The sequence below is a fragment of the Lotus japonicus genome, chromosome 4 (genome assembly GCF_012489685.1).
Source record: "Lotus japonicus ecotype B-129 chromosome 4, LjGifu_v1.2".
Taxonomy (NCBI): domain Eukaryota; kingdom Viridiplantae; phylum Streptophyta; class Magnoliopsida; order Fabales; family Fabaceae; genus Lotus; species Lotus japonicus.
Genome location: NC_080044.1, coordinates 70,734,459 through 70,791,574, shown reverse-complemented (window position 1 = coordinate 70,791,574; position 57,116 = coordinate 70,734,459). Strand labels below are relative to the sequence as shown.

The 57,116-nt window shown below is 37.4% G+C and overlaps 5 protein-coding genes and 2 long non-coding RNA genes across 9 annotated transcripts; 2 read left to right on the top strand and 5 right to left on the bottom strand.

Moving 5' to 3' along the window:
- Positions 1-1,059: 1,059 nt before the first annotated feature.
- Positions 1,060-4,049, bottom strand: LOC130715744 (uncharacterized). Its single transcript, XM_057565861.1, has 5 exons — positions 3,795-4,049; positions 2,886-3,042; positions 2,377-2,427; positions 2,013-2,105; positions 1,060-1,329 (listed from the first exon to the last, which is right to left on the bottom strand). The coding sequence occupies exons 1-5, from the start codon at positions 3,929-3,931 to the stop codon at positions 1,258-1,260; spliced, it is 510 nt and encodes a 169-aa protein (XP_057421844.1). The 5' UTR covers positions 3,932-4,049; the 3' UTR covers positions 1,060-1,257.
- Positions 4,050-4,767: 718 nt separating this feature from the next.
- On the bottom strand, positions 4,768-12,244 carry LOC130715209 (ATP-dependent DNA helicase Q-like 5). 2 transcript variants are annotated; one of them, XM_057565286.1, is made up of 19 exons: positions 11,133-12,244; positions 10,702-10,755; positions 10,385-10,497; positions 10,062-10,274; positions 9,890-9,968; positions 9,594-9,647; positions 9,424-9,498; positions 9,222-9,275; positions 8,742-8,786; positions 8,566-8,660; positions 8,366-8,495; positions 7,699-7,770; positions 7,407-7,462; positions 7,032-7,134; positions 6,569-6,697; positions 6,108-6,277; positions 5,863-5,887; positions 5,647-5,762; positions 4,768-5,282 (listed from the first exon to the last, which is right to left on the bottom strand). In XM_057565286.1, exons 1-19 carry the CDS (start codon positions 12,198-12,200, stop codon positions 5,195-5,197), a joined length of 2,739 nt encoding a protein of 912 aa, XP_057421269.1. In that variant the 5' UTR covers positions 12,201-12,244; the 3' UTR covers positions 4,768-5,194. The 2 variants fall into 2 exon arrangements, with proteins under 2 accessions (XP_057421269.1, XP_057421268.1); XM_057565285.1 differs by having other exon boundaries at positions 7,672-7,770; positions 11,133-12,243.
- Positions 12,245-13,213: 969 nt separating this feature from the next.
- On the bottom strand, positions 13,214-19,806 carry LOC130710220 (uncharacterized). Of its 2 annotated transcripts, XM_057559415.1 has the most exons (7): positions 19,479-19,793; positions 18,979-19,393; positions 18,745-18,853; positions 18,378-18,498; positions 17,468-18,250; positions 14,858-16,754; positions 13,214-13,892 (listed from the first exon to the last, which is right to left on the bottom strand). In XM_057559415.1, the coding sequence occupies exons 2-7, from the start codon at positions 19,172-19,174 to the stop codon at positions 13,450-13,452; spliced, it is 3,549 nt and encodes a 1,182-aa protein (XP_057415398.1). In that variant the 5' UTR covers positions 19,175-19,393; positions 19,479-19,793; the 3' UTR covers positions 13,214-13,449. The 2 variants fall into 2 exon arrangements, with proteins under 2 accessions (XP_057415398.1, XP_057415397.1); XM_057559414.1 differs by having other exon boundaries at positions 18,979-19,806.
- A 4,149-nt stretch (positions 19,807-23,955) lies between these two features.
- On the bottom strand, positions 23,956-28,207 carry LOC130710822 (lysine histidine transporter 2). The gene is made up of 7 exons (XM_057560195.1): positions 27,624-28,207; positions 26,366-26,749; positions 25,181-25,574; positions 24,981-25,086; positions 24,701-24,792; positions 24,543-24,611; positions 23,956-24,451 (listed from the first exon to the last, which is right to left on the bottom strand). The coding sequence occupies exons 1-7, from the start codon at positions 27,785-27,787 to the stop codon at positions 24,353-24,355; spliced, it is 1,308 nt and encodes a 435-aa protein (XP_057416178.1). The 5' UTR covers positions 27,788-28,207; the 3' UTR covers positions 23,956-24,352.
- A 244-nt stretch (positions 28,208-28,451) lies between these two features.
- LOC130710821 (uncharacterized) lies at positions 28,452-31,828 on the bottom strand. The gene is made up of 2 exons (XM_057560194.1): positions 30,844-31,828; positions 28,452-30,004 (listed from the first exon to the last, which is right to left on the bottom strand). The coding sequence occupies exons 1-2, from the start codon at positions 31,558-31,560 to the stop codon at positions 28,709-28,711; spliced, it is 2,013 nt and encodes a 670-aa protein (XP_057416177.1). The 5' UTR covers positions 31,561-31,828; the 3' UTR covers positions 28,452-28,708.
- Positions 31,829-39,676: 7,848 nt separating this feature from the next.
- On the top strand, positions 39,677-42,613 carry LOC130715032 (uncharacterized). Its single transcript, XR_009011544.1, has 3 exons — positions 39,677-39,844; positions 40,671-40,748; positions 42,256-42,613. It is a non-coding gene; the product is annotated as an uncharacterized LOC130715032 (long non-coding RNA).
- Positions 42,614-47,342: 4,729 nt separating this feature from the next.
- LOC130710107 (uncharacterized) lies at positions 47,343-50,236 on the top strand. The gene is made up of 3 exons (XR_009010293.1): positions 47,343-47,467; positions 48,294-48,371; positions 49,879-50,236. It is a non-coding gene; the product is annotated as an uncharacterized LOC130710107 (long non-coding RNA).
- The last annotated feature ends 6,880 nt before the right edge of the window (positions 50,237-57,116 follow it).

The window sequence follows — 57,116 nt, the reverse complement described above, 5'->3', positions numbered from 1 at the left end:
AATTTCAACTCTTTATTAAGTTGTAGCCTTGTAGGATCAAAGCATAGTTTAGCAAGTATGGAAGTGCTTTGCATTTGTCATGTTATTGATGATTTTGAAGGAGATGAAGACTTGTATTTGTCATATTTTAATTAATTATATTATATATATCATATATTTTTCATTTATGACTTATTTTTGTTTGTGTTTGTATCGTACGATACATAATACGATACGATATGTGATACGAAAAATAGATCTTTCGATACACGATACGATACACGATTCAACTACCATAATTAATGTATCATATTTCTTTGGGTTCGAGTACATATATCTGAGATATATACAAGTTCTGAAGTAGGGTAGTTGTGAATTTATGAAGTTGAATTATTGCAAGAGGTTGTGATGGTGATGAAGTCTGATAGATATCAATAAGCAAATTTTGAGGGAGAGTGAGACGTGGGAGGAAGAGTGCCATGTCCAGTGGAAGCTGCAATGATTATAACGGAATAGTGTACCAACTTTTTTGGATAAATATATTTCCAAACCCTTGACGTGACTGTGATAGAAACCATAACTTTTTTTATCTACTTATTTTAGCTTTTTTTTTTTAAATTCATTTCTATGTGGAGCAACCCAGTGATCCACAAGCTTTGGTAGGGGGCTGACATCTCTTCTTCCGAATCATTTATTATGCAGATTAACTTGAACCGGCCCGTTTATTACGGGTTGTGCGACCCGAATACCAACCTCCAAGGGCCTCAATGAGACAATGAATATGGCATGTCTGGTTATTAGTTATTACCACTATAGACTAAAGTGTTCTTAATGCCATTTTCAAGTCTTCATTTACCATATCTACCTGAAATTAAATGCTTCAGGACTTGAGGTTAATAGAAGATATCCACATGTGATTGTCCATGATGATATTAAACTTATTGTTAGTCTATATATGTGAAACCAAGCTCGAACGGATTGTTATCCAAATTCATAAAAGGAGTTTCGTTTTTTTTTTTTTTTTTATCTCAAAGTGAGTATGAATGAGTATGCAAACTTAAACCCTGCGACTCTAGCAAGTAAAAGATTCTATGAGATAGATACTTCCATTGCATCAAACACTGGAGTCTACAAATTCTGTTTTGAATTCTACTGCTGACTTGAGAGGTTGAAGTGCATTTCTGCATGAAAATGCTGATGCGTTCAACTTGCGTACCATTGGCATGGAATGAACTGAAATTGCACCTGTTAGGAATGTCAAGAAAAGAAGCCTCAATTTTAACTAGTAATCACTCTTCCTAGAAGGCCAATTGCTGCTGTTAAGAGCCCAAGTAACCCACCAGCAATGACCTGCAGAATGAAGGAGAGCAGGAATGAGAATCATCAGTGGTAAAAGAGTTGGCACTACAATCAACAATCAATTTTTTGAACAACGCTGATCCAAACACGCATTTGGTATAATACCGTGGTTAACCTACTTTTTTAAACTTCAGGGGGTGTTTGTTTCCAGCTTTCTAAAATAATTCCTAGAAAAACAGACTTGGGAATGAATAATCTCTTAAGAATATAGCATTCACAGATGTAGGAGGAACTAGAAATGCTCATATAGAATAACAACTACTACAACAAAAGTCTTATTCCACCAAGTGAGGGTGACTATATGAATTACACTACGCAATTGAACTCGATAAAAAACCAGGTTATGGGGAGTATTATTAATAATAAGCATTTTTAACAATCTCCTCCCAAGTTCTTTTTTATTTCCATCTACCCCTCTTTACGAGTCTAAATACTATGTTATCAACCATTCTCACCAATGCGTCTAAAGACCTTCTTTTTACACATACCACATTAACTGATTTCCTGTCAGCTTCTCCACAACATTTACATAGAATGTCTAGTAACAAAGTTATGGAACCAGTGCAAAAAGTCTAATAATGCAAAAACTGCCATCTTCTGGTGCAGTAAATTCCATTGGTTAAACACAGATCCATCAAATAATTATAAGAAACAATCAAATGCAAAATGGTAACCTGAAGAGGTGTATGCCCAAGAAGTTCGCGAAGCGGTTTGCTTTCAGCCAGAGGATGCTCAGCTGGGAGTTCATACACAATTTGGTTTAAAACCTGGGAAAATTTCACCCATTCAAATTTAGTATAATAAAATACATTGAAACAAATCCAAAACAAAAGAATGAGGTTTTATTTCACAGCAATCACAGGCAAACAGAAAAAGTCTTCAGTAACATTTGTTTTTGGTTCAAACTACCCAAAACACTACCAACTAGCTCAATCCTAGTGGCTTTGGAATTCCATATCTATATAAGACAGAAATGTGCATAGAAATAAAGGGGAAAATATGGCATAGGTGAAAAAATTAGTAGCATAAACATCAAACCTCTGCTTGGCGTCCTGCTTGCAACCTTACACCAGTGGCATCATACATCACCTGCCAGCAATCTATTCATCAGAAATTTACAGAGCCATATGAAACAACATTACATTAATTTCTCATATCTAACCTAGTACATCTTTTGCAGCCAAAAAATCATTTTTTCCATAATTTCCTGAAAGGGCTTTTGAAATTCCCAAAATATGTTTTTACCAAAGATGCTATAGTTGTTTGTAGGACATCAGATGCTTTCTTAACAGTAACTAAGTACATATTTGGAAAAACCTCTACAATTGGTTGTAAAGTCAGAATCAATTCTGGGGAGAAACTTTTGTTAGTAGCTCCTGGGGTCCAGAATTTACTATCATGAAAGAAAAGTTGATACTAACATGCTAACAAGTAAAATAGGACATCAGATTGAATATTCCTTATATCACACATCATAGTAAACAAAATATCAAGTCTTTTATGAGGCCTCTACACAAATTTTGAAGAACCAAAAAGAGAAGTCATACAATACAAGCTAAGACCAAGGCAATTGCAAAAAGAGGTCCTCCAAAGCCTTCTTGGAACCCAATGGCTGCTGCAAGAGCAGTGACAACTGCTGAATGAGATGATGGCATTCCACCAGATGCTACTAATTGCTTCATATCCCATCTTCTTTCCTTAAACCTGCATTATCTAAGAAACATCAAGGGTGGGCTTGTTTTAATTGAGAAAATTGTTTAATGTTTCGTTGCTGCTTGTTTACACCATTTTTCTTACATAAGTGAAACTAAAAACTTTTCTCAATTAAGACACTTTTTGTTTGGATGGAGGAGGCTTTTCATTTTAATTTATTCAAACATTTTATTTATGTAAAAAACTTTAAAAAGGGAGGAACAAAATGAGACACTATCAACTCAAGCAACCACTATTATATAATTCTCTAAATTTAAAAACAAACAAAAAAACTAATCCTTGCGGCCTTGCCCTCCAAAGCTACTACATCCACCAACAACGTGTCATCTAGTGGTAGAGAAGCTAGATCCTGTAAGGGTGACTACACAAATTTAAACCCCAGGTTGATCATCTCTTAGGAGGAACGGTCATAGTTTCCCGAACGAGTTTACACCAATTAAAGAGAAGAAAAAAAACTACTGCATCCAAATATCATCTTCTCTTTCCTCGGAATCAATTCTGGTACCTAAAAACTACCCAGAGGAAGCTTCTTCCTAGAATTGATTTTGGGTTTAGAATCAATTATACAAGAATTTTCAAACATTCTATAAGTTGACTCTAATTATGTTATTTGTTAAAAGCTTCTCATGTCCTAAATCATAGAACCATAACAACAAGATCAAATTGGATTTAAGAGTCATAATATAAGAGTCATATGGATTTAAGAGTCATAGGAGAAAAAAAGAGAGAGAATACCAACCAACCAGGTGGTGAAGAACTTGATGCCTTGGGCAAGAGCGAAAGCAACGAGGGCGGAAATGAGAGGGTAATTGACAGAGATCAATGAGAAGGAAGTTGAAGAATGCATGGCTGCAACCTCAGTCTCACCCATCATAGCCATGGCTATTGCTGAAAGTTATGAAGAATTAGTAAAGGATGTGGAAGCTGGTAGGTATGTTGAGTGGGAACAAAAGAGAGATTCATTTGAGAAGATGCCGTCTTAACTAACTGTTTGGTTGGTTGCTTGTTCCAAATGCTAACTAACGGTCGCACCTAAGCTTTTAGATATATGATAATGACAGGTAGAATATGCATAATAGTTGATTGAATAGTCATTTTAGATTTAAGGGTTCAGTAATTTTAGTTTTTGAAACATTGAATTAGTAAAAGTAGTACATTTTGACAAATGTAACATACAGTTAACTCACATGCGTATGTTAAGTGCCATGTGTCATACTATCAGCCCATGTGCAGCACTTTGTATTAGTCAAAGCTAAATTAGTTTGAATGCAACATGTATTTTGTTTTGGATTCTTAACTCTGAGAATGAAACATATTTTTGGTTACCCATTTACCCCTTAATATGAACATCTGTACTCTGTAGTGAGATGATTAGTTATTCTCAGTGGTAAATTACATGATTACTATCACCACAATTGTGGGAGATACTGAAAAAATTATCTATAACTGAATATTTTTTTCTTATGGTTAAACAAACTGAATATAAGAATAAACTAAGAAATAAGAACGGAATATTCACTGACAAAATCAACAGAATATTCCATAGAATTATACGAATAATATACTCTGCTCTAAACCATTAAACAGAAGACAGTACTTATTTGACCTGTCATAACCAGTAATGTGATAAATCTTATATAAAAAAAATGTATTTTTCTTTTATGGAAAAACATTAGAGGATCCAGATTTCTATATTCACACACTTCATCCACTGTGTTGCTTAACATGTTATTTTTCAGTAATGGCGAAAGTTTACATGCACTACATATTTGAATTTAAGTTAATGATAGCATCCTTCATCATTGAGTGCTATTTACATAATGGGGGGGGAATAAGACAGATAAGGGTCGTAAATCCTTGACCCTTACCACCTAGGACGCATAGTATCCCAATGGACAAATGCAAGAGTAGCACCGCATTAGGTTGAGCTTCAATCTTCATTTGGCCTATGTTAATGTCACAACCTGAGGCAACAGACTTGTGCTGGCGCCACATTCACGCCAGTGACAACATGACAGGACTCACATAGGTCCCCAAAATTACTGTTTTTTTCTCCCTTGGATCAATGCATACCATGGATTCGGTTTAAGATCAGGGACCCTCAATCCAAAAAAAATCAGATGATAAAATCAATAATAAATGGCTACAGCATATCTTTTCCAACATAATTCTTCAGTTCTGACTTTGCTGCTTCCATCACCACCTTAAAGTCTACATTCTTATACCTTCCCCTGCAACCCACAAAAAAAAGTTCAATTTAGCACCTTACTCTAGTGACTGATATAAACCTAAACCTACAGCGAAATAAAAAGTCAAATAAACATTTAACCTTCTTCTGTGACATAGAAGTAGGAGCCAAAAATGTTGAAATGAATAGAAACTGCTCACTAGGTTTTCCCTCCTCTTTTTGTTTCCCAAACAAAAGCTAAAATTTTTGAAATCGCAAATTGTGGCTAATGTTTACTTTTTTATATTGGTGCATGTATACAGAACTCTAACTAAACTAGTGCAAAAAACACTAAGTCGCTCAAATTATTTCCTACTATCAACAAGTAATTATGGTCACCAAATAAAAAAAATTAAATTTCAATGTACCAGAAATGGGTTTTACACCATGTTGTAGAAGGATAGGCTGGGCTTGCAATTCCATGCATTATCCTCGCAACAGCTCTTGGTGTAAATCGAGCCTGTGAATTACTTTGTAGAAAGACCTGGTGATCCCCAAAGGAATAGATACTTTTTCAGAAATTTCAACCATAATATGTATCTGAGTTTATTTAAGATTCTCAGTATGACCACGCGACAACTCACCTTTATATCTGCTCGCAGGAAAGGGCTGCCCATGTAAATGGAAGCAATTTTAGTAACAAGACAATATAGCACATAGCAGAAGTATATCCTTACAATCAAATAAGTTGGTCTCAACTTGCAAGAGAAGTTTATTTATGACTTTGAATACCCGAAAAAGCTATTTTAGAAGTCATAGGTTAAATTTGTGTTCTTTACTACCAATACTACTGAACTTTAAGTAACAAAAATTGGTGAGAAGTAAAAACCTGCTTTGAGAAATTTTCTTGCAGAAATCAGTATTATCAACTCCTGCAAAGTAATCCAATATTTTCCTTTGCAAGCATGGTGTGTGATTGGCATTACTGCAACCGTGCATCTTGTCGCATAGATTTACAGCAAAATATGCAGCATTAAACATTGCATCCATTTTTCGTACCTACTCAAAAGAAGAAAGAACCATGAGAAAATAATCAATCAGTAAAATCTTATTAATGAATTACTCTACAAACACACAATGCGACATATAATCTAAAATAAATTATCCAACCGGACTCATTGATCATTGAGAGGAATACGGGGCAACATCAAAATAACATTCATATACATCTGAGTCCCATGAAAACAAAAAAACTGTGCAGAGGATACGGCGTCCTAAATGAATTATGAATGTATCTCCAAAAATATCATAATGGATAAGTTTCACATTAGTTTTTCATAATTTACTTACCTTGCAAATTTCAACTTCAGATAACCATTGGGTAACATCTGCTGATAGAGAAAAAAGATCTGTTGGGATTTCAACAATCCTATAACAGTAGGCCAAGTCCTTCATTTCATAAGTTATTTCTCCCATTACCTGTGAATATTTCACAAATAAGGAGGTTAGATTGTTTATACCACAGTACAAACAAGACTGCTACTAATACCACACACACAAAAATAGTTAGGGGCCCCAAAATAGAGAATGAATTGGAAATACTTTATGCAAAATTAAAATTTAAACAACCCCCTCATGCACACAGACAGCCAAGCACACTATCTTTCCAGATCATGACAAAAATATATTGAATTTAAATTTAATTACTCAGAAGAAGGAAGATCTCTCATGTACTTTCAAAACATCCTTTGTTATGTTATGTCCATGCGCGAACTCTTGAAAAAAATATTTCGAGTTATTCACAAATCCAAACCTTCAGGTTGGACAGCTGATTTGTTAATTCAACTGCAGTAACTCCCATGTCATTTGCCACAGTTGGAATATCAAAAACATATTGCCCTGTCTTACTTTCAGATCTGAAAATCACATAACAACGATTCAGTTAAAGATGAGATGTATGAGTATAACTAGAATTAAACTGCTTTTCCAGTGTTCGTAATCAGGAACAACCAAGCACCATCAGTAGGTATTCCTTCCCTTTATAGAAACTGAAATTTTGGAATCAAACTCCATCTCAAAGTCTACAACATTGAAATAATTTGTAGGATAATGACCAGACCATCCAAGGGAAACAGGGAAAAGTTTTGAAACAGTGAAAAGCAAAGAAATGTAATATGTTTATTGTTACCTTTTTATAATTACTGCAATAGCAGAATCCTTTTTGGCAAGGAACGGTGGTGGAGTCTGCATTAGTGCCAGAAATTAAAAATATAACCAACAAATTAATCAGTGAAATCACACTTATTTCTCTAAATTTCAGCAAAAAATGACATGGAAATGTCCAATTTGAAAACTTAATCTTAAATCAATAGTTTAACATATAAACTTAGATAGATAGTGTTCACAAATTTATTTATGACAAAAATCTAATGCAGTCAAAGGTACACACACACCTTATGAAAATTCAAAACACAAGTTACATTTATCGGTGGAAGTACATGCAAGTACTGCACATCGCCCAACTCCAAGCGTGTCAAAAGTGTGAGCATCACCTAATAAAGGAAAATATTGGAGAAAAGTTTTAAACTGTAGACCAAGACACTGAAAGTCAACATATAACAATCTAGAGTTTCATTACAAGAAGCGGTTTCATTACTAGCATGTGCTTCTATTTCCTTACGTAAGTAGAAAAATTACTAGTACTTGTAATTAGATGGTTGCCCATAAAATAAATAAATGTAAAATCCTAATCATGTTCAGAAACTCCACATTACTTTGTCTGGTCTAAAGTTGATCTCTCAGGTTTCAAGAACTTAAAAAGGAGAGAGATAAACAAAATCACATTCGTGCACTTTTACAAGATTACCTACAATCATAATGCCTAAAAATGACATTTTACCCCGAGCATGCATACCCCACAGATACTATGCTAATGATTCTCTTAATTCAAGCATGTCCAAAAACATTGAAGCTACTGACATGGCTATCAGCAATTTGCAATTTCCCTCCATTAATCATCATAACATCAGCATGACTAACTCCTCATCAAGATGTTATGAAATCCATTGAAAGTTTTAACCGAAATCACTCAATCGAGTTATTAAAGTTAATAAAATTTAAATTCAAAGTTAGTATTGAGTAGAGTACCTCTTCTTTCATATCAAACCTGCGTGAAGCAGATTCTTTGATTAATGAACAGATTTTCCCACATGAGTTTTTGTCAGAAGGAAACACTTCGCGCAGAAATTTATTCACTGCATACTCATCTACTCCTTCACTGAGGATAAGAAATGCATCAAATAAAGAACAATTTGGCAGTGTGGAAAAAAGAAGAAGAATTGTCTTACCTGTACATTAGACTACGAAGTTTGAAATATGTCTCATCGTCATAAAATAGGTGACAATAAGACAACCTCCCATCTCTTCCAGCACGTCCGATTTCCTAAAGTACCCATTCCATATATTAAGCAAAACATGTGATAGATTGCCATGCTACTACTAGAGTTTAGAAGAAATCATATACCTGTACATACTCTTCAAGACTTTCAGGCAAACTGTAATGAATTACCTAAACAAAGATATGGCAATGAAGATCCATTATGAATTACTGTGACATACAGGATCTTTATATAGTAATGCAAATATGTAATGTGAAATACAAGAGAATAGTTTATGCATTGTCAACAGCATTTGTAAATGGTAACTATCAATTAAAGGAACTACCCATGAACAGAGACCAGCAAAAGAGCCCAGTTTTCCAAAACCACCCCCCTCCCATTTTGCAATTTTAACAAAATAAAAATCTTTTCAGAAAGAAGCAATTGTTTCTGATACAGCAAAATTTCAGGTTTGAAACATTAGAAAATGGACAAGCAACGAGAGCACAATGAGAATCAATGAATCACTGTTTAAGTATACCATCCGAGATAACTTATATTGTCCGAAACCAGTTCGGACAAATTAATGCTGAATAGTGAAAACCATAATGTATTATTAGCCTTACTGCTCCAACATCTCTTTTATCTAGTCCCATTCCAAATGCCACAGTCGCAACGACCTTCATGAAAAATTGCAAGGTATCAATTGGCGTAGTATTGTTGTACTAAATGAACCAAAGATAGAAAAAAATGAAGAATACTATGTAAAAAATCATCGCACCAAGAAATTGATAAAATTAGTGATTAGAACCATAAAATTCATCCTACCACTCTGATCTTGTTGGAACTAAACAACTCCTGCACATAGCTACGTTCCTTTGAAGTGATACCACTGTGATAACTCTAGATCATAATTCACAACAATCTTCAGATTTAACATTCAGCGTCAAGGGTTACAGAAAGACATGCAATGTCAAAAAGAGAAATAGGGAGCTAACCTTTGCCAAGATATTGTTATCATTCAAGTATCTGCTAATTGTATCAGTTTCTATCTGGAACAAGAAAAGGCATAATCAATTTCTACATATGTAGAGAAGTTACTATATATGATATATCCACTATAGTAAACAATATTACTTGCAAGCCTAAGTAATTAGCCATATTCTAAACAATATTATACATATCAAATGCTGTGAACTAGAAGAGAAAAGATATTGCGACAAATGCGGATGAGTTTATCAAATCATAGAGCACCCAGTACTTCAAAATAGAAAAAAAAAATCCATGCTCACACCTGAAATTTGCAGTATATGATGATGCTTTGAACTTCCGCAAATGGAGAAGACTTTATCAGAAGCAGGAGGTCTTTCATTCTATGATGTTCAAAGAATTGATGTGTAAGTTTAACAAAGTTCAGATGAAGAATGCATACAAACTAACCAAGTAAATAGCAGCATCTAACTTGCCTATTTTTTACCATCGACACTGATAAATGAAAATTGTCCCTTAACTGTGCCTTCTGAATAAGATTGGTACGAGGAATATCTAGTGCAGAGATGATGGCATCTAAAGTGGTGGTTGTAGCAGTTGCTGTCATTGCTAGAACAGAACCTACATTAAGCCTTTTATGAAGCAGAGATGCTCTAAGTCTCATGAATGAAGGTCGGAAATTGTGAGACCTGTAAAATAGTTTAAAATCTAATGATGAGCAAGGAAGCAGAAGCATACAACGTGAGATCTCAAAGTACAAAATATGAATATCACCAAATGAAAATTGGAATTCACTCACCATTCAGATATACAATGCGCTTCGTCAATAACAACAAGTGACACAGCCGACCCGGCAGAAATAGTAGACAGAAACTCTTCGTTCAGGAACCGCTCTGGTGAAACAAAAAGCACCTGTATGAATTAGAGTTATAAACATTTTCAGGTAAGAGTGAGTAACCACCTTCTATAAATAAACCGTGATAGGAAAATGTGTCAAACAAAAATGGCCTATAAACAATTGACACCACCAATATGCAAATCAATCTGCAAGAGTGCTACATATTTCTGCAAAACTAATCTGTGCCAAAAGTTGCATTCAGTCGTCAAAAGTCCCACCTTAATCGCACCTTCTCGAAGCTGGACCAGAGTTTCAGAGGCTTCTTCAAGAGTCTAAAACAATGAAACAAAAATAAATCAATTAAGAAAGATTTGAACTTAAATTATCTGTCATTAGATATGGTTCATAATAAGATAACACAATTACACAAACATTATTTGATTCATGTGCTGACCATACGAAAAAAAATACTATGGCCGTTATTGTTTCTTAAAAAATATCATGCCATAGTAGGTTTGGTTTAGGTTTTACAAACCAATTTAGGTTCCAAAATCAATTCTAGGCTTCTAGCAATAAGCTACAAAATGCAACTTTAGAGGAGAAGTGCATTGACTTCTGTGTCCACCACTCAACCAAAATCAAACACACACCAAGTTATCAATAAGCTAAAATGTGAGTAAGGAAGACTGTGAAAGGCTACAAAACACACCTGGGTGCTGCTGATGAGAGCACCCCTAATGCAAGAAGGCAATTGCTTTAGCTGATCAATGATTAATGCTACCAATGGACTAACAACCAAGGTAATCCCAGGCAAAATCATCGCAGGCAACTGATAACACAACGATTTCCCCGCCCCTGTCGGCAAAATAAGCATGGTTGATTTCCCAGCAAGAACCATCTTGATAGCCTCAAGCTGCCCCTCTCGAAAACACTCATAACCATAAATCAATTGCAGCAACTTCACCAAGTTCTCATCAGATACCTCATCTCGAGCCGCGGAAACAGCCTCTTCCACCGCTTCGCAGTCAATCTCCCTTGTCTTACAACGCCCCCTTTGCTTCTTCTGTTGCTGTGCAGCATTTCCAGAACCACCCTCCTCCTCATCATCCTCCCCATCTTGTTCCAATTTACCTTTACTTCTCTTGTTCCATCTACCACCAAATTTCCCATTCTTCTTCCACCCCTTCTTCATAAACTTCCTTTTTCTCCCACACAAGTTCAGCTTCACGAAATTCCCTTCGCCAACGCCACCGACGCCACCGCCACCACTCTTTCGCAGCTTCACCGTCGGCATCGGCACGCTAGCACCAATCAAGTTAAGATGCTTCTTCTTCTCAACCTTCTCGAGCTTCCCGGAGTTCCCAGCGTCTGAATTGCTAACCGGTTCGTCTGTAGAAGATTCTAGATTGAGAACCGGTCTTCGAATCTTCGAGAAGGAAGCGAATTTGGAGAAGAACCCGGCGGGAAGGTTTTCGATGGAGTGGGAAGTCGACGACGCCGGAACAGAATCAGAGTGACGGCGAATTTGGAAGGGCGCGGAAGGGAGGGAGAGAGGGTCTGGCTCTGGATCTTCCGGGTCGGGTTTTGAGGGGCTGTGATGGGGTTTGGGAGGGAGTGGTTTGGGTTTTGAGGGCTTGATTCTGATTCTTTTGGGTTTGTTGGGGACTAGAAGAGGTGGTTTTGGTGGCGGTGACGGTGGTGGTGGCGGTGGTGGATTTGCTTGTCGTGGTGGAGTTGTAGAGACGTGAGACCCGTCGGAGTCTGAATCGGACTCCATTTTTTGTCGGGTCGGAGCAGATGAAGACGAAGATGAAGCTAACATTTATATCAACATTTCCCGCCAAATATTTTTCTGATTTTTTTTATGGGTTAGATTTTTGGGCCGTGTTGGGCTATGGGCTTCATGAAATCCTAAACAAAGCCCTGTATTCTTGCCATAGTTTAATGGTCATCACACAACAAACCCTTGAAATGCTATTTTGTGTATCCTAAAATTTCTTTGGGCTAAGGTACCTTTCAAATATTTTCGGAAATTGAACTTCCGTAACATGAAAAAATTGGTTTACGATAGGTTTTTTAGTTACCGAGGAAGATTAAACAAGATTATTTTGGCACAAAAGAGACACGAAGTTGATAGGAGGAAACTTCCAAACTTAAAAACGAGAATTAACCCATGTTAAATGCTTATCTAAAGCATCCGCCGCCATGTTACGCTCCTGTGAAATATGACTAACAGATACTTGTAAACTTCTACATAACAACTCACGGATTTGCTAAATTCGTTGTTTGTGCCAGAGCACAAAAATTCAGTTTGTGGAACGAAAATGAGACTTTCTGAAAATGAAGTAAAAATATTGTTAATTTTATATGGACTAATCTAAAGGTATATCTTATCCAAATAAATGTTGGGAAAAGGATATACAAATAAAATGTTTTTGAATAATTTTCTACTAATTTTTATGAAAAGATTCTCCATGAACTTTTCACCTTTGTTTAGTTAAAAAAGAAAGTTTAGAAAAGGAGAAGAATCGCTTCTCAGTTTACAACAAGAATATATAAGTTCCATTGTGTATTTTATTTTAGCTTCCAAAAATGCATTTCTTTATTAAAAATACATGTTATAAACTTTCTAGTAATTATATATGTTTTCTGAAAAGACAACAACTTTTTAAAATTAAATTTAATACTTTTCTCACAAGTAAGAAAAGATAGCTTTACCAAATACCAAAATTCATAAACATTTATTTTTATTGAAGTTAAACCGAAGGCACGTAGCTAACTTCACAATCATAACGAATATGAATTGAGTGAGTTCTACTTCACACTTCCATTGATGGATGACTTACAATGATATGGAAATCAAACAACAAGAATGCAGCTATGGAGAAAATATAATCCTCCAATTACCTCTAATTAATGGCCTACCAACAAAAAAATTAACTTTACAAAGTGGCATTTCTCACAATATATATATTGGAACCAACGTATTCTTCAAACCAAAAATCAAAATGATGAACTTTGCACTCTCACATTATGACGCAATTACACTTTGATTCAAGCTTATTAGGGAGCTTTATGTTGCTGTCTACCTTGTTAGGAAGCCCCACATTGCGTGTCAAAGACTCATCTTTATTCTCATCATTCTCAGTCTCAGGGGAAGTAGGTTTTACATCAGTTTCCACCGCCCCCCTCGGCCTCGCCTTCTGGGGTTTCGCAGTGCGCTTGCCGGCAGTTCGGCGGGGCGAATACTTTCTGTTAGAATTGGTTTTCCCCAGGATAGTCACTGTTGGCTCAGAACCTTCCAGTGGTTCATCCAAGTGTTCCTTTTCCATTGCTATAGTTGCAGCCTGATATGCAAGATCATGGATGATGGAGCTGCAAAATAGTATTGTATCTGTTGCCTCTTCAAGGGTTAGGCTTCTTGTGTTCCCTCCTCCACTTTGACACTCCACTGTAACTGTGGATTCCTCTGCATTAGCATAAAACATTAAAAATATGTCAGAAATTGGCCAAGTACTAATATTTTGAAGCTTCAGCAAATGAAAAAGAATACAGCACTAAAGGCATCATCATGTAAATACAGAAGCAGAATCTCTTTCCAACAGAAAACAGAAGTGAATATCTCCTCCACCCACTAATATAAGTTCAGACTTGAGAAACCTCATATAGCAAGATACAGCCACTCTTACTATTAGAGAGTCAGAGACTCATTTAGTGAAGTGTGATGTTTTAGGAAGTAGCATAAAACACTAAGTTCATGTTTGGATACACGGTGAAGCCAAAATCACGGTGGACAATTACAAAAGCTAAGGGAGGTTCTTCTGTCCACCGTGATTTTTCCACCATATATCCAAACATACACTCAGAATCTGCTTGCACGATATTCTCTTTCCTCGTTTCAGACAAGAAAACTGAAAAGTAGCAATAAGCTACTTCAATTAATGTTCCTCTTTACGGTTTTTTATACAACCAGGCTCTAAAAAGTTAATCCAAACATAATTTTTAACTGAAAGTTAGAAACTACACAACAGAATTGCTGCTATGTTACTGAAGAAAACATAAAAATGGAGGCACAAAATTTGAGTATTATCACTGATTTTGCACTGCATAAAATATAACAAAAATAAACCTTTCAAAATATCCTAACTATATCTTAAAAATGAATACTGTGAAATTTGAGTAAGCTGACTACTGATATCAGATAAAGCAGATGAACCTAGAGCATACTGTCAGTGTCATTCTATTAAATTTGTGCATCCCTTTAAATTGCTCAAAATTAACATGTGACGAACTATGTGCCATGTGAATAGATGACTGCATCTGAGAGATAAAAGAAAATGATAAGAAAAATTTCATAGAAAAATTTCATCTCAAATTCTCAATAATTATCGGTAACTTCTTCTGTTCAAAATTTCAATCCAATAAGCATCATACCTATGCCATGAGAGTGCTCAGGGGCATTGAGCTCAGAAACAGAAGCTGTAAGACAATCATTGGAAAAACTTGGCTCCTGAGAGTCATAGACAGTGCTCTTTGATACTAGTGATGGATCATCATCCACCACACCAGTATTATTCCGACAACAGTTTTCCCCTTCTATTTCTGATTCTTCAATTCTAGAAGTACTGGTAGTTACCAAAGCATCCACTCCATCAACATGAGAGCTCTCCTTATCATGTTTCTCATCAAAGGGTGAATCTGGATCCTTAACTGATGTTTCTATATTTGAGACATTGCTTGCATTTTTTGTATGATCTTCAATATTGTCATATGAAATACAATCCCCAGGATTTGGAAATGATGCCACTGAATTGTCGTCAGGCTGAACACCAGTAGCCTGGCTTACTGATTCTGAGCTACAAGCATCAGTTACTCTACCATGATGATATTCAGGTTTATCTTCCTCGCCGACCATTAAACCCATAGAAGAAGCACCAATTACGTCTGTCACTGCATTTTCTGAAGCTTCCATTTGTCGTAGATTCAGGGGTATCTCCTCTGGATTACCACACTCTGTATTGATAGAAGTGTCTTGTGTTGCAAGACCTAATCCATGGTGAGAATTGTGAGATGCTCCAGAAAAAGATGAACCAGGGCTTGGAGGCCTGATCCTAATGTCATATCCACAGTCTGTATCCAATTTCCTGCCACTTGACTGCCGTTGGACACGAAACTCAGAATGTCTAGCTGAGCTGAAATCAACAGATGATGAGGCAGAAGAACTCCCATGCCTAGTGGAACTTCTAATGCTGTTAATGCTGCTTCTCGCAAAAGAAAGATCATCATAAGATATGGTAGTAGCAGTGAAAGTTCTTGTCTGAACTACAGGTCCTTTGCTGCTGCTTGACCGTTTGAGCAGTACGGAAATGCCAGTGCCTTCCAAGAGGTCTGCTTTCAAATTTGAATGAAACAATTTCTGATCATCCGAATGATTATCTGACTTGTGATCAGCCCCCGACTGGTCCACCTCTAGCTGTTTGGTAGGCATCTCGCCACTTCTCTCCACAAGTGGACTCGGAAGAGGACTTTGTTGTGAGTGATCCTGAATAAACTCAATGGACAAAGTTTGACTTTCCTCAGCATCCAGATTGCCAAGAGAAAGCCTGATGTTGCTCAAATCAGTCTCTTGAGGCAGTTCAGACAAAACGGTTAGTTCCTCTGTTTCAGCTAATGGTTTTCCTTCTGCAGGTTCGTTTGAAGAAATCACTGCAGAGTCTCTGGACACTGCAGAAGTTGTCTCTGAGATTACATGTCTCAACAATGTGTTTTTCCTGCTGCATTCTGGACAAAGCCTAACATCTTTTTCAGCTGGATCAGTAACCTCATATTGACTACCACAATGAGAACACATTTCCGTGTTCTTAAAACTATCAGTCAGAGAAATGTCCCCTGTGCCACCGGAAGTTTCTAAACTTTCAATGAATTTTGTGTCGATACCATGATAAACAGAATCTTCAGATTCAGTAAGGCCTAAAGCAATCATAGGGCTTCTAGGATTATTGTGCAAGATATCAACTGATTCATCATCAATCTCATGCTCAATTTGTGCATTCAATAAATCAGTTTTATCAAAGGAAAATATTTCTTCATGAATATCAGTATATGATATCTTCCCAGTTTCACTTGCCACATCATCTTGATTATGGTCACCCCCTTCAGTATCCGGTGCAAAACTTGTGCCATGATCAGAGCTTGTATTGCTGCTTGTTGTAACAGAGGAATTCCTAGATACCAGGGAACGTTGTGCAGAATTTGATTTTCCAGCATATAAGGTTGTGCTTGGCACACTTGATAAAAGTGGCCTGAACATGTTCTGAGGAATTTTTCTATCCTGCACGGCATTTTGAAGTTGAAAAAAGTAAGTAGTTTGACCACATTCAAAGACATTAAAGAAAATATCATAGCATAAGGGGAGGAAAGCAGGGAGGATTAAAAAAAGTAGTTTGAAGTTGAACACATCAAGATTTTAGGAAGAAAAAATCATGATTACACTGTACACATTGGTTTATCTACCACTAAGAACAGCATGTGTGAACCTATACAAAAGCATTGTTATAATAATCATGCTAGTGCAGAATACATTTTATAGGCAGCCAGCAGACAACTCAATGAAGACTTAAAATGAAGCCATTTACTCTGAGTAGTTCTTATAAGTGTAGTTTAGAAATAAATCCGCAGAACAGAGAAAAGAACCAAATAAAGCATTGTACGTACAATTATATAAAGATGGATATAGCAAATACCATCAAATCTTTGATCATTGGTAGCCTAGAGTGATCAAGAATGATTGACTCGGTCCACTTTCCATTTTAACATGTTTTTATTTGATTACAAAAAAAAACACCAATATCTAAATCAGCACATAGTGCATAAAGGAGAGAAACTGTGCACATCGGGAACGGATAAGAGAGTTTCAGAAAAGCAAGGATGGCAACCCTAATAGGAACAATCAAGTTTTAAATGACATGATTTATTGCCAACAAATTGGAAGAAAATCATACAATGATTGACAAAGGAAGTTAAGAGACTAGGCAAGCAAGATACCATTTGCCGGAGAGCAGAGTCAAAAGATCTTTTAGGAGCAGAACTTGGAGACATCGCCCTGGCTGATTTCTTGGAATTCAAGGGAGTTTTGCTGCTTGAAACGGAACCACCTCTTCTAGAACCCAATCTGTCTAAACTACTCACTGGGATGGACTGAGGAGAGTCTTGATCATCATCACCAGATGATACGACGGAGCCTTTGCTGTGTGAGCTATATTGGTCTCGATCATGATTGTGAAAAGAGCTGCTGCTCCTGGAAGGAGTGGGAGACATTGATTGCCTACTCCTACCATTTCTGGATGCTGGAGACGAACCCCTCACATATGATGCTGGTCGATCAGCCAAAGAAGTACGAAGATTAGGAGGAGCTTCAGAAGGGAAACCAGGAATATTAGTTTGCCATGCCCTTATCTTTGGTGAAGCAGAATTTCCACGACTTGTCTTAACAGGGGAAATTCCCCTATTCCCTGGTGAGACTGTAGGACCGCTGGTCTTAGCAGGGGAAGTTCCCCTATTCCCTGGTGAGACTGCAGGACCACTGGAGCCAGTGCTGATTCGGCGAGGAGTAGGAGTGGAAGACCTGGGACCAGGTGTAATGGGCTTAGTTGGAGGCGTAGAAGACCTTCTTGAATGAGTAGCATGCTGTAAATTTTGAGTTGGACTAGAACTTGGTGCAGATGAAGAACTCCCCCTTGACTGCAATGTATTATTTCCCGAACGAGGAGATGGACTTAAGCGATTTGGACTTGCACTACCCCTACTGCTTCTGTAACTTCTCTCCATCTAAAAAAGGACATCCAACATATGAGAGATAATAAGTAAAAAACACATTTTTCATAAGGAGGAGAATAAAACATGCACGGCTCTTATTCAAAAGGAAATTAAGCATAAAATGGATTCAAAAGCACACCGTAGAAGATCTTGATATGGAAATGGGTTTACTCAGAGGTCTTCCTCTGCTTACAATGTTTATTTGTTGTGGCTCATCATCCAATGAAGGAAAAAGTGGCGTGTCTGGGGGTGTCAATAGCCTTTAAATGAATAAAACAGACAAGTGGCATCAGTAAAACAAGCAGTGAATTCTACAAATCAACTTATGCACATCAAGGTCTTAAGCTTTGTGACAAAGAAACTAGAATTATTGTTCCACAAATTGGTGCATTATTCATGTGAAAGAAACACAATCGCAAACGGTTAGAATTAGAATCATTAAATTGGACCATATAACACAAACATGATTTAACAAGCTAAATTCAAAGGACAAAAAGACTACGCACCAATCATAGTCATTCTTGTCACCATCTGCAATAAGCAAGTCATTGGTTTCTCCTCGAGCAGGAATGGATATCCCAAGCTTGATATCAGAAAAATTTCTCAACTTCGTTGCTGTAAATATAGTAATATCCAAAGCAAAAGGGAGAAATGCATTAGTATCACCCAAAAGAAACAACAACAAAAAAAAGAAAAATCAAATACACTCTTCTTAAGATGTTGTCAGTTAAGAACATTACAGAATGTGTCCTCCAAGTCATCCGACGACTGAAGCAAAAAATTATCACTTTCTCTTGACTGCATTTCATTGAACAAAGCAAGATCATCATCTTTCTCCCTTAATACCAACCCACTTTCAAGACTGCGCCCACGCTTATGACTTTCCGATCTTGGCTGGCTCCCAGGTGAGCATCTAAATGCAGGTGAAGGCGGCATCTCCACTACCCCTGCCCAATGCAGTGCCAAACAACTCTCACTTCAAATTCTCCATAACACAATCCCAATTCAAAAACCTTCAACCCCCTTAAGACACAACCCACAATTATTAACACCTACAGCAACAAATGCAATCTCCAAATACCAATTTCAGCAACAACCCACATTCATTTGCAATAAACACCCAAAACCAAAATTGAAGATAGTTTCGTCCTCCTCCTGAAACCCTAGAAGAATATTTAGCCAATAGCAGATCCCAATTGGGGCGTTTCAGTATAAGGCTAAAAGGGTATCCAGTTCAAACCTCAAAATTGAAACTTGAGCAGACACTAAGCCGCCATTGAAGTCCAAAGCACGCAGAAAAAACCCACCATTGAAGAGTAGAAGCAGCTAAACTTGGCACACCAAATTCCAAAAATAGCATCCAACACAACACAACACACTCTTGAGATCCCAAGTTCGAAGAGATTAAGAATCAAATGGTAATTACAATGCGACGAATGTTGTATGAGACACCCGGATCTACAGCATTCATGGCTTCTTCTGAGCGACCCAAAAGTACAGATCAGAACCAGAGTGATCCAACGGTTCTAAATTCTTCTTTTTTCTTATTTCTATTATTCTCTCTCACCTACGAATTTTTCTTTTATTTTGTTCTGAAAAAAGAATAAGAACATTTGGAAGGCAATTTGATGATAATGATTTAATATTCATTTTAATTTAATATACCTAACCAAAACCTTGGTTGTAATGTTGACGTTTGATTTGCTGTTTTTCTCCTCAACAGCAACCTTTTTGTTTTTCTTTTCTTTTCTCATAAACCCCAATAGTAACACACTTCATCAACATTCGTCGGTATAGTGAGTAGATAATTGAGCTCTTTACATATTTTTAGTCGAGAATTTAATCTTTGACGCGGCATATATGAAAAAGATTTGTTAGTAAAAACATACTTAATTAATTTGATCTCATGACTGTGAGTTATAAAGATACATTGGTGAAAAAAAAAACACAAACACATCACATTAATTCTTTCTCTTTATTCCTATCACATATCACATATATTATTTATCTCTTATATTTCAATCTCACTAGATGTCTTTACACCATTTTGGGTTTACAAGAGTATTTTTTTCCTCTTTACCTTTTATTTTCAGCTTCCTTTTTTTTGTTCTCTACCCATACCTATTTCCTAGTGCCATGTAGATTCCCTCTGATTTTGCACACTTTTTTTTCTCTTTACAGCAATGTTTCTGTGATTTTTCTTTTATCAAATAAAGAGGTTTTTCTATTTTGTGCTAGATTTCTTTAGTGCATAAATATTGATTGGTCGATTTTGATGATTGCAATTTGTAGTTCACCGTTTTTAACCGCCAACATTAATTGCATTTTGTGAAACAGCATGTTCAATTAATGCCCTACCGTGTTATTATCACATTAAAACCAAGTTTAGACTCTTAACCTTTCAACTGCATGAACCGACACATGTGATACTGTTAATAAATATTGGAATCCGCTGGGGTTAATGTTGTGGGACAGAATAATCTATCTTATTGTCAAAATCATTGTATGGTTCATTCAGTCGGGTACAGAGGTGTTTTGCAGGATGAGGCGGACTAATTAATTTTGGATTTTTGCCGAAATTTGGACACAACAACCAATTTTTATTGAGGTTATGTTTTAGCACATAATAAGTTAGTTTGTGTATTGTTTACGCAATCACGCTTCAAGCTTAAATGGACTAATACATGAAAGCATGTTAAGAATATAATCATTCATTTTTTATTTGTCAAAGAACTTGAATTTTTAGGATAATTAGTTCACAACACATTGTTTATAAGAGAGGAACGTCGTTGTGAATTGATTAGCTAAAAGTTCTTTGAGTTTTCCGTCGGGGTTCACTCACTCAAGTACAAGTCTCTATTTGGGGCACAACATAGGCTCCTTAGGCTCAATGTTGGTGAAGACATTTCCTCATAACCTAGTATGTAGTAGGTGTGTAGTTTCAAGGCGTTGCAAGAGTGGAATAGGCTTTATCAAAGGCTTGACCTAGCCTGAACGAATTATTAAAAAGTCAAGTTTAAGTTTTTTAAGAGGCATAATTAACTAAAAAGACGAGGCTCAGAGACTATCCAAAAGAGTTGTTTGGTATGAAAGACGGGCTTGTTTACGTAATATAATTTTTATCAATAATATAAATAAATGGAAATGTAATAATATGTAAAAGACTTATTAAATCATCTCCAATGCTAGTTATTAGAAGTGAGTTCTTAAGTTAAGAACTAAGGATCAGGTTCTTAATCATTGGAGATGATTGACATGGAGTTTTTTATTCTTTAAAATAAAAACTAATTCTTATATAAACAACTTTGCTTTATGAGTTCTTAACATAAATAAAACATTTTTCTCTCTCATCCAAATTGCTTTACTACTTTATGAATTTTATTTTATTGCTTTATGAAAATAAAAAATATAAATAATGTGGTGTGGTGAGACTAGATGAATAATGTTAAAAATTTAAAGTTAAGAACTTATGGTCGAAGTGAAATATGCGAAAGTTGTTTAGAGCAAATGTGACAGTATAGACTCACGTGAATAATGCTAAGATCTAAAAATCAAGAACTAGGGACGAAGATGCCCTTAGCCCGTGACTTTTGTTGACCTACAAACCTCTTTAAAAATACATTTTCTGTTAAATAATAGACTTATAAGCTAGTAGGTCACATTAGACCGTCTTAAAGGTTAGATCAGACCTTAAACTTTGACTCTAACAAACTAAAAATTGGTCGCGAAATTAGAATGAAAACTAGACTTGAATCGCGTAAAATTTAACTTGACATTCCCTAAGTTTGCTCATGTTAGCATAATTACAAGAATCTATAAAAACTTTAAGATACTCCAACTAGAGAAAACATACATGTAAAATGGATGAGTCAAAAAGAGGATTATTATCATTACGAATTGTTATTTATTTGACAAAAAAGAGACCATTATTCACCGATCTGTATAAAACATAGTCCATCTCACGAGCACTGAACAATCACGGTCACCGCATAATTTTTGGTAAGCTTGGCCTTTTAAACAAGTGACATGTCGTCATTAGTTTATTTGTAGCCTAAGGTTTCTTTCAACAAAAAATAATATTTACATTTATAATTTATTTGTGGCCTAAGGTTTCTTTCAACAAAAATAATATTTTATCAATCAGTGGGTAAACTAATGCAAAACGAGAAAGCCAAGAAAGAAAAAACTTTAGAGAAAAGGAATGTAGAAAAAAACTTGCACTCATTTTTATAATAGTCTTAAAATAACACAAAATAAGAATTTTTCAAAATAAATAAATTATAATAGCACGTTTTGTGGCGATCTCAAACATCCACAAATAATATGAGTGTTTGCTAATGTCAAAAATTATTTCGTGGTTCACCAAATGATATACTCCCTCCGGTCCTATTTATAAGCATGAAAGAGAAGAAAAACTTTTGTCCTTTTTATAAGAACCAAATGAAAGTTTGAGCTATATTAATTAATTTTTTCCAATGATGCCCTTATTAATTCTAACTTGTAAAATGTGTCTCATTAATTATTCTCTCTCTTTCCCACTTTCCAACACTAATAACAAAGGGTAATTTTGGAAGTTTATTTTGATTTAAGACAAATTTAATGCATTTTATCTAGTTTAACTACATTTCTTAAATTATGTGAATTTTTTTTGTTGCTTATAAATAAGACCGGAGGGAGTAGAACCGTAGATAGAAAAGAGTTTTGTGGGGCAAAGGTGGGACAAAGTCAACATAACAACTGAGTTATCATTAATCAATAGCTAGCCTCTTACAGTAATGCAAAGATTTCTCAATCATGTCACTTTAATTGGTAGGTGATGAAGGGAACTTGAAAGGCTAGTATGCTAATGATTCAAATTGCTTTTTGCTTTTATCTTGTTTTGTTCCTGAACACATTTTCCTAATCCTTGTTTAATTCAGCCAACGGTTGTGGACATTTATCTTTCTTTGAAACACGGCAAATTAAGGAAACACTAAGAGGTAAACGTGTCTTCACCGGTTTTACTGAATATATTGTCAATTTTATATATCAAGCTTGGCATCAAAATCCTTTCAAATTACATGACATTACTATGTGATTTTATATTTACAAGTCTCTATAAATGTCTTGACCTGAATGAATGAGGAAACACCTGATCACACCAGAACATACACGTACTTCAATTCCCAAGTAATATAATTTGGGAGACAGATCAAGAATTTTAAGAAAATATATGATGCGGAGTTTCAACATGAGATACTTATCCATCAAGCTATAGTTTGTTCTTTTAAATGAGGAAATTAAAAAAGAGGTCATAATATAAAGAGAGGATGAGACATTAAAGCTTGGGAATCTAGTAAGCTCATAATCATTGTTCTATCATGAAATAGGAAAGATTAAATTATACTTAGTCAACTATGTGTATTAAATGTTAAGTGGCCAACATATTCCGTGGCATTACAGAGAATAAATGCAGGCATAAAATGCAATTCGTTATAATATTATTTCAAGCTGAGAGTTGTGAATTAGCCATTTTGTATTGAAAAAGTTTTCCTAATTATATGATTTCCAATACAATATCATGTGACCTTAAAATAATGTTAAAAACAGAAAGAGAGAATGAAGTTAAACATTTCGTTAGTGTGAAATTGTGAGTATACATGCTTTGTTATGTTATGTAGTGGTTTTTTTTTTTTTTTAGGTCAATTATGTAGTGGTTATTTATGTAGCATTGTGATATCGCTATTTTTTTTTTGTGCAAATTAGAGTATTTATTGCACTTACTACATGTATCAGAATGAAACAATAAAAGTTGGCCACAGAAGGTACTTCATTCACATGAACTTTTTTTTTTCGGTTACATCATTCACATGGATTATAATCACACAAAAAAAATTACATTTTATCTAATTTACATAATTCATTGGACAAATGTTATCAAAGGAATTCAAAGAATCCTCGCAACAGATTATTTATCTAGGAAAAAAAAAGGGAAAGATCTCCTTTACTTTAAATATTGTAAAAGAGTCCAAAACGCTCTAACATTTCCTACAAAACTGAATTAGAATCTAACCATAAACTAACGATTAAATTACTTCAACAGAACATTTCTAATACTATGTTAGCAGCACTAACTCATGAGAAGAATTTGTAGTCTTTTGCAGAAATAATGATCTTTCTCAGTGCACCAATTGGGGATAGTGTCATCAGTAGTACTCCAAGCACAATGCAAGTCTGCAATGAAAAAAAACATGGTAAAGTCTCAATAAATTAGTACATATAAGAGACATTATTTATGAAAATTTTACAATGTCAATTGACATACCCAGTTGACAAACCAAGACAAGCCAAATCTCTTGGGTTTCTTGACTTTAAGCCATACAATACAAGGCAGCTGCAATTAGATAAAACAAGGCTAATCAATTATCCACATTGGCTTGTTAATTTTTTTTCTTAAGAAAAAAATACTTTGCCTTTACTCACAAAGTATGATGTTGGGGCAAAGGCAAATCCTCCAAGAAATCCAAGAAGAGCACCAAAGAATGGGATGCATATGCCAATTATCATGGTCAACCCTGTAACAATCAGATAGAAATGTTAGTTAAGCTATATTAGACCTACGTTAATACTTAATAGTACGAGGATCCTCACACGTGGTCGTGGATACTTCAGAAGACACTGTCATGTTAAAAACAAAGTTTCACATGATATACTATCACGTACACTAGAGGATCCTAATCCATATCTAATAAGAGTCACATACCTACGAATGTCGTGCGAGCGACTAAGCGAAGGGTAAACGAAGGAGATAACTTTAAGTGCTTCACCAGGTAGGTTTCAATCATATCAAACACAGGCATTGAGAATACCTGTTTGCAAAATATATATATATATATATATATAACACATTCGAGGTAAAAAAAATGCAAGGTAGTGAAAAATTGAGAATTGAAGCTTAATTACCTGGTAGCCACCAATAACATGGATAATAACAAACATGTTAGCTGCAGCAATGAGCCAAGTGGGGTGCTCTAATGTGATGAGGATGTTATCATCAACAGAGTTTCCAAATACGTAGTATCCAATGAAGGCAACAGGGAGGTAGCAGAAAGCCACTCCAATATAAGCAACAACAACCCCTTTCCACATTGGTTTCTTTGATGGCTTCTCAGGAGTTGAAGGCATTGTTGCTTGGATTTCTAGAACCACATTGTGACCTGCATAAGAGAATGCTACTTCTCCCATGGCACAGAAGAAGTTGAACACACCATCAGCAGTGCTGTGGGCTTTGTATCCATAGTCCACATCTGGTTTAACACCTCTTTCGATGGAAGCCCCCCAAGCAATGGTTGAGTAACTGCATGCTTATGACAATTAGTAAATAATTTCCAATTGAAGGGAACAATTAAATTAGTTTACACAAAACAATAGATATTTATCAATTTGTATTAGCTACAGTTTGGGGAAAATGATAAGTGACTAACACCAAGATTGCTACCTATTACTTGTTTTGGGACCTGAAATGCCGCTGTTAAGTGTGTTTGAATAATAATTGAATGTAATGTGAACAAACTTTCATCTCAATCAATTAGGAAGGCTTCATTCACTTTTTGTCTGGAAGTGAGTCCTAACGTCCGTTTACACTAATATCAACGGTATCCAAACCTAGCCTAAGAGGTTGTTTGAGAAGAGGTTTCTTGAGGGAAGAGCATAGTTTTTACTTTTTCAATCTAGCATGCCTTGGCTAAATATACTAATGTAATTGAAAATAAACAAGTTTAGATATAAAACATGGTAGCATAGCTATTCAAGATAAATGTTTAACATAATTGGTGCCAATTTATGAAGTCAATTATCTTCACTTTTTCATGTACTAGTCTAATATCTTTCCTTATTTCTTGCGTTTGTGGCCATATAACATTTGGATTATAAATAAGTACAACCTCTTGTATTTTATAACCACAACAAAGTATATTCCTATGTTCTTTCCCTATAAGTTCAATTTTGTATTAGAGCCATTGTATTCAACTTGAGCAAGAGTTTCCCTTAATAGAGTTGAGTTCATAGAATTTGACTACCACCAAATTATATCAAATTATGTTCCTATAATTTCACCAAAAACACATAGATAGAGAGGAGTTTGATTACGCGAGGGACATGATCGCGGCGAGAAGCGAGATGAAGGAAATTGAGTTGAAGCTGGGGCATTGGCAGAGAACGAAGTTCACAGAAGCAAAGATAATAATCCAGTAGGAGGTTCTGATGTCTTTACAAGAGGGACAAACAGTGTTGTGAAACTTCTGCAGTGATTTGCCACCAGTAACCATGTAGGCAATGCATGTTCCAACCTCAACAGTTAGCTGTTGTGGACACACGATCCAGAGACCCAGCTTCTCGCCAAATGCAGCCTGGCCTAGCTCGTGGTACCGGTCATATCGCACTCCCGGTGTCATTTCGTGCATCTCAACCATTTGCCAGAGAGTGAACAAGGTGATGATCCATGACAGTATCAGTATCACTGCGCCAGGACCCCTGTAATTTCAATCAAAGGAGAAATAAACCATATGGATCACTAATTATAAGATAAGAGATCATTGTGATGTCAGATTTCCAACATGTTTTGGATCGGTTTCTCTTTCATCAGAATCAATTCCAAAACCCGAAGCTAATCACAGAAGCTTCTCAAGGATTTCTAAATATGTTTATATACAACTTTCCAATATAGGACTCATTGAAAAGAAATTGGAATTCCAAAAATTTAGTAGTTATAAGAGTGATAGACTATCAGCAGGTTTGGCAGGGATCCAATGCAAGCTTATCTACAAATCAAATGCGTGTTTGAAAATCTTTCTACAATTAAATTCAAATCAATTCTTGAGAAAAGCCTCTTTAAGTAGTTTATGTATCCCAGAATTGTTATGTGAAAAAATAAGTGATTGTCCCAATATGCTATTAGACTTGTAGTTTCTGATTAGAAGTGATTCTAGAGCATTTTGACGTGGAGCCAAACATGCTATGTGTCTAGATGCATCATGTGGTATTGTAATGAACCGGATCTAATAGCAGTTTGAATTATGTGCAAATTGTGAAATCAAACATGCCCTAAATGATCAAAACATTGTTACAAAGTGACATATTGTCATGATTTGTGATTTGCAATGTAAGTAGTGATTAAGAGAGTGAGAAAAGTGGCATTCAGATCTCTCCAGCATACAAATCACCACAAACTATTTTATATGATCCCTTTGAAAATCTCTTAGAATTTAGAGCCCAAACTCTGACCTCAAAAGCGAGTTCAGAGGTTAAAATTGCACTCATATATAAAGGTTATCTTCGCTATCAATGTGAGATTTGGTAACAGGATCATTGTTTCAAATTTGAATATACATAGTTTTAGAGTGTATACCAGCCCATCATAGACATGGCATAAGGAAGGCTGAGGACACCAGCACCAACCATGGCAGTGAGATTGTGGAAAGCTGAGGACCACCATTTTGCATCTCTGGAGGCAGTGACAGGAAGCCAATCATCAACTCCTTTCCTTGCAGCAATTGCATTTTCATTCTCCATCTTTCTTTCTTTCTTTCTTTCTTTCTTGCCAAACAAAATAACCACTAGGCACTCAAAGTTCTTGCAGTCTGTGATCTTTATAATCGGGATAATTTTACTCGTAGCTTGTAATTTAAAACTGCCATAATATACAAACTGTGAAGTTCATGGTAGATGGAAGCATAACTATAAATAGCATAACATGTTGTACTTGTCCAAACATGAGCTTCTTTCTCGTAGAGTGCCACTCGGTCAACCAAGTTGTTAGAGTTAACTGATTTTCCGAATCACCATAATGTGCTGACTCATGAGTGGTACGGAAATCTGAAAAATAAAAATGGAGAGTTTTATCCTTTTTTTTCTTCTAATACATGTGGATAGAAATCTATTGTGTTATTTCAATTTTTTCTCTCACCAATGAAATTATTCCATGTCGGTTAAAAAATAATAGATCCAACGTAATTTAATCTCAAGTCGTACACCCACTACATATATGATCGAATAGCCCTTATATGTGAATGACAATCCTCACCTCTAAATTAGCTTTTAGACTAAAGTTTGACATTCTAAATTGTAATATGATATCAGAGTTTATGGCGACCACCCGTATATGCGCCACCTGCAGATATTTATTCGTGCATATTCCAAGCCCTTAGCCTGAATGGGGTGTTGAGAAGTCTCTCTCTAGATATATAACCAAGATAACCCTTATATAAGAAATGATAAACCTCTCTTAAGCACTCACGGCAAGAGAATTAGTCACACTTATCACTTATCGTCCCTCAATACATTTGAGCTAAAAAAAATTTTACATGATTCTGTCATGTAAAATGAAATGACCACCACTATATACATATTCTAAAACTTTTTCAAACATTTGATCATCACAACTTTGAGTGAGAATGTATTATTTTTTACAAAATGGCTCATCATATATAACATTTATGCAACTAAAGAACCAGAACTCTTATAACTTGAATCTGTTATTGTGCAGCTACTACTTCCATCCTCCTTAGCTTGGCCATGTGCTCCAAAAGAAAAATACCTGTTCATCAATTTCTTACTGATGGGGCTCTGCTTGTATTTCATTGGTTGATTGGAGCAAGAGGTTCCCATTGTAGCACCACATTTTTGCTTATTGTTTGGAGAATGAGAAGAAATAGACAACTCTTGAAAAGGACTAGAAATTGAATGAGAAAAAACATGCCCATGTGGCTTTACCTTAATCACACCCTGCATTAACCCTGCAGTGAAGTATTCTTTTGCTGATGGACTTGGAAGTAAAGTCTTTATAGATAGTGTTCTCTTGTTGTTTGGAAGAGAGCACTGTTTTGAGTATCTTTGCCTTAATGGAATTGGAAAGTCTTCCAATTTTTTCCTTGAATTGAAAGAATCCACTGAATCATCATCTTCTAACACTGAGGTAGCTGGTTTTGATTCTCTTCTCCTTGGCCATTGGAGAAGGTTCGTTAAGCGCCTTGTAGCAGTGTTGGCAGAACATGACTTGAAAATGTTCGATGAATTGTCTGAGTCATAATTGTTTAGTTCACTTGAGCATGAGTTTGATTCTACACTTGCATGATCAAAATTAACCTCAGATGAATTCTCATTCTCAATGCTTGTGTATAAGAATATCTCAGCATCTGAGATTCTAAATGAAGTTCCAGGGCTACCTCTGAAACCGTGATTTTTCAGACGACTAACAAGAAAATTTCTTGCTATATGATCTTGAGAAAAGTCAGAGATTCCTCCAGCTGAAATCAACTGTTTGATTAGAATTTCAGAAGATGCTGATCTTGGTCTTTGCTTCAGATGATCCAGGGGAGTCATCCCATCAGCATCGCGAATGTTCAGATTAACAGACGCAATAGACATCAATAGTTCCACCACATCACATTGGACATCATGAATTACAGCTACATGAAGAGCTGTTCTTCCATCATTGTTCCTGACATTGATGATGTCCCTCATGTTCACAATTTTCTCACTTAGCAGGTTCTTCATGAGCTCAGTGTGCTTTTCCATTCTGCAGAAACCAGGGCTTCTGAAACCAGCCACTGCCATGTGAAGAAAAGTATCCCCATAGTGATTGGTCAATGTTGTTAATGAGGGAGATGCTTGGATCAGAATCTCTAACACAGGTAAGTAACCCCTGTAAGAAGCCACATGTAATGCTGTATTTCCTTGAGCATCAGTTGAGTTGATGATATCATAGGATAAAATTAGATTTCTCACCACCTGCATCATTAAAATAGTAAAAGTAAGTAACAATTAATTTGTTAAACCCAATGAAAATGGCAGAAGTAAGTTTGGACATGCTGAAATTCTGTAGCATTAACTGTTCCCTAAAGCATCAAATGTGAAGGTAAGTGGTAGTCATACAATAAGTTGCCTGTTTTAAGCAAAATATTTAACATTAACTCTGATTTTGAGTCTATGTATACAAGATTCTATGGTTTCTATCTCTAGTCAGGTGTCAAAAGGGGTCAATTGGAATAAGGCATTGAGATGCTCGTTTGGATCAACGTTGTCCCAATTGATTTTGGATAAAATTGATTTTGACAAAAGGGGGTCAAACAATCCAGTGGTAAAATCTCAGACTTGACTATGTCATAAACTCAGAGGCTACTCTCTCAGGCTTCTAACAAAATCAATTCTACACAATCATTCATAAACATCTATATTGTCATCCAAAATTATTTTACTCGATCAGAATTGGTTATGAGGCTTACTGCAGTCACATACTTAGAGGAATTCACCCAAATGTGTATGGTGTTATTTAAACTGTGTACTAAATAAAATATTTCATTTAACCCTCATCTTTAAAACTACATACAAATTATCAAGAATCTGATATCCATGTCCTAGTTCCTCATGACTTCTATGTATAACAATGCTATAAAATAAGTAAGGCTCCTGAATTGTCTACAAGCACATTAAGTGCATGCTTGAAATTTTTTCAACAATTGATTCTAAAACCAGACTTAATTATCTTTCTAAATCTTTCTGTGCGTAGCTTATGGGTTCCATAATTGATTCTAAAAAATGAGAAACGAGCTATAAGTTATCTGCCTCACCTCAACTTGCCCTTTACCAGCTGCTGCATGCAAGACTGTACATCCTTGAGCATCTCTATAAGATAAAATCTCAGAAACACTTCCCAGAAGCTGCTTCAGCATCTCCCAATTCCCTCCTCTAGCAGCAGCATGAATTGCCCTGTTCACCATCTCCCTCTTGAAAACCCCACCACCTCCATCTAAATTCTCTTCAAAATTTTCTCCAAGCCTGCTAAGGCACTCTTTTCTTGAGAGGGCAGAACCAAGCAGAATCTCAAAAACTTCAGAGTTCTTGCTCCTGGCTGCAGCATAAAGCATGTCAGTCACACCATACTCTCCTTCACCAAACACAATCAAATGGTCCCTTCCTAACAACTCCTGAACAAATTCCACATCCCCGGCCGAGGCTGCAGTGTAGAGAAGCCACCCGCCATAGCCGGCACGCATGAGAGAGTTCTTGTTGTCCCCTCTTACTGTCTCACACTCTCTCAGAAGACTCCTTGCAACCTTGGAGCGGTTCTTGGCAACATCTTCAAACTGAGCCTCATCGTCCCACACGGTTTCAAGGCGGCGGATTCTTCGAAGGGAAGTGAGCTTGATGAGGAGGTTGGTGTCAAGGTGAAGAAGCTCAGTGACAAGATCATATAGACCATTTGCAGCAGCATAATCAATAGGAGATGCATACCACCACTTGTCTCCTGTACTCTCCCAACGAAGAGGGAAGTTAGAGGGAGCCATGATTCACTTCACACCTCTATGCTCAATTTCCACTTTCAAGCAGAAGAAAAAACTGGTTTTTCAGACACCCTTAAAAGTGTAAAGTGAAGATATGCTTTAGTTCTTTGTGTAAGTGTTTATTCTCTTGGATTGAAAGTTGTTGAAAAGCTATAATGGGATGAAAATTCTAGGAAGTGAGATTAAGAATTAGCCTTGTAAACAGTGAAGTATACAAGGAACCAACATGTTGGCATATACTATAAATAGTTGGTGCAGGATGTTAAATGACAAAAGGAAAATGTCCCTAATGCTGGATTTGTGATGGAGGATACTTGTTAATTGTTATCTATAGTGGAGAATAAGTTAAAAAGAAGGCTTAGAAAGATTGAGATTCTCTGGTCCGTGAGCTCACAGAATAAGAGTATTTTATTTTATTAGATTATGGTAAGTTGTAATTCCATTGACCCCACTATGATTGTGGTTGTTTGTTTGATTTCATTCAGTAGAGGAAATTTCGAGGTTTGTGTCAAGTGTGGCATGACATGGAGCACTCATTTAGCCGGACACATGAAGATAAAAAAGGATTTTGTGGACATGAAATTTTATTGTTCATAGTTTAAGGCACAAATTTCCTTACATGATTGATTAATTTGCATAACTTGCGGGCCAAAAATTATTTGCCTTTGCTGAACTTTGGAAGCCATAATAAGCTTTTGTGGCGTTCTTCGTTTGGCGTACCAGATCTTAAATGCGTGTGATTTAGAAAAAAGAGGAAGGAAAAAAGAATAATCCTAAAAGTAAACACATCTTATATGTTCTCTTCATTTTTCTATCTCAACCACATCTTATAATATTCTCTTCATGTCAAAAAATAAGCTCTCACACTCCAATTCAAGCTACACTAAAAGAGGGATTGCAAAAGAAAAAATAGAAATGAAAGATATGAATTATGATGAGAAATATAATAGAAAAAAATAGAGACAAATAGAAAATCAATGTAGTGTTAATGAATCAAGTACTATTACAGTGGAAAAATTCACAAAAAAAAAAAAAATTGCAGTGGAAAAGACAAAGGAACGTCCCCACTAAATACCCATAAATTGCATCCCTAACGCACCCTTTGATTAGCTAGTAAATCAGCTGATTGACTACATTTCCTAATCACATGGACTACATAAATACAACTAATTTTGTCCCATAAATAGTCATTCTTCTCGTTAAGGGTATTCAAATTTTTGGCCATATGAGAAGGGTCACTCTTGATGACATTCTTGAGACAGAACTTGAACGCATTGTATATGGCTAAGACCTCAGCTTCGATAGCCCAAACAACACCCACCTGTTGCAACCGAGGATCAATCCTTGATGATTTCGCAGCACACCTCCAATGCCATTCGTATAATGTTTCTTTACAAGCAGTCATTTGTTGAACAACTCCATAATTGTGACGTGCTATGAGATCATTTTACACTCGAACTCGATCAGATCGGATATGTAATTATTGGAATAATTGTTGGATGCATAATAACTTATATGCTGTTCTCTGCATGAACCTAGGAGACTATATATTGTACAATCTTCATTACATGCCAAAAAGTATATTACCGGTAAGAGGCCAATCACTTATTCTAATTTCATTAGTGAAGGATAAGTATTTAGCAGATTACTAAAATGAGATTTGCTGCTTCCAAGAATTATAGTTGATAGGTAGCCTAGTAACAATCATCAGCACTACTAACCCTAAACAAATGAGTTCTGATATCATTTTGCGACAATACTAAAAGGATCATCAAGGAAAAAATATGTCTAAGTCATTGTAAACTGCCCCTGCAAGTTGAACTCTCTGTTTCTCCCCTCCACTAAGTCTGTGCTTCTCTCCTCTACCAGGGCCAAATCTCCACCACTCCACTTGTTTATATCCAGGTGGAGAGTACAACCCTCCAAAACATCTCATAAAAAGTGTGAATTCATTTCGTTTTCGAACAACATATTCACTTTTATAGTTCCGGACTGAATTCATGCACTTTGTGATACATAACTTGTACTCCCACAAATGTTGGTTAATTCCCAAAAACTAATGGAATCTTGCCAAGCATACAACACAACAAGCTTGATTTGCCCGATCCTTTTGACCCATAAGGTAGTAGTGTAGCCACTGCATTTTCTCTAATTTTTCCAGAACTCCAAACTAGAGATTGTGTTTGCTCTACCTTTGATCGATTTCTCCTATAGAGATGATCATAGTAGATCTTATTCAGTAGTTACTCTTTAGTCCAACCACTTTGGGTGCATATATAACTTCCAATCATTAGATTTGGAGGTGGGAAGGTAGTAGTTTAATTTGTGGGTCAATAGGATCGGGAAAATCAAGCTTGCTGTCTTGTATGCTTGGCGAGATACCACTAGTCTCCGGGGGAATCAACCAACATCTGTAGAGCTACAAGTTATGTAGCCCAAAGTGCATGGATTCAGTCCGGAACAATAAGAGAGAATATATTGTTCGGAAAAAAAAATGAATTCACACTTTTATGGGAATGTTCTCGAGGGATGTGCTATCCACCAGGATATACACATGTGAATTGATGGAGAGTTTACCCTGATGAAGGAGAGGGGCACAAACTTTAGCGTAGGATAGAAACAGGATTCATCAGTTGGCAAAGGCAGTATGCAATGATTAGGACATCTATTTCCTGGATAATCATTTTAGTGTTTGTGGATGCACATACCAGAACTCTTCTATTTAAGGTCAGCACTCCTGATTAGGTAGTTCAACAATGGAGTTACATCCTGCACATAGTAAAAAAGCACTGATTAATGTAACATCCCATGTTAGATTTTTGGGTCACAAATATAACTTTTAATTGTGTTAGGGCCATTATTTAATTAGCCAAACTAAAGTGGTCTATTTAATATTGATCTTATGGCTAAGGGCATATGTGTTATGAAAAGGTATTGTGCAGATACCATAAGGCAATATTCTAATTTGATGAGGGGCCAAATTAGAAATATTGAAAACAGAATTGTAACTGATGCAGTTACTTATAGGGTTATGGTCCCCAATTGTAGACACAACGTAACAACGTAAAAAAAGTTTCTCCTCATCCCCATCAGAGGAGAACATCAGGAAACCCTAAGGGTGATCTACAATTGGAAGATCACAACCCCAGATCCTTCAGCGATTCTCATGGCTCATTCAGGTACGCTTCCGCTCTAGATCTTCATCGTGTTTTTCGGGTATGGGTTAATCAAGTGTGATTTAGGATTATGCTCCTATTTTCTATATGGGTAGAAAAGCATGTGGTTAGGAACAAATCCTTATTTGTAAGAAACCTACAAGTGGTATCAGAGCCACCCATGCCTGATTCATGTATGATTTTGGTAATTTTTTTAAGATTAGGGTTTCAATTTTGTGATATTGGGAATTATGTTCATCGAACAGTTTCATGAGAAAATATGTTTCCGCTATTTATTGTGTTATGTGATAGTGTGGTTTTTTTTTTATTTTAACACCGGTGGCGGTGATTAATTTTTTTTGGTGCTGTGATGGTGTTGCTTTTATTGGGGATTTGCTGCACTGTTTTCATTTCACATGTCTGCCACGCTTGCACTCCATGTGTGAATTCAGTCAAAGAAACTATATAGACTTGATTCAGTTTTATAATTGCATTCATTCAACAGTTTCGTCTTTTATATATATATGAAACGTGAATATCAAAAACAGCATGGATATTGATTTATTTGCAAAGCACGTGAATATCAAAATTGCATTCAGTTTTGTTTGCAATATGGATATATTGATTGTGAATCAATTTATGTATTCTGGGTTCACGTGAATCATGAATTCTTTTTTTCATATATGTAAGTTTTTGAATTTGACATGTTAAAAGAGATTATATAATTGTGAACCATGCTTCTGTTTCAATTCGTTGATAATTCGGCTATGGGTATATGGAAAATTATTAGTGTGCGTTCAAATTTTGGCTATGGTTTGTATTTTTTTATACAATTGTTTAATATTTTAAATGAGTCAATTAAAATAAGAAAGTCACAAAAGTGACCTCTTTTTATGGAGATTGCTCATAAGAAATATTAAAAGTTTGTGCGTGTGTATGTTTATCCATGCGAGTATTAATGGACCCCAAAGGAAAAGTTAATGCTTGGCCGGATTTCATACACACCTGTGATGATAAACATGTGATAATTTTAAGGGTTTACATGTGAATGATAAATCAATCCAAAGAAGGGTTTGTTATTTGACATGATTTATTATCAATGTTTGATCATTACAACAAGAGTACCACTAGCAATTAGTATTACTGTCAAAAGACATGATATTGATGGTGCACTAGGTATCTTGAGATGGGTTATGTCATTATTTGAACATACAAATGATTTGGTTTTTCTAGTTTATAATGTGAGTATATTTATAGTATCTATTTTGTTCTACATTCAGCTACTATTGGTTCGATATCTGCTAATCTAAATTTGGTTCTGGTCCTTAATGGAACAAATTTTAAGGACTGGAAAGAGAACATGGAAATTGTTCTTGGCTGCATGGATCTTGACCTTGCATTAAGGGGGGCCTAACCCGCTTCTCTTACGGAATCTAGTACCTCTGAACAGAGGAAAGATTATGAGAAGTGGGATCGCTCCAATCGCATGAGTCTCATGATCATTAAGCGCATCATTCCTGAGGTCTTTAGGGGTACTATCTTGCAAGAGATAAAAGGTGCCAAAGATTTCCTTGCTGAAATTGAAAAGCGCTTCGCAAAAAAGCGATAAGGCGGAAACAAGTACTCTTCTTCAGAACTTGATTTCCATGAAATATCAGGGCAAAGGAAATATAAGGAACACATTATGGGCATGTCAAATATTGCTTCAAAACTTAAGGCGCTAAACTTGAGCTGTCGGATGACTTGCTCATTCATTTAGTATTTGCTTTCTCTTCCTGCACAATTCAGTCAGTTTAAGATATCTTATAACTGTCAAAAGGAGAAATGATCTCTTAACGAGCTCATTTCATTTTGTGTGCAAGAAGAGGAAAGGTTGAAGCAAGAAAAGAAAGTGCTAATTTTGTTAGCACCTCTAAAGACAAGGGCAAAAGAAAGAAAACTGTTGAGCCCAAGAATGAAGCTGCAAATGCTCCAGCACAAAAGAAACAGAATGAGGATGATAACTGTTTCTTTTGCAATGTGTCTGGGCATGTGAAAAAGAAATGTCCTAAATATCACGCTTGGCGTGCAAGGAAAGGTACATTTATGAGGTCAATTTAGCTTCAGTACCTAGAAACACTTGGTGGTTAGACTCCGGTGCAACTACTAACATCAGTGTTTCAAGGCTGGACTACCTGAACTACCGAAAGCCAAATGATGTTGAAAGATACATTTATGTTGGAGATGGCAAGTCGGTGGATGTGGCAGCTACAAGGCATTTTAGATTATTATTGTGTACTGGATTTTATTTGGATTTGAAAGATACTTTTGTGGTTCCGTCATTTAGACGGAATTTGGTTTCAGTTTCTTATATGGACAAATATGGTTATTTATGTTCATTTGGAAATAATAAATTCAAGTTGTCTTTTAACTCAAATGTTGTTGGAACCGGTCCACTTATGGGATATGATAATCTATATTTGTTGATACTGTAGCTACTATAGTGAATCTCTGAATGTGGAATCGTCCCACAGTACACCATGCCAGGGTCACCTAGCATGAATGGTGTGGCTAAAAGACGAAACCGGACTCTTAAGGATATGGTAAGGAGTATGATTTGTCATCCTACCTTGCCAGAGTCACTTTGGGGAGAGGCACTAAAGACTGCAGCTTACATTCTAAATAGAGTGCCAACCAAGGCAGCTGCCAAAACACCTTATGAGTTTTGGACTGGGCGAAAGCCTAGTTTGAAACATTTTCATGTATGGGGATGTCCAGCTGAGGCAAGGCCTTATAGGCCAAATGAAAAGAAATTGGACTCCCGAACAGTGAGCAGCTACTTTATTGGTTATTTTGAAAGATCCAGGGGCTATAAATTTTATGATCCCAAATTAAAGACAATTTTTGAGACGGGAACAGCCACGTTCTTTGAGGATATAGAGTTTGGAGGGGAGAATAAGATTAGAGACTTTGTTTTAGAGGAAGAGTCGGTAACAATTCCAAAACCGATTCATACAGTTGCTTTTGATGAAGCAAGTACGGAACCTCTACAAGACATTGTTGTTGAATCTCCTCCTACTCAAGGTGATATGGTGGTTCATGAAGAACAAACTCAAGATCCTCAAGAACAAGTGTTACAAGAACCAATACCTTTGCGGAGATCCACTAGAGAAAGGAGAAATGCTATTCCAGATGATTACATAGTCTTTCTCCAAGAACATGAGGAAAATAATGGTATGATGGAAGTTGATCCAATCAACTTCCAGCAAGCCATGCAGGATTCCAACTCTAAAAAGTGGATTGAAGCAATGAAGGAAAAGTATAAGTCCATGCAAGACAATAAGGTTTGGGAACTTGTCCCATTACCAGAAGGTGTGAAACCCATTGGTTGCAAATGGATATTTAAGACCAAGCGGGATTCTAATGGTAATGTGGAGAGGTATAAGGCTCGTCTTGTGGCTAAGGGTTATACTCAAAAGGAAGGGATTGACTTTAAAGAGACTTTCTCTCCGGTTTCATCGAAAGACTCTTTTAGGACAATCATGGCTCTTGTTGCACATTATGATTTGAAACTTCATCAAATGGATGTCAAGACAGCGTTTCTCAATGGAAACATTGATGAGACAATCTATATGGTGCAACCAGAAAACTTTGTGTCAGGAGACCCAAAGAATATGGCTTGCAAATTGACAAAATCCATTTATGGACTAAAGCAGGCATCTCGTCAGTGGTACCACAAATTTCATGAAGTAATTCTCTCATTTGGTTTCGAGGTGAATGTTGTTGAGGATTGTGTGTATCACAAATTCAGTGGGAGCAAGTATATTTTCCCGGTTCTGTATGTTGATGACATACTGCTTGCCACTAATGATATAGGCATGTTGCACGAAACCAAGAGATTTCTATCAAGAAAATTTGAAATGAAAGATCTTGGTGACGCTTCCTTTGTTTTAGGAATTCAGATACACCGAGACCGATCTCGGGGTATTCTGGGATTGTCACAAAGGAACTATATCGAAAAGGTACTTAAAAGGTTTGGCATGCAGAATTGTACATCAGGGGATACTCCAGTTGCTAAGGGAGACAAATTTAGTCTCAGTCAATGCCCAAAAGGAAACTTATAAATTCAGGAAATGCAAAAGATTCCTTATGCATCAACTGTAGGGAGTCCTATGTATGCCCAAGTTTGTACGCGTCCAGATATGTTGGGATGTTAGGCAGATATTTGAGCAATCTGTGAGACCCAAGTTTTTGAGTTGGAATAAACCGAATAAAATTTCTTTTCACGATTAATTTGATGTAACGTGAAGGGAAAACCTGAACAAGGGGTAAATGGATGGAATGAATTTGTGAAGGAGAAAGTTCAAGAAAAGCTAAAGATTGTATCAAAGTCGATAAGAGTTATAGCACGACTAATATTCGCATTTAAAACCTAGGACAAGAACTTTAGGAAACAAAACTATGTTCCAGCTTTGGAACACTATAGGAATATAATTTCCAACAAACTTCCAGCTTTGGAACACTATAGGAAATTTTCCAAAAATCTTCTAGAGGAAAATAAGACTTTCTCTTATTCCTTTCCAAAACGAGCGTTTCGATACGAAACTCTAGGATGTACGAACGTCTGATTCCGATACTCGGAAGTTTGCCGAAACGGAATCCCTGATAGTTCAGAAACCCTAAAATCGACGGACGATGGAGACTTTTCTACTCGGGGCTTCAAATAAAGATTTCATCCGCGGACGCTCACTCTAATCGACGTTCCAAATCTTTCTTCAGAAGGAAGTTTCTGCATCCGAGGTCAATATCATAAAGTGCATAAAGTGCATTTTTAATGCCGGTAGACATTAAAAACAAGCCTCGAAAACCAAAAATCATACTGATATTTCTTTGAAGAATTAGAAGATTCAGCGGGAAGAATATTGTGTCTAAAATACGTTGGAATCAGTAGGAAAAATCGGAATCGCGAAATTTTCATTTTTCCGCGTTTTCCATTTCCTATATATAGTATGAAAAATGAAAAAAAAAAAAAACAAAAAATTGCCATTTGGAGAGGGAGTGGCCGAGAGCTTGGAGGAGAGAAAGAGGAGAAGTGATTTTCGCCGTTTCTTGCCCGATTGCTTCACCGTTCGTTGCTAATCGAAGACATCGAGGTATAGTTACTATCTCTCACTTCTGATCGTCAGATCTGTCGACTTCTTCTATGTCTTTCTGTGCTCAAAGTTTTGAGCTTTTTGTAAAACTGTTCAAATAAGCTGATTTCAGTGTCTAAACTTATTCCCTGCATGCTTCTGAGCGTGTTCTGCGGATTAGATTTTGTCAGATGTCGACGAAATGCCGCCGGAATCAATTTTTGCATCAAATACCCATTTCTGGGCAAAGTTTCGTTCTTTACGCTTAAAACTGACGATTGAGCTTAGTGCTAGTAGGATTAGTCGTCATAAACGTCGTTGTTGACATTCCCATCCAATTTGTTTTTCGAAAATTCAGTTTTGAAATTCTGAGCTAAAAATATTGACCAAAATACCCCTGCGACAGTTTTTAACCCGATAATTTTTCTGAGAGTTTCCCTGGCCTAGATATCGCCTAAGAATACCTAGGAATTGATTTAGATCGAAGAAAAAGTTCGAAAACCCTATTTTCCATAGTGGCCGAAACCTATTTGCTTGGGTACCGTGTCCAAAAATAATTTTTGGGTCTCTATGACCTGAGACATTGCGTAGCTCTTTCAATTGTCGAAATTTTGGCGCCGGTTTCGTGTCATTCCGAGTTCTGTAGCTCGAGTTATGCACGTTTTAGCGAATAAAGTGTTTTTGCACAAAACTTGAATCGAGTCAAAACTCATCCATTCGGGGAAAGCCCTTTCATTCGTGCCTAAGTGTTGTACTCTGAAGTTTCTTGAGCTTTGTCTAACTCTAGTTAGTATTGTTTCGATTATGTCGACTTAATTTGATTGATTTCTGCTTTGTTTGCTCTAAGGTTCGTTTGTGGAAACCTTGGGCTTGACTGAACAAGCTTGTGAGCGAGACCTGCACCGCGAGACTAGAACAACTCGAGGTTAGGGCAACTTACTTACTAGCTATTTCCTTGTAGGCGTCGATCAATTCGACTGGGTTATTGTGTTGATATTGAATATTGCTTGGATATTGTTTATCGCTTTATGGAAAAATGTTTTCTGAGAGGCTTCGGCCGTTTGCTGGTTAATCTAGGATGTGTTGGAATATGCTGTTTATGCTTATTGATTGCGCTGATTTAGTTATGCTATTCCACTTATATCTGTGATACTGATGAGTGAGGATAACGGGCAAGTCATGCCGAATTTTATGAGATTTTTGAGAGAGTTCGAAAGGACGAACGGAGTTCGGACCTTGTTATGTTTTAATGGATCGAGACCTTCTCAAGGAATTGTTTGGGATTATGGGATCCCTGAAACTTATAGGAAGTATTATAAGATTAAAAGAAACCTATTTTCTCAAGGAAAACTCATAAGACATTAATCAATCTCTAAAACCATTGAATAATGGTAACAACCTTAGATAAGAGCTTGGAGCTTGAATATTAGTTTGAAAGATGAGAAGGGTCGCCGAGTCCAAGTTTAGAAGAAACTTACAAGTTTCCGAGTATGTTGATACTCTTTTGCTCGATGAGCAGTTTATTGTTTGGCTATCTAAAGTTTAGCCGGAAATTATAAGTTTCCAAGTACTTCGGTACTCTTCGCTCGATGAGCAGTTTATTGTTTGGCTATCTAAAGTTTAGCCGGGAACTATGAGTTCCAAGTTCATTCTTTCTTCTTTTGATTAATTCATTTTGTCGCATAATCGACATTATCTTCGGCTTAACGGGCGCGAATCCTTATGTTCAACCCGACGGGTTGGACCGATTCGGCAATAATCGTTTGACACGCGTGAATCCTTATATTCAATCCGAGGGATTGGATCGATTCGGCGGTAGTCACTCGGGCACGCGTGAATCCTTATATTCAATCCGATGGATTGGATCGATTCAGCCATCTCCATATAAACTCGCGTGAGTCCGTGAGTTCAATCCGAGGGATTGGACCGATTCAGCGATAATATTTCGACACGCGCGGATCCTTATATTCAATCCGAGGGATTGGATCGATTCGGCGATAGTCATTAGACGCGCGCAACGTCCGTATGTTCGACTCTAATGAGAGAACCGACTTGGCGTTGTCATTTACTGCGTGTGCGAGTCCTTGTGTTCGACCCAATGGGTTGGATCGACTTGACATGCCTATTTTTGGGATCAACGTTTGAATTGACATTGCATGCATACATGCGCCCAATATGGAATTGTTGAGATAATGCTTATTGTATTGTTGAGATATTATTCATTGAATTGTTATTAGAGCCTTGATAACATACTAAGTATATACCTTAGGGTAGGCAATACAGAACATATAAATATATATATACAACATATATATATACATACCCCCTTATTCTTCACATGCTGTTTGTATTATCTACTATATTCCGTGAGTTGACCCTAGCGCCGTGGCTTTGTTTGTATGTTTGTGTTTGGGCGGTCGGCCTGCTGCCAGACGTTCAACAGATGATTCAAGAAGGTTCGTCGTTCGGGGAGGACCCGGAGCGAAATGACTACTACTGAGCCTTCGACGTGGACCCGGACTTCATGGAAGATCAGATGAGGGTCGAAGATAGTGGTGTAGGATATGGGTGGTTAGAGTTACTGATTTTGGTTGTCATGGTCATAGCTCTGATTCATCAGTTGTATTTTGGGGCAGGGTAGGTTCCCGACTATTAGCTTTTTGTGTGATTCTCTTCCATGAGGATCACAGGGAGTTTGTCGGGCGTAGGAAGTCTTTTGGAGGCCGTTTGGGGCTAATTTATTTTCTTGGAGGACTGTAGTTATAAAGCTTGTGACACTGACTATGAGCCGCACTTATTTGCCCGCGGGCACTACTTTCAATTACTTAATATTACTTTCCGTCACTTGAGGACACTCGTGACGATGTTTTTAGTTGCAGCAAGGGCTGTGCTTATTTTGTATATTAATCGCTGTTAATTGCGATTGGGTTGAGACCTTATTTCGACAAGTCTTTTTATTTAAACAAAACACAAAAAAAAACCTGCTTTTCCGCTTTATTTTATTTTTGAGTTACTAAAGTGACGCCACCGAAATCGGGGTGTTACATTGTGGTATCAGAGCTTGTCGAGTCTTTCGGGAGTCTTTGGGGAATAGGTCTTCTGTGCTAGGTTGTGTGAATCTGCAAAGAGTAAAAAATTGATTGTCTGCCAAGCGATTTTTCGCTTAGAATTGATTGAAGTTAGTACTTAATCATATTGTATAGTTATGCTAGATGCTATCTTATGGTTAGTACTAACTGTTTGTTTAACTAAACAGAACATGGAGAACATGAACCAACTCGCTGGGGCAATGACTGCTATGGCCCAGGCAATGACAAATCAAACTGCGGAGAACGCTCAGTTGCGTGCTGACAAAGCTGAACGTGAGCGACATAAGCGTGAGAGGGAGGTAGCCCTGGACCAGAATAGGGGATTGAATGATTTTAGAAGGCAGGATCCACCCAAGTTCACAGGTGGGACTGACCCGGACAATGCGGATCTATGGATCCAAGAGATTGAGAAGATTTTCGAAGTACTACAGACTAGTGAAGGGGCCAAGGTGGGCCTGGCAACTTATCTGCTGCTGGGCGATGCTGAGTACTGGTGGAGGGGTACCAGAGGAATGATGGAAGCAAATAATGTGGAAGTGAACTGGGCTTCATTTCGTGCTGCTTTTCTGGAGAAGTATTTTCCAGATAGTGCTCGTGACGAGCGTGAGGCACAGTTTCTGACTCTTCGTCAGGGTAGCATGTCCATTCCGGAATATGCTGCTAAGCTGGAATCGTTGGCCAAACACTTTCGATTCTTCCGCAATGGGGTTGATGAACCCTACATGTGCAAACGCTTTGTGAATGGGCTGAGGCCTGACATTGAGGACTCAGTGAAACCGTTGGGAATCATGCGCTTCCAGTCCTTGGTTGAGAAAGCCACAGAAGTGGAGTTAATGAAGAACAAGAGGTTGAATCGTGCTGGAACTGGAGGACCAGTAAGGTCAGGTCCTCAGAACTATAAAGGAAGAGGTAAATTCCAACAGAAGAAGCCGTATCAACGCCCTTTGAGGGAAGGTTTTACCTCGGGGCAGTATAAGCCCATAAATGCTACCGGAGGAACAGGAAACAAGACTTCGGGCCAAGGAGTAACGTGTTACAGGTGCAAGAAGGTGGGGCACTACTCTAACAAGTGTCCAGACGGGGGACCTCTATGTTTCAATTGCAACCGTCCGGGGCATCAAGCCAAGGATTGCAATGTAACCAGGGTTGAGCCATCTGTGCCTACGGTGAGAGGAAGACATCCTGCTGCACGGGGAGGAGTCTATGTCTCGTGCGGCGAGGGAGCTGGTAGACTAGTCAGAGGAGAGCGCACGAACGATGGTAACCTTCTAACTATTCCTTCTCATTCTAGGATAACATGCTTTATTACTCTCGTAGAACGTGCAACACACCTAACTTGCCTTTACTGTCGAGCTTTGACTTTATAGTTATTACGCCTAATAATACTTTATTTGACCGTTGCTCGTGTTTAAACTATAGAAGTTACACGAGGTTTAGAATAACGCGTTAAGCCTAGAAAAGTAGTATGGCACCGATGCGTTTAACAAAGGAGCTAGAAGCTGAAGAATGAATCTCCGAGAGATTCCGTATGGATAGTATACGTATGGTGTCGAGAGTGTGTAGTTCCGTAGCGGCATCATTGAGGATTTAATATCAGGGTAATTGTGACTACTGGATGATAGGAACTCATTGACTGTTCCAGTGGGTTTTTCTAAATTTCACCTTCGATGTATTAGGCTTGATCAACTTAATATTGAGGGGGTGATATTCGGAATCAGAACTGGTAATGGACTTTGATAGAAGGATGTGTAAGATGAATTTGAATTGATCGAGGTTTAGTCGGATTTGGGAGGAAAGTTCGTGTTAAGCACTTGATTGTAAAAGATTAAGATTTAAATCTTTGGAAGTTGATGATTGTCGTATATAAATTAATTGGTTAGTTCGTGTGATTACTCCAAGTAGAGGTAGACTAAGTCAAGAGATTTAATGTTGGAAAAATATTAGGTATTTTCTCGGAAGTTATGAAGTCATAGGTTATGTGATTACTGAGTGGAATTGTTAGAGACTAAATAGGTTGGATTTAATCAGGTTATAGATGATAGCTTGATAGTAGCAAGATTGAGAAGAATTAACTTTGAACTAGATTGTTGTAGTCGAGTTCGAGGAATAAGTTTTGCTAAGTGCATGATTAATTTGTGGAGACATTATAGTCTTAAGAGATGAATTTTCACTTGAAAAGTGTTGAAGGGTCAAAGGACATTACCGATGCAAACTAGATAAAAGTTTAGATTTTAAGCCCATGAAGTTTAACTTGAATGTGTAAGACTTAGAGAATTGTCAGGAGTTTGCTGGAGTGACTAAGTGTTGAATCAATGATTAAGTTAGAAAAAGAAAGTTTTAGCATAAGTTGAATACTTGGGATTGTTGACATGGATTTCAGGAAAACATGCTAAGATTACTAAGTGAGATTTACTAAGTTGGATTGAAATCTTAGGGTTAAGATTGACCTTGAGAGTTGAGAATCACGTACGAGTAGGAGATCTTATGGTTGTAGGTGTGATAATAGGATTTGAATCTTAGAAGATTAGAGATCTGAAGATGAGTTGCGGGTTAAGACCATTGAGGTACAGTATAAGAGAGATCTTGAAGTAAAGGAATTCGGAGTTGTGTAGAGTGTTAAGGTTGGTTATAAGTTGGTGATCGATTGATGTTGATTATGGGATTGCGGACATAATGAACCATGTGATAAGATTTGAATGATGTTAGCATAGTAAGTTATGATTATGGATATCAGGATCAAGTTGTGAGTGTGAAAGCATGACGACACTTATCAGGTCGTTTGTGTAAGCGAAGGAGTTTTAGTTTTAAGAAATGGATATTCACTTAAGAAGTATTGAAGGATTAAAGGCCATTAGAGGACCAAACTTGGTGAAGGTTTAGGTTTTAAATCTATGGATTTCTGTCTAAGGTGTGTAGGACTCGAAGTTTGTCAGAACTTGATTGAGAGATTAAGAAATTGATTGACGAGATGGTGATTGAGATACAGAAAGGAAAGTGCTAGTATTAAGATGAATACTTGAAGTCGTTATATTTGGGCAAGTTTCATAGAGTCTAAGAGTGAATGGAACCTTGTTATGGATTCTGATGAGGTATACTAGAGTTAACCAATGAATTCTACTAAGTTGAATGAGGATCCTAGGGCTAAGGTTGACCTAGTGAGCTGAGATTCATGTACGCATAAGGAATTTAGTGGTGTTAGCGGTTACGATAACAGTTAAATCTCGGGAGGTTGAAGGATCGGATGATAAAATGACTAGTTAAGTCCTTTGAGGTATAGTTATGATTTAATCTTCTAGGGGATGAGTTCTGATTTGTGCGAAGTGTTAAGGATTTCAATAAGTGTAAATTAGTTTGAGTAAGGAAAGTTTTGAAGAAAGAGATGTCAATAATGGGTTGTTAGATATTAAGATGAAGATTTGCTTATAAGTTGTTGATAAGTTGATGTTAAAGGGAATGAGTCTAGTGATGCACTAGGTATTAAGGCTCAAGTCGAGGTTTAATTTGAAGGGTGACTAAGTAGAAGATTGATTTCATGGTGCTATATGGGAGTTAGATGAAGAGACCAAGGAATAATATTCGGAGTTTTTGCTGAACCCTAAGTTTCGAGGACGAAACTTTCTTTTTGGAGGGTAGTAATGTGAGACCCAAGTTTTTGAGTTGGAATAAACCGAATAAAATTTCTTTTCACGATTAATTTGATGTAACGTGAAGGGAAAACCTGAACAAGGGGTAAATGGATGGAATGAATTTGTGAAGGAGAAAGTTCAAGAAAAGCTAAAGATTGTATCAAAGTCGATAAGAGTTATAGCACGACTAATATTCGCATTTAAAACCTAGGACAAGAACTTTAGGAAACAAAACTATGTTCCAGCTTTGGAACACTATAGGAATATAATTTCCAACAAACTTCCAGCTTTGGAACACTATAGGAAATTTTCCAAAAATCTTCTAGAGGAAAATAAGACTTTCTCTTATTCCTTTCCAAAACGAGCGTTTCGATACGAAACTCTAGGATGTACGAACGTCTGATTCCGATACTCGGAAGTTTGCCGAAACGGAATCCCTGATAGTTCAGAAACCCTAAAATCGACGGACGATGGAGACTTTTCTACTCGGGGCTTCAAATAAAGATTTCATCCGCGGACGCTCACTCTAATCGACGTTCCAAATCTTTCTTCAGAAGGAAGTTTCTGCATCCGAGGTCAATATCATAAAGTGCATAAAGTGCATTTTTAATGCCGGTAGACATTAAAAACAAGCCTCGAAAACCAAAAATCATACTGATATTTCTTTGAAGAATTAGAAGATTCAGCGGGAAGAATATTGTGTCTAAAATACGTTGGAATCAGTAGGAAAAATCGGAATCGCGAAATTTTCATTTTTCCGCGTTTTCCATTTCCTATATATAGTATGAAAAATGAAAAAAAAAAAAAAACAAAAAATTGCCATTTGGAGAGGGAGTGGCCGAGAGCTTGGAGGAGAGAAAGAGGAGAAGTGATTTTCGCCGTTTCTTGCCCGATTGCTTCACCGTTCGTTGCTAATCGAAGACATCGAGGTATAGTTACTATCTCTCACTTCTGATCGTCAGATCTGTCGACTTCTTCTATGTCTTTCTGTGCTCAAAGTTTTGAGCTTTTTGTAAAACTGTTCAAATAAGCTGATTTCAGTGTCTAAACTTATTCCCTGCATGCTTCTGAGCGTGTTCTGCGGATTAGATTTTGTCAGATGTCGACGAAATGCCGCCGGAATCAATTTTTGCATCAAATACCCATTTCTGGGCAAAGTTTCGTTCTTTACGCTTAAAACTGACGATTGAGCTTAGTGCTAGTAGGATTAGTCGTCATAAACGTCGTTGTTGACATTCCCATCCAATTTGTTTTTCGAAAATTCAGTTTTGAAATTCTGAGCTAAAAATATTGACCAAAATACCCCTGCGACAGTTTTTAACCCGATAATTTTTCTGAGAGTTTCCCTGGCCTAGATATCGCCTAAGAATACCTAGGAATTGATTTAGATCGAAGAAAAAGTTCGAAAACCCTATTTTCCATAGTGGCCGAAACCTATTTGCTTGGGTACCGTGTCCAAAAATAATTTTTGGGTCTCTATGACCTGAGACATTGCGTAGCTCTTTCAATTGTCGAAATTTTGGCGCCGGTTTCGTGTCATTCCGAGTTCTGTAGCTCGAGTTATGCACGTTTTAGCGAATAAAGTGTTTTTGCACAAAACTTGAATCGAGTCAAAACTCATCCATTCGGGGAAAGCCCTTTCATTCGTGCCTAAGTGTTGTACTCTGAAGTTTCTTGAGCTTTGTCTAACTCTAGTTAGTATTGTTTCGATTATGTCGACTTAATTTGATTGATTTCTGCTTTGTTTGCTCTAAGGTTCGTTTGTGGAAACCTTGGGCTTGACTGAACAAGCTTGTGAGCGAGACCTGCACCGCGAGACTAGAACAACTCGAGGTTAGGGCAACTTACTTACTAGCTATTTCCTTGTAGGCGTCGATCAATTCGACTGGGTTATTGTGTTGATATTGAATATTGCTTGGATATTGTTTATCGCTTTATGGAAAAATGTTTTCTGAGAGGCTTCGGCCGTTTGCTGGTTAATCTAGGATGTGTTGGAATATGCTGTTTATGCTTATTGATTGCGCTGATTTAGTTATGCTATTCCACTTATATCTGTGATACTGATGAGTGAGGATAACGGGCAAGTCATGCCGAATTTTATGAGATTTTTGAGAGAGTTCGAAAGGACGAACGGAGTTCGGACCTTGTTATGTTTTAATGGATCGAGACCTTCTCAAGGAATTGTTTGGGATTATGGGATCCCTGAAACTTATAGGAAGTATTATAAGATTAAAAGAAACCTATTTTCTCAAGGAAAACTCATAAGACATTAATCAATCTCTAAAACCATTGAATAATGGTAACAACCTTAGATAAGAGCTTGGAGCTTGAATATTAGTTTGAAAGATGAGAAGGGTCGCCGAGTCCAAGTTTAGAAGAAACTTACAAGTTTCCGAGTATGTTGATACTCTTTTGCTCGATGAGCAGTTTATTGTTTGGCTATCTAAAGTTTAGCCGGAAATTATAAGTTTCCAAGTACTTCGGTACTCTTCGCTCGATGAGCAGTTTATTGTTTGGCTATCTAAAGTTTAGCCGGGAACTATGAGTTCCAAGTTCATTCTTTCTTCTTTTGATTAATTCATTTTGTCGCATAATCGACATTATCTTCGGCTTAACGGGCGCGAATCCTTATGTTCAACCCGACGGGTTGGACCGATTCGGCAATAATCGTTTGACACGCGTGAATCCTTATATTCAATCCGAGGGATTGGATCGATTCGGCGGTAGTCACTCGGGCACGCGTGAATCCTTATATTCAATCCGATGGATTGGATCGATTCAGCCATCTCCATATAAACTCGCGTGAGTCCGTGAGTTCAATCCGAGGGATTGGACCGATTCAGCGATAATATTTCGACACGCGCGGATCCTTATATTCAATCCGAGGGATTGGATCGATTCGGCGATAGTCATTAGACGCGCGCAACGTCCGTATGTTCGACTCTAATGAGAGAACCGACTTGGCGTTGTCATTTACTGCGTGTGCGAGTCCTTGTGTTCGACCCAATGGGTTGGATCGACTTGACATGCCTATTTTTGGGATCAACGTTTGAATTGACATTGCATGCATACATGCGCCCAATATGGAATTGTTGAGATAATGCTTATTGTATTGTTGAGATATTATTCATTGAATTGTTATTAGAGCCTTGATAACATACTAAGTATATACCTTAGGGTAGGCAATACAGAACATATAAATATATATATACAACATATATATATACATACCCCCTTATTCTTCACATGCTGTTTGTATTATCTACTATATTCCGTGAGTTGACCCTAGCGCCGTGGCTTTGTTTGTATGTTTGTGTTTGGGCGGTCGGCCTGCTGCCAGACGTTCAACAGATGATTCAAGAAGGTTCGTCGTTCGGGGAGGACCCGGAGCGAAATGACTACTACTGAGCCTTCGACGTGGACCCGGACTTCATGGAAGATCAGATGAGGGTCGAAGATAGTGGTGTAGGATATGGGTGGTTAGAGTTACTGATTTTGGTTGTCATGGTCATAGCTCTGATTCATCAGTTGTATTTTGGGGCAGGGTAGGTTCCCGACTATTAGCTTTTTGTGTGATTCTCTTCCATGAGGATCACAGGGAGTTTGTCGGGCGTAGGAAGTCTTTTGGAGGCCGTTTGGGGCTAATTTATTTTCTTGGAGGACTGTAGTTATAAAGCTTGTGACACTGACTATGAGCCGCACTTATTTGCCCGCGGGCACTACTTTCAATTACTTAATATTACTTTCCGTCACTTGAGGACACTCGTGACGATGTTTTTAGTTGCAGCAAGGGCTGTGCTTATTTTGTATATTAATCGCTGTTAATTGCGATTGGGTTGAGACCTTATTTCGACAAGTCTTTTTATTTAAACAAAACACAAAAAAAAACCTGCTTTTCCGCTTTATTTTATTTTTGAGTTACTAAAGTGACGCCACCGAAATCGGGGTGTTACATTGTGGTATCAGAGCTTGTCGAGTCTTTCGGGAGTCTTTGGGGAATAGGTCTTCTGTGCTAGGTTGTGTGAATCTGCAAAGAGTAAAAAATTGATTGTCTGCCAAGCGATTTTTCGCTTAGAATTGATTGAAGTTAGTACTTAATCATATTGTATAGTTATGCTAGATGCTATCTTATGGTTAGTACTAACTGTTTGTTTAACTAAACAGAACATGGAGAACATGAACCAACTCGCTGGGGCAATGACTGCTATGGCCCAGGCAATGACAAATCAAACTGCGGAGAACGCTCAGTTGCGTGCTGACAAAGCTGAACGTGAGCGACATAAGCGTGAGAGGGAGGTAGCCCTGGACCAGAATAGGGGATTGAATGATTTTAGAAGGCAGGATCCACCCAAGTTCACAGGTGGGACTGACCCGGACAATGCGGATCTATGGATCCAAGAGATTGAGAAGATTTTCGAAGTACTACAGACTAGTGAAGGGGCCAAGGTGGGCCTGGCAACTTATCTGCTGCTGGGCGATGCTGAGTACTGGTGGAGGGGTACCAGAGGAATGATGGAAGCAAATAATGTGGAAGTGAACTGGGCTTCATTTCGTGCTGCTTTTCTGGAGAAGTATTTTCCAGATAGTGCTCGTGACGAGCGTGAGGCACAGTTTCTGACTCTTCGTCAGGGTAGCATGTCCATTCCGGAATATGCTGCTAAGCTGGAATCGTTGGCCAAACACTTTCGATTCTTCCGCAATGGGGTTGATGAACCCTACATGTGCAAACGCTTTGTGAATGGGCTGAGGCCTGACATTGAGGACTCAGTGAAACCGTTGGGAATCATGCGCTTCCAGTCCTTGGTTGAGAAAGCCACAGAAGTGGAGTTAATGAAGAACAAGAGGTTGAATCGTGCTGGAACTGGAGGACCAGTAAGGTCAGGTCCTCAGAACTATAAAGGAAGAGGTAAATTCCAACAGAAGAAGCCGTATCAACGCCCTTTGAGGGAAGGTTTTACCTCGGGGCAGTATAAGCCCATAAATGCTACCGGAGGAACAGGAAACAAGACTTCGGGCCAAGGAGTAACGTGTTACAGGTGCAAGAAGGTGGGGCACTACTCTAACAAGTGTCCAGACGGGGGACCTCTATGTTTCAATTGCAACCGTCCGGGGCATCAAGCCAAGGATTGCAATGTAACCAGGGTTGAGCCATCTGTGCCTACGGTGAGAGGAAGACATCCTGCTGCACGGGGAGGAGTCTATGTCTCGTGCGGCGAGGGAGCTGGTAGACTAGTCAGAGGAGAGCGCACGAACGATGGTAACCTTCTAACTATTCCTTCTCATTCTAGGATAACATGCTTTATTACTCTCGTAGAACGTGCAACACACCTAACTTGCCTTTACTGTCGAGCTTTGACTTTATAGTTATTACGCCTAATAATACTTTATTTGACCGTTGCTCGTGTTTAAACTATAGAAGTTACACGAGGTTTAGAATAACGCGTTAAGCCTAGAAAAGTAGTATGGCACCGATGCGTTTAACAAAGGAGCTAGAAGCTGAAGAATGAATCTCCGAGAGATTCCGTATGGATAGTATACGTATGGTGTCGAGAGTGTGTAGTTCCGTAGCGGCATCATTGAGGATTTAATATCAGGGTAATTGTGACTACTGGATGATAGGAACTCATTGACTGTTCCAGTGGGTTTTTCTAAATTTCACCTTCGATGTATTAGGCTTGATCAACTTAATATTGAGGGGGTGATATTCGGAATCAGAACTGGTAATGGACTTTGATAGAAGGATGTGTAAGATGAATTTGAATTGATCGAGGTTTAGTCGGATTTGGGAGGAAAGTTCGTGTTAAGCACTTGATTGTAAAAGATTAAGATTTAAATCTTTGGAAGTTGATGATTGTCGTATATAAATTAATTGGTTAGTTCGTGTGATTACTCCAAGTAGAGGTAGACTAAGTCAAGAGATTTAATGTTGGAAAAATATTAGGTATTTTCTCGGAAGTTATGAAGTCATAGGTTATGTGATTACTGAGTGGAATTGTTAGAGACTAAATAGGTTGGATTTAATCAGGTTATAGATGATAGCTTGATAGTAGCAAGATTGAGAAGAATTAACTTTGAACTAGATTGTTGTAGTCGAGTTCGAGGAATAAGTTTTGCTAAGTGCATGATTAATTTGTGGAGACATTATAGTCTTAAGAGATGAATTTTCACTTGAAAAGTGTTGAAGGGTCAAAGGACATTACCGATGCAAACTAGATAAAAGTTTAGATTTTAAGCCCATGAAGTTTAACTTGAATGTGTAAGACTTAGAGAATTGTCAGGAGTTTGCTGGAGTGACTAAGTGTTGAATCAATGATTAAGTTAGAAAAAGAAAGTTTTAGCATAAGTGAATACTTGGGATTGTTGACATGGATTTCAGGAAAACATGCTAAGATTACTAAGTGAGATTTACTAAGTTGGATTGAAATCTTAGGGTTAAGATTGACCTTGAGAGTTGAGAATCACGTACGAGTAGGAGATCTTATGGTTGTAGGTGTGATAATAGGATTTGAATCTTAGAAGATTAGAGATCTGAAGATGAGTTGCGGGTTAAGACCATTGAGGTACAGTATAAGAGAGATCTTGAAGTAAAGGAATTCGGAGTTGTGTAGAGTGTTAAGGTTGGTTATAAGTTGGTGATCGATTGATGTTGATTATGGGATTGCGGACATAATGAACCATGTGATAAGATTTGAATGATGTTAGCATAGTAAGTTATGATTATGGATATCAGGATCAAGTTGTGAGTGTGAAAGCATGACGACACTTATCAGGTCGTTTGTGTAAGCGAAGGAGTTTTTAGTTTTAAGAAATGGATATTCACTTAAGAAGTATTGAAGGATTTAAAGGCCATTAGAGGACCAAACTTGGTGAAGGTTTAGGTTTTAAATCTATGGATTTCTGTCTAAGGTGTGTAGGACTCGAAGTTTGTCAGAACTTGATTGAGAGATTAAGAAATTGATTGACGAGATGGTGATTGAGATACAGAAAGGAAAGTGCTAGTATTAAGATGAATACTTGAAGTCGTTATATTTGGGCAAGTTTCATAGAGTCTAAGAGTGAATGGAACCTTGTTATGGATTCTGATGAGGTATACTAGAGTTAACCAATGAATTCTACTAAGTTGAATGAGGATCCTAGGGCTAAGGTTGACCTAGTGAGCTGAGATTCATGTACGCATAAGGAATTTAGTGGTGTTAGCGGTTACGATAACAGTTAAATCTCGGGAGGTTGAAGGATCGGATGATAAAATGACTAGTTAAGTCCTTTGAGGTTATAGTTATGATTTAATCTTCTAGGGGATGAGTTCTGATTTGTGCGAAGTGTTAAGGATTTCAATAAGTGTAAATTAGTTTGAGTAAGGAAAGTTTTGAAGAAAGAGATGTCAATAATGGGTTGTTAGATATTAAGATGAAGATTTGCTTATAAGTTGTTGATAAAGTTGATGTTAAAGGGAATGAGTCTAGTGATGCACTAGGTATTAAGGCTCAAGTCGAGGTTTAATTTGAAGGGTGACTAAGTAGAAGATTGATTTCATGGTGCTATATGGGAGTTAGATGAAGAGACCAAGGAATAATATTCGGAGTTTTTGCTGAACCCTAAGTTTCGAGGACGAAACTTTCTTTTTGGAGGGTAGTAATGTGAGACCCAAGTTTTTGAGTTGGAATAAACCGAATAAAATTTCTTTTCACGATTAATTTGATGTAACGTGAAGGGAAAACCTGAACAAGGGGTAAATGGATGGAATGAATTTGTGAAGGAGAAAGTTCAAGAAAAGCTAAAGATTGTATCAAAGTCGATAAGAGTTATAGCACGACTAATATTCGCATTTAAAACCTAGGACAAGAACTTTAGGAAACAAAACTATGTTCCAGCTTTGGAACACTATAGGAATATAATTTCCAACAAACTTCCAGCTTTGGAACACTATAGGAAATTTTCCAAAAATCTTCTAGAGGAAAATAAGACTTTCTCTTATTCCTTTCCAAAACGAGCGTTTCGATACGAAACTCTAGGATGTACGAACGTCTGATTCCGATACTCGGAAGTTTGCCCGAAACGGAATCCCTGATAGTTCAGAAACCCTAAAATCGACGGACGATGGAGACTTTTCTACTCGGGGCTTCAAATAAAGATTTCATCCGCGGACGCTCACTCTAATCGACGTTCCAAATCTTTCTTCAGAAGGAAGTTTCTGCATCCGAGGTCAATATCATAAAGTGCATAAAGTGCATTTTTAATGCCGGTAGACATTAAAAACAAGCCTCGAAAACCAAAAATCATACTGATATTTCTTTGAAGAATTAGAAGATTCAGCGGGAAGAATATTGTGTCTAAAATACGTTGGAATCAGTAGGAAAAATCGGAATCGCGAAATTTTCATTTTTTCCGCGTTTTCCATTTCCTATATATAGTATGAAAAATGAAAAAAAAAAAAAAAAACAAAAAATTGCCATTTGGAGAGGGAGTGGCCGAGAGCTTGGAGGAGAGAAAGAGGAGAAGTGATTTTCGCCGTTTCTTGCCCGATTGCTTCACCGTTCGTTGCTAATCGAAGACATCGAGGTATAGTTACTATCTCTCACTTCTGATCGTCAGATCTGTCGACTTCTTCTATGTCTTTCTGTGCTCAAAGTTTTGAGCTTTTTGTAAAACTGTTCAAATAAGCTGATTTCAGTGTCTAAACTTATTCCCTGCATGCTTCTGAGCGTGTTCTGCGGATTAGATTTTGTCAGATGTCGACGAAATGCCGCCGGAATCAATTTTTGCATCAAATACCCATTTCTGGGCAAAGTTTCGTTCTTTACGCTTAAAACTGACGATTGAGCTTAGTGCTAGTAGGATTAGTCGTCATAAACGTCGTTGTTGACATTCCCATCCAATTTGTTTTTCGAAATTCAGTTTTGAATTCTGAGCTAAAAATATTGACCAAAAATACCCCTGCGACAGTTTTTAACCCGATAATTTTTCTGAGAGTTTCCCTGGCCTAGATATCGCCTAAGAATACCTAGGAATTGATTTAGATCGAAGAAAAAGTTCGGAAAACCCTATTTTTCCATAGTGGCCGAAACCTATTTGCTTGGGTACCGTGTCCAAAAATAATTTTTGGGTCTCTATGACCTGAGACATTGCGTAGCTCTTTCAATTGTCGAAATTTTGGCGCCGGTTTCGTGTCATTCCGAGTTCTGTAGCTCGAGTTATGCACGTTTTAGCGAATAAAGTGTTTTTGCACAAAACTTGAATCGAGTCAAAACTCATCCATTCGGGGAAAGCCCTTTCATTCGTGCCTAAGTGTTGTACTCTGAAGTTTCTTGAGCTTTGTCTAACTCTAGTTAGTATTTTCGATTATGTCGACTTAATTTGATTGATTTCTGCTTTGTTTGCTCTAAGGTTCGTTTGTGGAAACCTTGGGCTTGACTGAACAAGCTTGTGAGCGAGACCTGCACCGCGAGACTAGAACAACTCGAGGTTAGGGCAACTTACTTACTAGCTATTTCCTTGTAGGCGTCGATCAATTCGACTGGGTTATTGTGTTGATATTGAATATTGCTTGGATATTGTTTATCGCTTTATGGAAAAATGTTTTCTGAGAGGCTTCGGCCGTTTGCTGGTTAATCTAGGATGTGTTGGAATATGCTGTTTATGCTTATTGATTGCGCTGATTTAGTTATGCTATTCCACTTATATCTGTGATACTGATGAGTGAGGATAACGGGCAAGTCATGCCGAATTTTATGAGATTTTTGAGAGAGTTCGAAAGGACGAACGGAGTTCGGACCTTGTTATGTTTTAATGGATCGAGACCTTCTCAAGGAATTGTTTTGGGATTATGGGATCCCTGAAACTTATAGGAAGTATTATAAGATTAAAAAGAAACCTATTTTCTCAAGGAAAACTCATAAGACATTAATCAATCTCTAAAACCATTGAATAATGGTAACAACCTTAGATAAGAGCTTGGAGCTTGAATATTAGTTTGAAAGATGAGAAGGGTCGCCGAGTCCAAGTTTAGAAGAAACTTACAAGTTTCCGAGTATGTTGATACTCTTTTGCTCGATGAGCAGTTTATTGTTTGGCTATCTAAAGTTTAGCCGGAAATTATAAGTTTCCAAGTACTTCGGTACTCTTCGCTCGATGAGCAGTTTATTGTTTGGCTATCTAAAGTTTAGCCGGGAACTATGAGTTCCAAGTTCATTCTTTCTTCTTTTGATTAATTCATTTTGTCGCATAATCGACATTATCTTCGGCTTAACGGGCGCGAATCCTTATGTTCAACCCGACGGGTTGGACCGATTCGGCAATAATCGTTTGACACGCGTGAATCCTTATATTCAATCCGAGGGATTGGATCGATTCGGCGGTAGTCACTCGGGCACGCGTGAATCCTTATATTCAATCCGATGGATTGGATCGATTCAGCCATCGCCATATAAACTCGCGTGAGTCCGTGAGTTCAATCCGAGGGATTGGACCGATTCAGCGATAATATTTCGACACGCGCGGATCCTTATATTCAATCCGAGGGATTGGATCGATTCGGCGATAGTCATTAGACGCGCGCAACGTCCGTATGTTCGACTCTAA

What these genes read in the sequence shown, in the direction of transcription:
- LOC130715744 (XM_057565861.1), bottom strand. Translation starts at nt 3,931, where the DNA reads ATGGCTATGATGGGTGAGACTGAGGTTGCAGCCATGCATTCTTCAACT. An exon ending in AAGCAGGACGCCAAGCAGAG is followed by an intron (nt 2,106 to 2,376) that starts GTTTGATGTTTA and finishes AAATTTTCCCAG; the next exon opens with GTTTTAAACCAAATTGTGTA. An exon ending in TTGGGCATACACCTCTTCAG is followed by an intron (nt 1,330 to 2,012) that starts GTTACCATTTTG and finishes TTCATTCTGCAG; the next exon opens with GTCATTGCTGGTGGGTTACT.
- LOC130715209 (XM_057565285.1), bottom strand. Translation starts at nt 12,200, where the DNA reads ATGGAGTCCGATTCAGACTCCGACGGGTCTCACGTCTCTACAACTCCA. An exon ending in GTTCCAACAAGATCAGAGTG is followed by an intron (nt 9,276 to 9,423) that starts GTAGGATGAATT and finishes TTTTTCATGAAG; the next exon opens with GTCGTTGCGACTGTGGCATT. An exon ending in TGGTGTAAAACCCATTTCTG is followed by an intron (nt 5,283 to 5,646) that starts GTACATTGAAAT and finishes TGTGGGTTGCAG; the next exon opens with GGGAAGGTATAAGAATGTAG.
- LOC130710220 (XM_057559414.1), bottom strand. Translation starts at nt 19,174, where the DNA reads ATGCCGCCTTCACCTGCATTTAGATGCTCACCTGGGAGCCAGCCAAGA. An exon ending in GACAAGAATGACTATGATTG is followed by an intron (nt 18,499 to 18,744) that starts GTGCGTAGTCTT and finishes ATTCATTTAAAG; the next exon opens with GCTATTGACACCCCCAGACA. An exon ending in ACTCTGCTCTCCGGCAAATG is followed by an intron (nt 16,755 to 17,467) that starts GTATCTTGCTTG and finishes AATGCCGTGCAG; the next exon opens with GATAGAAAAATTCCTCAGAA.
- LOC130710822 (XM_057560195.1), bottom strand. Translation starts at nt 27,787, where the DNA reads ATGGAGAATGAAAATGCAATTGCTGCAAGGAAAGGAGTTGATGATTGG. An exon ending in ATGTTATTGGTGGCTACCAG is followed by an intron (nt 25,087 to 25,180) that starts GTAATTAAGCTT and finishes TTTTGCAAACAG; the next exon opens with GTATTCTCAATGCCTGTGTT. An exon ending in CGCTCGCACGACATTCGTAG is followed by an intron (nt 24,793 to 24,980) that starts GTATGTGACTCT and finishes TGATTGTTACAG; the next exon opens with GGTTGACCATGATAATTGGC.
- LOC130710821 (XM_057560194.1), bottom strand. Translation starts at nt 31,560, where the DNA reads ATGGCTCCCTCTAACTTCCCTCTTCGTTGGGAGAGTACAGGAGACAAG. An exon ending in CTGGTAAAGGGCAAGTTGAG is followed by an intron (nt 30,005 to 30,843) that starts GTGAGGCAGATA and finishes TTAATGATGCAG; the next exon opens with GTGGTGAGAAATCTAATTTT.